Source organism: Haemaphysalis longicornis, unplaced genomic scaffold (assembly GCF_048455015.1).
Source record: "Haemaphysalis longicornis isolate Haplotype H1 unplaced genomic scaffold, Haemaphysalis longicornis Haplotype H1 scaffold_4, whole genome shotgun sequence".
Lineage (NCBI taxonomy): Eukaryota > Metazoa > Arthropoda > Arachnida > Ixodida > Ixodidae > Haemaphysalis > Haemaphysalis longicornis.
Genome location: NW_027526361.1, coordinates 107,583,528 through 107,655,616, shown reverse-complemented (window position 1 = coordinate 107,655,616; position 72,089 = coordinate 107,583,528). Strand labels below are relative to the sequence as shown.

The window sequence follows — 72,089 nt, the reverse complement described above, 5'->3', positions numbered from 1 at the left end:
TCAGATTAGTGGGTTTATCTCATCGCAGGAAGGTTAACCCTCCGTCATTGGATCAGCATACCTGGATTTCCAGCACTTCAAACATCATCAAGACTCGGCCACTTTGAATAGGTTCACTGTAATGCACATGTTTTGATATATTTTCTGTGATCCCTAACTTATTTTTTACGATCATTCTTTTTAGTTCTTGCAGTTGACTTTTTTTCCGCTATAACATTGAAAGGCTGAAAGGCATTCAGTATATAGTCATTTTTTATAAGCATGTTTTAATTGCTATGGCAGCCAAATAGAACGGGTTGTTTCTAATCTTTGCCTTTTATGCATATCAAGTTTTTATTTACTCCTACATCTTTTGGTCACTTTTTATTCTATTTTGACTTGTCATGTTTATTTTGAATAATAAAATTGCTAGTCTTGCAAAAGTTGCTCAGTGTGCTTATTGCTGCCCAGTGTGCTTATTGTGTGTCTAGACGCTGTAGCTCAGTCAAATTTGTCAGGCCACACGAAATGCAGTAAAATGTGGTTATGCTGTCCCATCCATGAAATATCAAAGTTGTTTTAGATGAAATAAGTTATATATGTGCACTCTTATTCTGATGACGCATTTCTATATACCCCTGGACGTAAAACAGTCGTAAGAGTCGTCTTGATGACATCTTAATAAGATGATAGCAAGATGACTACAATGGCGCTGGCGTAAACTGCTGTGAGAGGGTTTCCTTTATGTCTCCACAACTACTAGAAAACATCTTCACAAGACATTATGTCTCTATCTGGCATGCTTAGAAGTCGTCTCGTAGATTGCTATTCAAAATTTTTGAGAATGTCGCCAAACGGAGAATAAACGTTTTGTTGCTTTCAATCCAGATAGCTATGAGGTGTTTAGTATTCGTCCTGTAAACGTCTTGTTGCAATTTTTAGCAGTCTCTGAGATATCAAGAATATCTTCCAAGACGTCTTGTAGCTCAGGCATAGCGTCGCGTTAGCCGAGCTACAGGATGGCTATCTCCCGTCTTGGCAATGTCTATACAAATCTTGATCAGGTGTTGCGTAGACATCTTGGAGGTCTTGCCAAGATGTCGTGTAGAAGTGTGGTAGCTGTCCTAATGTGCAGATCAAGATGTCTTGGACAGCTACACGATAAGTTTGAGACTTCTACAAGACGTGCTTGCGTTCACTGGGGTGGGGGTCCGTTGCCGGGAAACTGCCCGCCGTGCGCATGGCACCGGTGGTGGCAGCAATGGTCACGGCGACATAGTTGTTGGGTCGATGTGGGTAGGCGGCCACGTCGACGTAGAAGGCTCCGGTGTCGTAGGCGTGAGTAGTAGTGAGGGCCTTGGCCCGGGCGAGCCGTCGTTCGGCGTTGTGGTCCGGATGCATGTGCTTGGGGATCGGATGGACGTGAAGCTGCTGGAGCAGGTCCGGCGGGAGAGAGGTCGAAGGGGACGGGGGCTGCTGTCGTGGGCAGGTGCCGAGGCGCTGTAGAATGTGACGGCCTTTCCGGGTCTGGGACAGCTGTTCGAGCTGAGCTGTGCGCTGAGCCTCTGCAATCTCGTTAAGGGTGTTGTGGAGTCCCAGCTCAAAGAGTTTGGCGGTGTTAGTGTGGAGGTAGAGTCCCAGGGCGGCTTTGTAGGCTTTGCGGATGAGGGCATCGATCTTGGTGTGCTCGGAGACGTGCCAGTTGTGGAAGACGACAACGTAGGCGACATGGCTAAGGACGAACGACTGCACGAGGCGGAGATCCGGCGTATGAGGCGGATGGCCGCGGTTGTTTTGGTGGCTAGCTTGGTGACGGTGAGTCCGTTGCGGTGATGGGAATCGAGATGGAGGCCCAGGACGCGCAGGGTCTGGACGTGGGGAATGGCGGTGCCGTCTTGTGTGTAGAGAGTGATGCTGTCGGCCGCAGATGCGCAGGGCCGGCGACCGTGGGAAGGTAATATCAGTAGTTCGGACTTGGCTGGGGAGCAGATCAGGCCCGTGCCTGCTAAGCAAGCTTCAACAACGTCGATGGCGCGTTGTAGTGTGGCTTCGATGTGACCGTCGCTGCCACCCGCAACCCAGAGGGCAATGCCATCGGCGTAGATGGTATTTCCGATGTCTGGGATACGCGCGAGGTGGTTGGCCACGTCAATCATCACTAAATTGAAGAGCATGGGGGAAATCACAGAGCCCTGCGGAGTCCCGACACTGCCAAGGGACTTGGGAGGGAGTTGGAGATCGCCGGCATGGATGGTCGGTCCGAAAGGAAGTCCTTGATGTAGGAGAAGGTGCGACGGCCCATGTTGAGTCGAGGCACCTGAGCAAGAATGGCGGAATGACCGATCTTGTCAAAAGCACTTTGGAGGTCGAGGCCGAGTCAAAGTTGCGGGTCGGGTCGTCGATGATTTCGTGCTTGAGCAAGAGCATAGCATCCTGGGTCCCAAGCTTCTCGCGAAAGCCAATGAGGGTATTAGGGTAAAGCTCTGCCGTTTCGAGGTAGACCTGGCAGCGGTTGAGCAGTACGTGTTCTTTATACCTTGTATTGTTCCTTGCAATTGTGACTCAAGTATTCTTGTATTTTGTAGCTTCTTGTCCACTCCTGCTTGGGCTGTCAAGCCTGCAGTATTGAATAAATAAATAAATAAATAAATAAATAAATAAATAAATAAATAAATAAATAAATAAATAAATAAATAAATAAATAAATCCTTTGCCTACACACAACGTGAGGGAGAGTGGGCGAAGGTTGTCTATGCGGGGGGGGGGGGGGGGGCTTGCCGGGTTTGGGTATGAGGACCGTCTTGTGAGAGCCGTGACCCCGGAGTCGGGAAGGTTTCGCAGGGCTTTGTTTGTGATCTTGTCAGGACCAGCTGCCGATCTGCAATTGATGGTCTGTAGCACTGCGCGTACCTCCCACTCCTCGATGTCGCGGTCGAGGAGAGCGTTGTCGTCCCCGGCGTAATCCAGCAACGGTTCGGGCGGGGTGGAAGGCAAGTAGCGAGAGTCGAGACGTCTGCGAACTTCAGGTTCACCGAGCTCTTTCGTTGCACGATGAATGGTTTGGGCGAGACCATGACGCTGCGCGCCTTTGGACTTGGTTTCATCGAGCAGGTATCGAAGAAGGTGCCAGGTGCGGCTCTTGTGCATTTGTCCGTCTGCCTCCTGACACAATGCATGCCATTGCTGTCTGCAGAGGATGGCGCAGTGTTTCTCGATGTCACGATTGAGAAGCGCAATCCTCTTGCGGAGCTTGTGGTTGTGGCGTCGGCTTTTCCAGCGGCGTTTTAGGGATCGTCTGGCTTCGAGCAGGTGAGCGAGGCGGCTGTCGAGGTGGGGGATGGAGTCGTCCGCCTCGATCTCAGAGGTAGAGGCTTCTGTAGCCGTTACCAGTGCTTGTGTCCATAGTTCAATGTCGTCGATACTTGACGAGACAGTCTCCAGGGAGGTACGAAAAGCATTCCAATCGGTGATGTTGTGCCTGCGGCAGGCGGGGGTAGATGCTGTGGACCGCAACGGTACGAAGACATCGATGATACAGTGATCACTGCCGAGGGTTTGCCCCGTGTTGTGCCACCGAGCCGGAGCGCCGTTGTGGGCGGGCATATAGAAGGTGAGGTTCGGGTTAGTGTCGTGGTGGACTGACGAACCGAGGCGGGTAAATGTGGTAGGGTCGTTAAGGAGGTGAAAACCGGCGTCCGTGGCGTCGTCCAAGAGATGCCGCCCTTTGATGTTGATCGTGGGATAGCCCCAGTCTTGGTGAAAGGCGTTGAAGTCGCCACATAGCAATACAGCGTTGTGATTGGCTAATTGACGGGTCTTGTATATAAGAGTACGAAACTTCTGCTGATAGTGTTGGGGGTTACTGTATACGTTGACGAGGAACGTGCTTTCTTTGCGCTTCTTGCCGGTAATGAGTTCGATGGCACAGTGTTCAATGGCGCTGTTGCTCAGGATCGTGTGGTCGACGATACCCTTGCGCACCAGGGCGCATACTCCCTGTCCGACACCTTTTCCAGCGGCCCGGGCACTAGGCGGGCTGGCACGTGAGCGGTAGCCGGGGAGGGTAGGGGGAGCTTCGCTGTGCGTTTCCTGAAGAAGTATGCCATCGGGGGGTCGGAAAATGTGTTGAAGGTACTGTTGTAAGACTGCTCTCTTGAAGTGGAAGCCGTTGGAGATGGAAGATCGCGACGAGGAGTTAATGGTGTTCTGGCCATGTCGGACGTTGTATAGGTGGTGGGTGGTGAGGACCAGGACCAGGAAGGAAGAGGACCGCTTGGATTTTTAGTAGAGTCTCTCGCATGGCTTGCATGTTGCCTTGAATCGCCTGGCATGTCGGTTCGAGCGCCGCGAGGCGCGTATTGATGGCGGCTGTAGTCATTTCCAGTGCAGTTAGGCGCGTTTCGATGGCGGTGAAGCGCTTATTGGTAGCGGCATCGTGATGGTTGAAGCGTTCTTCGAGCCGGACGATGACGGCGACGAGGTTGCGGTCTTTATAGGAGTCGACGGCTCTGCGCTTAGCTTGGGGTTCGGAGTCGGGCGGAGAGGTTTCGGCATTAATAGGGCCCTCAGCAGTGATAGACGATCGGCGGGAGGACGGGGGTTGTTGCTGTAGGGTGAGGAGGCGTGAGAGCTTCTCGTTGATGGCGGCGATGGTAGCGGCTTGCTCGGCAATGCGGGTGTCTTGGTCGGTGACACGAAGCTTGAGTTGGCCGTTCTCGGCGCGTAGAGCGAGCATCTCGGTGTTAGGTGAGGACTTGGCTGGAGTTTGCGCTGGCTTGGGAGTAGGTGGTCTGACGACGTCCGCCCAGTCAACCCGCTCTTTTGAGCGTGACGCTTTACCTTTGCAGCTGGCGCTGTGACTGGCGCTGCGGCGGCGGCTGGCGGAGCGACGACGGCTGCTGCTGCGATGGCGGGAACGGCTGCGCCTGCCTGCAGCTGGCGGTTGCGACGTCGGCTGCAGCTGCGGAAAGTCTGCTGGGCCTAATGGCGGCTGTGGTTGCGCCTCGTGCTGGCACTCCCAGCGGCGGCGTGTGACAACATATGGGATCTTGTAGCGATTTGTACAGCCAGCTGCCCCGGTGGGATGGGGGACATTACATAATTTGCAGCGGGGAGTGCATTCGGCTTCGTTGTTGGCGCTGGGATTAGGTGTTCCACAGGCGAAGCATATTTTTGTTAGGGAAAGGGCAGACGTCAGTGCGATGTCCTACTTTGCCACAGTGTCTGCATACTTCGTAGTGCTGTCGATACAAGCTGCGCTTCACTAGGATGGAGCCATACTTGAAATAGTTGGGGGCTTTCTGACCCGCAAATAGTATGATGACTGTGTAGAGCTGCCGATGCGATGAGCTTCTAACGCCAGCGGGTTAGCCGAGTTCACGATGTTGGCATGTAGGTCTTCGGGCGTGTCTTCTACGGCAATGCCTCGTATAATGCCTTTCGCCGTTCCGTTGGGGGCCGTGCGATAGGCATGCATGTCATAATTCTGGCGCCCGATGTGGAGACTGCGAGCGCCGGCGTATCGCTTGGCCCGGTCCTCGTCGGGGGTACTCACTACAATGATATTGTGGGTGGCATTCGTGCATATCGTGTCGTCACGCGTCTCTAACTTGGAGATTCCGGCTGCGATGAGGACAGCCGACATGATCGCGGGCGCTTCCGTACGGGCGACGTTCAGGCCGCCGCGTGGGCGCATTGCAATCTTGATATCCTCTCTTGATAACGTGTGGGGCATTCGGGCTGCTTTAGTGATACGGGTGGCCATCCTCTTCGCGTAAGCCGCGCGATTCGGATTTGAAGTCTTGAGAATAGGTGGAGACTCACCACTGATGGTAGTAGAAATACGTTGACGTACTTGCTTGCCGGACACCTTCCATCCCTCCGTGTCCGACGGCGAGAGCTCGGCTCCGGGCACGGCGATGGCCGTGCGGCCGGAGCTGCGGTCGACTCGAAAATTCGGGTCCATGGGCGCAGAGTCTTCGGTAATTACAGCACTGGTGTCCATATCGGTCGTCATGGTCGTAGAGATCGTTCCAGAGGGGGACACAGGCGAGGCCGGGTGACCATCGCCGGTGCGACAAGGAGCCGTACTCGTGCTAAGCCTAGGCGTGGCAGTGCACAAAATCGGTGATAAACGGACGAAATTGCGCACCACCGGGTCAAATCTGGTATCGTTCCACTCCTTACACCTTACTACACAGGATAGTAATGGTAAAACTGTGGTTGCGATTAATTAATGCTGCACTAATGAGCATAATAGCAGGAGCCGACGTGAAGTGCGTCCTCACTCTCCGGCGACCGCAGCGCCACCCCATACTCAAGGAGATTAAACAACAAAACGCCGACTTGCAAAACAGGATAGATGCGTTGAAAACCTCTATACAGCGCCAACCTAGCCCACCACCCGCCCCAGAGCCAGCCCAGACATTCATGGAAGAAAAGGTGCTGCCACAAGTTGTGAGCCTCATAACAGAGTCCACCCAAGTCTCCAACAAGCTAATCTCTGAAACTGCTGAAAATATGCTCGGTCTCATCAACTAAATCGCGTCGCGGCTGTCAGAATGAGAAAAACGGTCACCTCAAGAAATTTTACTCCCGTCGCTAGAATCTCGGATTACCCAGTTTGAAAACTTCAATTAAAAAAACCCACAAAAAGCCACGCCAAGCTGGCTACCAGCAGTCTGAGATGATGCAGTACGCTAGCGACTCTCCACCGTCATCATAATCCACTCCTGATGAATGGTTGTGAAATTAAATAAAATAAAAATTTATCAATGGAACTGCCGGTCATTCCGAAGTAAAAAAGCCCAATTAGAATACTACATGCAGGCATCGCCTCCAGAAATTCTCGTTCTTCAGGAAACGAATACGCCACAACCTCAAAGCTATCTGGGGGGCTAGTTGGTTTCTTGACATAATTGAAAAAATGCGCTAACAAGACGGGACTGAGGGAAGGAAACACAAAACAGCGCAGATTCTGCGCTGTTTTGTGTTTCCTTCCCTCAGTCCCGTCTTGTTAGCGCATTTTTTCAATTATGCCACAACCTACCTTGCGTGGCTATTAAACATACTCGAGTGATCGCCATCACAGAACGGCGGTGTTAGATAATAAAAACTTGACGGCCCAAGAGCATTTCATCGCCTCATCCATCGCCCATACTTTCATAGAAATCATTCCGGTGAAGCCTGGCCAGCGGAGTATACAGCCCACTGAACCAGCCCCTTACGGAGATCAACCAACTTCTCGTGGAGGCAATCAAGACGGCAGGCCCAAACCCCTTAGTGTTCCTTGGGGATTTCAACGCACCTCATCACTCCTGGGGCTACCCAAAGGTAACTGAGAAGGGAACGGCGTTGCTGCAAGCAACACAAAATTTCCAGCTTGTGCTTTCCAACGACCTAACCTATCCTACGAGACTAGGAACAAGTATGTCAAGGGACACCATTCCAGATCTTTCATTTGTACGACGTGTCACCAAATTTGATTGGCAACGGCCACCGGACAATCTTGGGAGCGACCTCTATATCGTCACCCTGACACTGGCTCACGGCACCCTACGCCGCGGCCTAGGACAAGCCAAGCTCACAGACTGGCCCGCGATTCGGCAAGATTCGACTGATTTACCACCTGTAGAAGAAAATCTTGAACTGTGGACAGCAAAAATAGAGGAACTGGTACAACGCCACACTAAAACTGTAACTTAGACTACTCAAACACCGGTTATTGACACTCACCTCGACCATCTGTGGGCAGCACGAAGAGGACTAATCAAACGCTGGAAAACCAGAAAAACTATCCGAAAACTAAAACTAAAAATAGCTCGAATTACTATAAAGAGGCAGCAGAGTATGCCCTAACACTGCAAAAGCAAAATTGGAGAACATTTTGTAGTGAATCAAGTGGCAGGTTGAGCACTAAAATAACGTGAAAAATATTACATCTACTGGGCTCAAAACCATCCAAGACCACGACGCAACAGCAGATCCAACGCCTGGTGCATAACCACCTAAACCCACAGAACCAATTATTGCAAACTATACAAAACAAACTATTCGGCACAGAACAGCGGCAACAAAATCACCCTCCGTACCAAGTCGAACCGAACGCATGCATGGACGCCCCTTTTACAATGCAAGAGCTACAGGGGGCACTTGCGCGTCTGACCCGTAACACCACGTCAGAGAAGGACAGAATTACCAATAAACTTCTACGAAACCTGAACGAAGACACGCAGGAGTCCATCCTGGCACTTTTCAACAAACATTGGCTAGCCGGCACCCTACCACCACAGTGGAGGCACGCCGACATAACGCTAATTCCGAAACCTCACAAAGGAATCAGCATTGAAAACCTTCTACCAATCTCGCTTACATCATGCCTTGGAAAGCTCTTCGAACACCTGGTGAACCGTAGACTGACAGACCATCTTGGCGATAATAACCTCTACCGTCACACAATGTTCGGATTCCGCGCCCATCTGTATACCCAGGACGTATTGCTGCAGCTGAAAGAACAAATTATAGACAACTTCAGCAAAACTACCTCCAGTACCATCCTGACTTTAGACGTTCAAGGTGCCTTCGACAACGTCACCCACGAAGCGATCCCCCAAGGACTCCGAGACACCAACTGCGGAGAAGCGACGTACAACTTTGTACGAGCGTTCCTGTCCGGCCGTACCACTAAAATTCGACTGGGTCCAATACAAACGGGCACATTCTCAACACCGTCGAAAGGCACGCCTCAAGGCTCCGTTATTTCTCCCTTACTATTTAATATTGCCCTGTTTCAACTGCCTTCCCAGCTTTCAGAGAACCCCGAACTACATCACGCCTTTTACGCCGATGATCTTACAAGGATCAGATGGAGAACAGCTGGACAGTCTTCAACAGGCCACAGACTGCGTGACGAAGTACTTGGAAAGACGGGGCCTTACGTGCGCCCGTACCAAGTCAGCTTTACTGGTCCTTCGTGCACGCACACGAGGTAGACCACCCAACCCAACGCCCAACCCAACCGTCAGCATCGCATCCAGTGCGGTACCTCAAGTTTATCACTTCCCATTTCGGGAGTACCATTTCATGCAGATGGCTCAGGTACCGACTTACTACCATACTAAACACCACGTTCATGCAGTTGATGCACTTGATCCGACGGTTCTGCACCCAGCAGAGGGGTCTTAAAGAACAGGGCACCTGCTGCATCGTTCAGGGCCTTACGGCACTGCTGACCAGCCGCATCGCCTATGGCACCCGATACGTCCAACTACGCCCCAAGGAACACTCTAAAATAGATTCCCTGATTCGAAAATTGTGTAAGCTGGCCCTGGGACTTCCCGCTTTTACGCCTACAGACAACCTTCACAAGCTTGGACTCCATAACACCTTGAGAGAAATTCTGGAAGCGCGACGAGCAAGCCAACTAAGTCGACTAGCTCTAACTCCAAGTTGTATTAATTAGACTATAGGACACGTACACTCTATCTAATCTGGCTTGGCTCTCATTTTGAAAGTGCGTAAATTGCGGAAAAATTCCGCAACATAATGCGCGGCCTACGTCACTCAAATTATGTGGGTAAGTATACCCAACAGACACGCGCTTGCTACCCGAACGGGCTGTTTTTTACTATATCTTCGGCTAAACACACACAATTAAAATCTCCCAAAAGGATCATCTATCACACTTGAGATAGACTTGAATGTCTTCAAAAAATATTTTACGGCTCATTTTCTTTGTTGGGTGGATAAATACAAACTATCCGCCACGCGTGCTGGCAAAACACAAAATCACACACAATCAGTCTACCGTCTTCGCTTACTGTTACACTTTCCTCGCAAACGCCCAAGCTGTTGCGGATGGGGAGTGCGCAGCCGCCGGACGTGCCAACTGGATGGCACACACAAACGTTGTAACGCGCCTGCTCTGTCTATCATCCGCTCTGTCTATTGCTCGCTTTCTACATTCGTTTCCTGCACTGCGATTATGTCGATATCGTATTCGAGCGAAATGCGGCTAAGCTGATACTGGCGTCTTTTTGGCGCCAAGCCCCTCACGTTTAAAGTCGCTATTTTTAGAGCATCTTTTAGTTTCGCAGTCATAAAAGATTATGTGGTCATTACAACCGAGCGGAGGAGTTTATACACCGAAGGAGCCGAAGAAAGGTTGGAACGATGAATAAGATGCACCACTACTTCTGCGTCCAGCATACGCGGAAAACCACCTTAATCAACTCACACACCATTCTCGGCCCAGTCCGTGCTGCTACGGGGGCCGTTGCCCCAGCGGTTTCCTCTGCAGCGTTATGTTGGGCTTCGGTTTAAAAATGAAGAGCGCCGTCCTCCTACTGCTGCTTTCGGCGGCGGTTCGTCATTCGTTGCCCCAAAAGTTCGTCCCTCCTCACACTGCTCGCGTGTCCGCTTCACAGCTGCGGCCCCGTTTTCCGCCACACCTTCTTCTATTGCCTCGCACTGCTCCGAAGCTGAAGTTCCCGCCACCGAAAGCTCACCATCATTTCGCTTGTCGGCTGAGCTGACCGCTTCGGGCATCAGGATGCTGGCTGTGGCCTCTCTGCCGTTATCGTTAGGCGGTGTTTCCGCGGCGTTCGTGACAGGGGGCTTCACTGCGGAGGCCGGCTCAGGGGGCGTTACCTCCGGCGACGCCTCAACGTCTTCTCCTTTCGCAGCTTCCTCTGCGTCGGTGGCATCCATTATGTAATCCGCCTTACGGTCACCTTTCAGAGGTCCAGCCACATTGGCATAAGTCCGCACACACTCACTCTCGTCGTGGCCAAAACGCCTGCAGCTAGCAGACCGCAGAACTCGACACTCACGCCGAATGTGGCCGCTCCGGTGGCAGCGCAGACAGACGGGAACCAGGCCGGGAACCACGATGGGGGCTTGCTCCCCCGCCACACGTAGTTGGTGCGGGAGGTCGTCGACGTTGACGCCTGCTTTCAACCTTAGGGTGACCAAGCCTGTGGTCGACGACGTAGCCGTGCAGCCTTGGACACGCCATCGGTCTCTGGTCACGTCCGTGACCTTGCCGTACGGCCCCAGAGCAGCTCGTATTTCGTCGTCGGGGACGAAGTGGAGAACCCAATGGAGCTTCAAACGCACGTCCTGGTTCCTCGGGTCGATGACGACACACCGACGCCCCTTGACCTGCACTTCACCAGCGGCGACCAACTTCTTTGCACCGTAAGCGTCCTTGAACGTTACCGCCCACTTATGGTTCACCTGGTACTCCCCCAAGGCGACTACCTCGGGGAGCAGTTCCAGTCGAACCGGCATGTCACGGAAATCTTCCACTTTGTAGGGCTTGGCTTTTACGTCAGCGTGCAAAAAAATCGTATTGAGGGCAGTTGGGCCTGAAGGTAGGTGGGGCAGAATAACTTCGTAGTCGTGGGAAACACTGTTCACATCCGTCACCGCGGGACGCAGGGCCCTCCAAAACCGCTCCTTTCACGGAGCTCGCCATCCTGCGTCCGCACTCCACGGCGGCCGGAAGCACAATCAACTGCGCCATGAGCTGAAGCGCGTATAGCTGCATGAACGCGCCATATATCCTTCCTATACCCCCTCCATTTAGAAGGTGCTGCCGTTTTAGAGAGGTGAAGCGAAGTAGTGCCTCACGATGCTAATGGGCGCCGACAGTCGGCGCCAGCTGAGCTCGTCGCAACGCAACCGTCTTCCGTACACCACCATGCGATTTCGCTGCAGCGGAACACAAGTTCACCAAATGATTCGCTGGCAACCCGTTCGGTTTCTTTCGCATGGTTTGCAACCGCGTGTGGTTTCGTTCGGGCTTACGCAGTGCTACGGAGCGTGCAGTGCAGTGTCCACTGTTGATGCTTCTGACTGTGTCATACCGACGAAATATAAATAGCGATGTGCAAGTTCATATCGATGCACAATAACTGCTCCAGTGAAGGCACATTTCACTTTCGTGTTTTACTGATTCCTATGAAAGAGGCATCAGTGACATTTTTTCGGAGACAGCACCGGACGCCTGGACTCACTTTCGTGCGCAGATGTTCAGTAGCAGTGGGGCGGAGTGAATGTCAACACCGTGTACGAGTCTAGGCCAGTCGATGAATTCTGCCTCGTTGAACGCAGGGAAGAGAGCACATTTCCGCAGAACGTTCAAGAAGACATCCGAAAAGAGCTCATAGAGGCAGCGCCGAATTCTACTCTTGCGAAGCATCAGCAACAACAGAGGAAGACAAGGGCGGCTGCTCCGCATGACAGCAACGCAGAACGTGTGATGGACACAGTGTTAACCGCAGAACATGTTAATCCGATTCTAAGGGATTACACAAAAAGCCAGTTCAGCAGGGAAAGATCCTCAAAGTTAAAAGATTTTCTTTGTCAACGTTGGACGTCAATCAACCGGCATTCTACGAAGAGAAAGTGTGACTAAGTCATGCACAAGCCAAGCAAATCTGTTTAAACACAGCTAACAAAGACAGCACTCTCGGGCAGAGTGAGAGAAAAAAATTGTGGTTAACCCCTCATTCATAGGAATCGGTAAAACACGAAAGTGAAACGTGCTTCACAGGAGCAGTTGAATGTTAAAGGAACCTCCTTCAAGTGCAAAGGGTTCGCGAGCCTGGCCCCGCCAGACGAAGTGACGCCGACACGCAAGAAACAGAAATAATTAAAGCCGTTCCACTCAATGTGAAAGCTGTCGGAAGTGCAGAGCAGTGATTTGCCTTAAGCCTTAAGGGGCTGCAGCGCCTTTATCCGCTCACTGCTGCCACCCAATGCACTTCAAGTTTCCCGCATTCGCTGTGCTCGCGCGCCCCCTGCCTGAAACTGCGCCAGCAGGAGTTCTGTTCTTTTTGCCCTTGCTTTAATTTCGTATGCTGGAGCTGTTTTGCGCCATTTCGAAAGCGTAATTGTTTTTCTAGCGCGGCTGGACCCTTGCCGCGGCATTTCGAACGCGCCATTTTTTTCTTGCCCAGCTGGAGCCTTTCTGCGTCATTTCGAACGCGCCATTTCTTTCTTGCGCGGCCGCTTTTTTCGCTTACCATCGTAAAAACAAACCCACAGAGCGCTCCTAACTAAATGAACACGGAGGCTGCCGGTTAGTATATACACAGATTTTGCCTGAAATGTACCTACAGTTTTCTTTGCGCTAAATAATGTGGATATGCAGGACAAGCGCCAGTGGTCCACGAGGTTTGAATGGATATGACTTTTTAATCCGAATGGTTTTTCGAAGCCTCTGCGTGACTCTCTGACGCAGGTACAAAAGGCTACACTTGGGTCCGTTAACTCAATGCGCCACCTGATTCCGGCAGTCGCATCGACCGTTAGTGAGCTAAGAGGACAAGGCGAACCCATAAAGTGTTCTGCACTTTATAAAAAATAACCGATTTATTCCGGGGCAACAAAAGCAAAAATGACATGCCCAGAAACAGCAGCTTGAAACACGTAACGGTCATGAGAACAGCGGAGGGTGCCTCAATTCACTCGCGCCCCCCATACACAAAGGCGCTGGCATCGAGGCGCCAGCTGTCGGCGCTCATTCGCGTCATGATGCGCTACTTCTCGTCGCCTCTCCTAGACGACAGCACCATCTAAATGAGTCGTAGGCAAGAACATAAACCGCGTTCGTAGAGTTTCTCAAGTCTGTTCGTAGCGCAGTTGGTAGAGCGCCACGTACCCCGCCTCCTCCCCCCCCCCCGTTGTGGCGAAAGAGCTCGTGGGCTCGAATGCGGGCGCCGCAGAGTCAATGGCGCTTTTTCTGGCGACGTCACTTCCATGACAGATATGACGCGAGTAATATCATGTTGTACCCGGGCATAAAACACTTTGGTATTAAAAAAGGCAAGAGACACCAAATAGCGAGGAAATGGCGAGCGCTCTTGAGCGTGTGCCTCGCAACGACTGCAGAGTCTCCGGCTCGCCCAGTCGCTTTAGAAAAAAAAGAAATATCCAGCACTGCTGTTTTGCGCTATGGCGCATGTAAAAAAAAAACAACAAAAAACTACAGCGCCAATGCTAAATATTAAAAGATGAAAAGAAACTTTGCTTGGGAGAGGTAATCGTGGCCCCGGTATTCCCTAGAAGCCCTTATGGATAGTTGGCGACATGGCTACGAGTTTGTCAGTCCTTCCAGGAGGCGATTTGCAGATCCCGCCACCGCTGGCTCGAGTCGATGACGATGTGCTGGTGGAAGTTTACAATGCTGCGGGTGACTTTGCATCCACCACTCAATGCGAAGAGGACGACCTCTTCTATGCATAGTACTTATAGCACCGCAACTATGCAAACAATATGATACTGAAACTTCCTATGTATCCGGCAACGCTCACCTACAACAGCTTCGTCATTCATGTGTTGCGCGTGAGTGCAAGCTTCCCTGAATTTTTGTAGGTTTCGAAAGTTCCACGCAAGACGGGACGCAAAGACCAGGAAGAGTCATTAACTTTTATTGTTCAACCACAAAATTTTGCGCGACATTGTTCAAGTGCCTTGCAGACTTTCTATGGAGCTTTAAGCTATGGCTGTTGCAACATTACGTTTTCTCCGAAGAAACGAAGACCCCCTTCGGTAGGAACGCATCGATCAGCGGAAAATATTTTAAAAATCGCAAAATTTCTTTTCCTGATCCGCCACATCACAGTTGTGCGGCATGGTGGGCCGCCTTCGGCGACTTCGGCTTCTGCTCGGAGCCGTGCGGCTTCTTCTCGACGCCGTGCGGCTTCTTCTCGGCACCGTGCGGCTTCTCACTGGGAATAGCCGCTAGGTAGACCACAGGAGCAGCCTTCCTGGAGCCGACAGCTACAACGGCGTAGTCGAGCTGTTGGAAGCCCACCTCGTCGAGCCTCTGGTGGTACATCGTTCGGTACTTGGGGTCGTCGGGTCCCCAGTCCATCTCTGGCGCCGAGGCCCTCTGCCAGCTGTAGCCGCACTCGGCGAGCTTGACCAGGGCAATGATGAGCAGCGGCGCCATTCCCACCAGGACCAGCCCCCAGCCGAAGAGGTCGGCCCACAGCGGCAGCACGTACTCGTCCACGCTGCTTCGAGGGAAGGTGTACAGGGTGTACACCAGCAGGGAGGTGAGCGTTGCCGGGGCGAGGTACTTGAGCGTGAGGACCAGGTAGTAGCTGGGGCAGGCGCCCGTCATGAAGGTGACGTCGAAGCAGAAGCGCTTGATGCCATAAACCCAGCCCACGGTGATGGTCTCGGCCAGGCACGTGACGAGCACGAGCAGGGCGCCCAGGTAATTGTCCAATATCGTCACCATGTACAGCCCGACCTGCGCCGAAGTTTGTAAGACCGTGATTGAGGATTAGGCCGCGTGCAAAATTTTCCAGCCAGCAAATTAAATCGCAGTTACCGCGTTTCCAAAGGACGTGTTCGCGGAAAGCCTGCCGATACAAAATCCGCAAAAAAACAAAAAACTTTTGTGAAGAATTCTTCGCATCCGTTGCACTTGCGGAAAGTTCTCCGCGTTTCTTTTTGAAATTCTGCTCACATTTTATTTTGTGACTTTTTGTAATAAAATGTTTTCGTGGTGGTACCTTTCAGCTGCGCTCTGCTTTCATATCGCATTTGTTCGGGGTTTTTAGTCCAGGCACGTCTTTTTTATAGGTTGTATTTAGAGCGCCATCCGGTGGTGCTATAAGCATTCCACTAAAGTGACGTCCATCGGCGTTTTCATGAAACAATGTCGCGTGTGGCACTGCTTCGCTCTCTTTCGTTACGGCGTAAAAGCGGCCGATTTTGAGTGCTTCCACAAAACTATTTTTTTCTCTTGAGCTAGTGGACACATTTAGCATTGCTATGCATGTAATTTTAGCTTATAGATTGCTTTTACAAACACATACCAGCAGTTTTGTGAAAGGTACAATTACTTACAGCTTATTAGTCAAATAATCAGAAAAAAAAATGCACAAAACGTAATGCACAAAAAATGCACAAAAAATACACGCAACGTAATCAGCCTAAAATTATTTTAGGAATTCTCAGATATACAAATTGTTGCTGCCTTTCTTGGCTATGATTCAATATATATATATATCAACGCTGTACACATTTTTTTGTATTTTTGTGGGCCCGTCAAACTAGCGGAACTGGCTGCTGTGCCGCTCCTCGAAGCCACTCGATTGTAAGTCGGTTATGCATCCAAGCACACTTTTTTTGTGTTCTGACACAAAATTTTTTTCACTTTAGTGGTAAAAAACTAGAAAAAAAATCTAGCGCTCTTGAGAAGTGTCGCGCATCGCTCCGTAGGGGTAATCTGACACTAGTGCCAGGCTATCATGAAGGTAATAACGCGATATGACGCGGCGTATTTGGCAAAATGTCCCTACCGTACGTTGGCCAGACCCTACACATCAATGTAAAGCTGCAGTCGTCAGATAGAAAGCCCTTTTTTGTTAATAAATACAGCGGGACGCCGTTTTCACACAACTCGCCACTACCGCGGGTACAAATTTCACTCTTGGCGCGGTTTCTGCAAGCGAAATATCAACAAAACGTAATAAAATCGAAAAATAAGTTGTCAATAAATACGCCAGAGGGCGTTAGTTGTCCGACAGGCGCCGTTTTTAGCTTTCGCGAAACGTTTGAAATCATCGGAACTCCGTGACCGATGGACGCCATTTTCACACAACTCGCCACTACAGCGGGTTCAAATTTCACTCTTGGCGTGGTCTCTGCACGCGAAATATCAACAAAACATAATAAAATCGAAAAAGCAGTTGTCAATAAATACGCCAGATGGCACTACTTGTCCACCAGGCGCTGTTTTTAGCGTTCGCGGGACGTTTGAAATCATCGGACACCGGCGTCCAAATGGCCTAAGGCGCCGTACTAAAAGAGTTAACGTAACATAAGCAAAGCTGACATAGCCCAAGGAACAGAAACAAAAATAATTTTAAACAGCGAAAACTGACCATGGAAAGTAAAATTAACGCTTAAAATAATAAAAAAAGTAGGCAACAGCCGGACTCGAACCACCACCCATATAGTAACAGAGCGCTACGGAAGAAACTCTAAACCACAGTGGCAGACGCTCCGGCCTGTCTCAGCACAGCCTTATAAATTCGAATGCGTTGGACAGCACTATAGCTATGGCTGTAGCGCTAAGCTGGAAGTAAGTTTCACCCAGAACATCTTTAAGGAGAATCGGGTTAAACCCGATTTCTTCCCGAATGGACCTTTTAAGTGCAGAGCACTTTAGGCGCTCGCCTTGTCGTCCTAGCTCGCTCACTCGAGCCAAGTGTATAGAGCACCAAGGCGGCGTCCCGGGGCAACGCTGTACTTCACGGCGCACCCCAGAGGCTTCGAAAGCCAAGCGGTTTATATAGTCATAAGCGTTCGAAACTCGTGAAACTCTGGCGCTTGTCATACATCTTCCCGTTGGCAAAGAAAACTATAGGTACATTTGAGGAAAAATATGCGTAATTAGCCGGCAGCGGCCGCGTTCCTTTAGTTAAGGACGCCCGTTGCGGTTGGTTTTTACGATAGTAAACGCAACATGTGGCCAGTGCAACGGCGGGACGTGCGGGCAGAAAAGCACAAAGAGAACAGAACTCCCGCTGGCGCAGTTGCAGGCAGGGGGCGCGCGAGCACTGCGAAGGCGGGAAATTGGAATTGCATTGGGTGGTAACAGTAAGCGGAAAATGGCGCTACAGCCCATTATGGCGAATCACTGCTCTGCACTTCCTACAGATTTCCCATTGAGTGGAACGGCTTTAATTTTCAGTGTAGCGATATGCACAATTTTGCGTTGACGGTCCGCGGTTCTCAACCAGTACTTCCTGGAAGCAAGTCCCACAAACACAGCTCCCGAACTCATTGAGTATTGGCATGACTGCACCACTCGCTGCCCCAGGAAATGCAGTACCGTCACTATTTTGTCTGTCTGCGATGTCGGGATAACTTTCTCTCAGCCGAGATACGTTCAACGATTGGACAGGTCTCGAATGGAGACCAACATGTGGCGCATACAGATAATATTGTACGTAAACAAGGATGTGTAACAAATACATGACGAGCTTTTTGCGAACAAAATGATTAATTTCTTATAAGTTATCAAAGGTCTTTGCAGTCATCGTTACTGATTAGTTTAGGAACAAATTCCAAATTTTGGAGAACATTTGCCAAAAACCCTGATGTCCTCCCAATTACCAGATTGAAATAAACACCAATTTTAACGTGTCAGAGTTCAGAAGCTCGAGATACCTCCCAAAATGAAGTATTACTCATTAAACACATCTTTTGGTCCAATTGCATTATGATTGAAAAAAAAAAAAAATAGACCGCGACTTAGTTGACGACAGTAAAGAAGGACGACGGGACAAGCGCTCACTTGCAACTAACATTTAAGGGGACAAGTGCGTCAGCGATACTTCTGTGCTTTTGCGTGCCAGCGAGTTTGAGTTTTTGAAAACGTCACTTTGATCATGTCCTCTGTTTGACGCGTTCCATATAGTGTACCGAAGTTCGCATGCTCCCGATGATACATGTATAAATATGAGACGATGCCTCAATAAATGTTAGTTGCAAGTGAGCGCTTGCCCCGTCGTCCTTCTTTACTGTCGTTGTCTAAGTCGCGCTCTATTTTTTTTTCAAGTATTACTTGGTATATCTGTCGGTTTGACCAAACGAAAACCGAATTTCCGAACGGTTTTACAAAAAAGAAACCCGATTTCTCCCCGGTTATTTGTTTGAATAATAGCACCCGACTTTTACGTCTGATTAAAAAAATAGAAAATCCGAAAACGAACAATTGTATGTATAAAACACATGTAGGTACAGTGGACTCCAGTTAAGACGTACTCGGTTAAGTCGAACACTGTGGTTAAGACGAACAACATTTTTGCACTCTTGCAACGTTCAAAATGCAAAAAAAAAAATCTCCGCTTAAGACCAATTTCTGATAATACAAACAGATTTTTACGGTCCCTTTCAGTTCGTCTTAACGGGAGTTTACTGTATATTTGTTTTGAAAAATACACATTTTAAAAGTGAAGTCTAAAAAACTAGAAAAACGTTATTTTTATACTCCGTGGCTATCCACAAAAAGTGGCGGCCACCTCCGCTGATGCGCTGCATGTGTGCCGTTGGTTGAGTCGAGTTTTTGGCCGGTGTAATACACCGCGCATCATGTTACTCCTCTAGGGAAGGGAAAGTGGAAATCGAAACTTTTCGGCAGCAAAAAAAAAAAAAGAAAAGGAAGGAAAACAACGAGGAAAACATGAATGACCGCGTTTGAGCTAATTTTTGGCCCCGCGATTGAGCAGCTTATATGACTGAAATGTTCTGTCACGTGTCGTCCGTTTTGCAGCTCACTGGAGTTTTAAACCGACGGCGACGCTTCATTGTCAATCGACGTTTCAGGTCTATAAGAAGCAGGAATGAGGGCGTTCACAAGTCCGGCAAGTCTGAACACCTCATAGTGTTTATGAATACTTGCTTCGAGGCTCTCGAAGCAATTCTTTCCTCAGAGTTCCTTTTTGCAACGTTTTTTTTGAGACCTAGCTGAAAGGCAAAGCTTGGCTTTGTGTGCAGCATGGCATTTTGGACATGGTCTTGAAATCGCTCATGCCCATGGCTGTTTTGCAAAAACCATGGACTACTTAGTCCACTTGCAAAGATTTTTTAGTAGTGCAACATCTTGCAGTGCGCAAAATATCGTCTTTTGAACACATTTGCTGTTTTTTTAAAGAGCACCGATTGTTCAAAATGGCTGACTATGCCAAAAAGGAAAGGAAAAATGCCCACATATCTATTCCTTTCGTTGCAAATGTCGAAGAAAAACTATATTCGACTGGCGCCCCTTCCAAGTAAATGCCTCCCTTCTCTTTCCCGCTCACCTCTGATGCCGTTGCTCTCCCATCTCGTTCCTCCCAAGATAAAACGCTTGCGCTTTGCTCAAGTCAATTTAAATTTACCGCGTTCCATTGTTCCAAGCCAGGTGCCTCGACGCCAGCGCTACCTTACTGTGGAGACGCGCGTGAATCAAGGCACCGTACCACAACGCTTATAGAACCACTCCACGAGCAGTCAAGTGAAACGTGGAACCTACCAAGTAGAACCTTGCGTTGCTGTTGCCGTTTAATTTCTTAAATGCCGCCAGGAGCTATAGTAGCGCGGGCAACAACAGTCGACGATTTTCTAAGTTGATGCAGTATTTCATTTGAACGCAAGAGCCAAGTATCCATGAATTTTTTATAAAGGAACATTACAAATGTCACTTATGTGTTGATTTTATGCCTTATATTTGGGTAATGCTTGTTCTTGTTCAACAATGTTGACAGGTATTGCTACGGGCGACTATTCCCAAGCACACATCGGTTAACAGGAACACAGTAACAGGTCTAATCACCCGTCCGAACCAGTCGGTACCGCAATCTCCTCCTTCGGTTTCATCTTCCTCTTCCCTAGCCCATCTCTCTAACTAGCTCAAAGCCCTATAGGGGGATGGTCCTCTCTAGGTATAAAATGTGTCTAATTAATCCATGACAGTATGAACACTGACACCGGGCTTAGACGTATAGATTTGGCTATGGGTATACACTATGACTATTGCGCAGCTTTTGTTTCACTTTGGCCGGGTGGCTGAATTGAATCACTCACAGACAGGCAGGCAGGCAGACAGACAGACAGACAGACAGACAGACACACCTTAATTTCTGCGTTGAAGTAGTCCAAGAAAGACTATAGTTTTTAAAAGCGCTGCCCGGATTTTTGATATTCTCTTCCGTACACGCACCTGCGTAGTCAGTGAGAGGCCGATGAGGAAGCAGGCCGAACAGTACATGAACACGGTCACTGTGCGCCGGGTCGCCAGTACGGGAAAGGTGTCCTGGATGGAGTCTATGAGGACCTCGCAGAGTCCCATCTGCGTGTCGATGCCCAGCAGGATGAGCACGGCGAAGAAGAGCGCGGCCCACATGTTGGGGAAGGGGATCAGGGACAGGGCGTCCGGATACGTGACGAAGGCCAGCCCGGGCCCGGCATTGACCACGTCCGAGATGGGGATGTCCAGCGTGTGGGCCATGTTCCCCAGCACCGAGAACACGACCACGGAGGAGAAGGCGCTGGTGAGGAAGTCGACCAGGCAGACGAACTTGGCGCCGTAGCTGATGTCGCGGCGGAAGGGCTCGTAGCTCCCGTACACCAGCAGGCCTCCCGTGCCGATGCTGAGCGAATAGAAGGTCTGCTCCATGGCCGCCCGCCAGACGTCCGGGGAGAAGATGGTGTCCCAGCGAGGCCACAGCAGGTACCGCAGGCCGATGCCCGCCCCGGGAAGAGTGACGCCTCGGATGAACATGATGGCGAGGATGATGTACGGAGCCGTCGCCGTCACCAACACAACCTTGCCGACCACCTGCGGCCGTCAAAGGAGCGTCGGAGAGAACCAACAAGTTCGCTGACACCGACATCAGTTTACCGCTGAAAGCCGTTGACTACCAAATATAAATGTTAAAAGGGTAGAGGGTCACTTCACAACATATGAAAACAGCTAGGTAACCCGGGTCAAGCAGCTACTTATCTCTTTGTGTGAATGGTGCGAGAAGGGGGGACTAAGAGTTAAAGGCTAGTTTTTTGAGCAGTTCATAAATATAGTACAGTGGAACCCCGTTAATACGTTTTTCACCGGACCGCGAAAAAAAAAAAAACGTAACAGCCGGGAAAACGTAAGAGTGAGGGAAGTCAGGAAAATGGGCCGGCGTCTAACTGGCGTCGTTAAATCACCCCCTATCTAGAGTGTACTAGAAGTCTTAGTACACTCTACCCTATCTAGAGCTTCATTGTTGTAAGCTTGGTTTCTGTTCGTTCTGCCAAATGTAGCGGTCTCTTTTTGCTTTTTATGTGCACATTTAGTGTTGCCAAGAGCAATTAAAACGGGCGTCAAGTCATGTTAGTCGTCGTAAAATCACTGTGCTACCAGTACTACCCGCTCGCCGTCAACCTACTCGTGAAGGACGACAACAAAAATCAGGCGTCGTGAAATCACCGTACCATTCGCTCGCCGTTCCGACCGTTTCGCGGCGCGAACACGGGCGTCGTGATACGCAAAACGAACGAAAGGTGCACACTTTTGACAAAAACGATTTATTTCTGCAATGTGAGCCTAACGCTTTCAGAAATCGAGAATAGAAGCTTGTCGTTTCTTTCGCCCGCTCGTAAGCACAACTCGCTTCTCAATAACTTGAAAGGCCGCATTGTTTTCAGCGTCACTTTGAGGTGCGACGTATCTGCGAAGGAGGTCCATCGCCGCGACGGCTTCTCCAAAGCTTGTAGTGTCTGGCAAGTCCCTAGACACCACAGGCTTTGGAGAAACTTGCGCAAGTGATGGTATGGGTGGTGTAGAAAGCGACAAGAGTAGCAAGGAAGGAGCAGCAGACGACGCGCCGAGATCGATCTCAACTAAAGCTTTAATGTCAACGCTACCGGAGCGTCGCGGTACTGGAGGGCCGCGCTCTTTGCCACCTGACCTAGTTTAAAAACACCGCATGGCACCGTTACAACAGTGCGGTGGCGCTAACATCACGCCCGTCCGATGTTCCGAAATGAAACTTCTGTTGTAAGCACAGTAATGAAGGTGGCAGCAGTTTTGACGGATGTCGATCTAGTGGCGGCCTCTCCAACTCGCTTGCGGCTTCTTGTAGTTTTTTGTAGCCAGTTCTGTAACAAAGCCTGGCCAAGACTCATCACAAGTCAAAATGGCGGTGCCCAAGCGGTTTTGGATTGTCAGGTTGCGGCGCATCGTACGGGAACGGGCTCACAGTAGCGACGTTGCAGCGGGGTTCAATACATTAGATCCTATGGGAGCTATGCCGGGACCGATGACAAACAACGTAACAGCCATGGAAACGCAACAGTGAGGAATGTAACTGCGGGTTTCTACTGCACTATGTATAGAGCGTTCATGTATAGAACATTATAAGAACGCTATCGTACGTAAGACGCCTTTTTCTACATTGGGGAAGCAGCCTTGCCTTGATCCCCTTGAAGATGACGAGGAAAATGACGACCCAGCTCAGGGCATAGCAGATGACCAGGTTTCGCTGGACATAACCGACCTCGGCGAGGGATGGCGACAAGTTGAGCACGAAGCGGCTGTAGAAGGCCTCGGTGGATGAGATGTTGCCATGCGCGCAGCCTGCGAAGCGCCTCTCGTACTCGCTCTGCGGAATGAGCACGCTGACGTTCTCGTAGCTGACCACGGCCATCGGCACGGACCCGGTTGCGTTGACGCCGGCGAACACGAGGCTCTTGCGGATCAGGTCGCACACGCGGGCCGTGCGGAGGCGAGAGAAGCAGCCGTCCAGCGGCACGCCCCACCACTCGAAGCAGTCGGTCCAGGGAAGCGGACTCTTGAACGAGTGGTACAGGTACACCACCGCGTACGTGATGATCATCTGGTAGTAGATGGTGGTCACGAAGGCGCTCCACATGACACCGAAGGCGTTGCCCTGCACGGAGGTTCACGGTCGAAACGCGAGCGAAACATCGGTGCTCGGTGCAGACACTGGTACAAAATCAAAGCCCGTTTTTAAAGGGACCCTGCAACACTTTTTTCAACATTTTTTTTAAAATTTCAAATGCTTGCAGCACGTAGTCACCCAACACACACAGTTCTTAGATAAGGGGTTGCGAAGTACCTCAGCCAAAAATTACTGCTCTATGCCCATCAGATGACTTGTAAACGCGCTGAAATGATTTTTCTCTCTTTCCTGGTCTTGACGTTCTTCGACGGCTCGAATTACGTCACTGAGGCCATGTAGCCGCTGCTGGCTGGTTTTCCTTCAGTTGCAGCAGTGAGCGCTTTTAGATAGCAACTTTTAAAATAAAGCCACAAAAACAAAGAAGAAATGGAAGGCGTATCTGGTGCGACGAGGAAATCACGCAGTGCCGCTCCGTGCTGGCGATAAATACAGTAATACCTAGTTAACTTGAAGTAGTAAAAACTGGGAAATATTTTGAGATAAGCGGATTTTCGAGATAAGCAAAGTTGCACGAATTGCCACGAAATGTCGAGTTCTTTGCAAAAAAGGCGCTACTTAGCAGCTCTTCACCAGCTGGTTCCAATCTTGCTTTTCATAAAGGTTTTAAAGAGAAAAAGAACACACAGGAGACGATCACGCGCTGGGTTTTGTAGCCCTGCAATTTTACTTAGCATAAAAGAACTGCGTAATGCTGGTCTGCTTTGCGGTCGCACTCGGGCCTAGTAAGAAATCTTCTAGCTGCCTGACGCATATCATCAGCCGATCTTCCCCGCCGCTGCACTCCACCTTATTTCACAGCAAGCGCAGCAAATTCCCCTTTTCGGCAGATGTCGGCACCTCTCGAGGAGGTTCGTCGTCATCGCCCCCCTCCCCCGTCTTCGCCGTCCCCTCCTTTTGCGGTTATTTCAACGATTTCGGCGTCCATAAGTTCTCCAGTCACGCGCGCATACTGCTGTACCTTTGCGCATGTCTCTACCGTCACATGACGTGCCACAGGGTTGCGTGACGAAGTTCATATGCCTCTAGGCTCAGACGTCACGCTTGGGGAAAACATCGGCTTTGTGATAGGCGTGGCTAAACCAGAAAGAAATCGAGGGACTTATGCGCGGCAGCATCGTACGAATCTTGTGAAACGGTCGGCGGCGGCGAAATTTTCGTTCCCCTCTCAGTAAAGATTTCGAGATATCCGGAGTTTGACCCAAAAATACTTCGAAATAAAGAGCTACGAATACATGGGACGTATAGGAAATGGTTCGGTGCCTCGGAAAATTTCAACTTAGCCGATTTTTCGAGATATCCGAGTTCAAGTTAACGAGGTATTACTGTATAGCTTTCGCAGTAGTTACAGACGCGAAGGAAAGAGTGAAAGCGCTTGTCGAAAGTATTGCAGGGTCCCTTTAAAAGAAAGATCGTTAAAAAGCGAAGTTTTTTTTCCCGCGTGCAGCGTTAGTCAAAGCCTAAAATCCAAACTGCTTCTGCCCTTTCGGAATGGCGTAATAGGACCGTTGTTGGTTTCATAACGCGAGTAACTTAGGTTGGATTTCGACCACGCATGCGTTTTTTTTCTTGACGCGCTTGATGTGGCTTTTCTTATCATCACCATCGTTTTCTGAAACCCCTAGTGTAAAGTTGGCTTTCCTGCAGTGTGTTCTGGTGACGCGACGTCCCCATCGGTGAGGCGTAGAAAACTTCGCTTTCTATGCCTCACGGTATATGAAGCACATTTTCTTGCAGTGATTTTTTTCTTGAAGGCTAAATAAAGTTTTGCGTTTGAGCGACTTCAAAACTCCCGCTCACTGCCGCAGCATGCACACGTTTCATCCTGCTGCTTGTAGCTACCCGTGTATGCCCGGTTCTCAGGCACCCTGCCCATGCCTCTAAGAGCAACGCACTGCCTCTCGTATTGCCATAGAATCCCTCCTTCTTAATTTCCCGTTTCTCTGCCCTATAAGTCTCCAGGGTTTTTTTCGCTTCCATTCTCTGTGCCCACTTCGTCGTCTCTGCTGCCTTTACCTGCTTTTTAACTGTTGTGTCAACACCGCTTTCCCCTACCGACTTTCCGTACCGCTTGGTCAGCTGTCTGGTCCTCCGTCTCCACCGCGTGTCCACGCTCCTCATATACAGGTCACGAAGTCGCTCCTGAAGCTTTATCTTGCTCTGCGCCTCCCTCGCCTCTAAAGACGACCAGCCCATATCCCCTTGTACCGCTTCATTTGTAGTTTTGCTGTGGGCCCCTAGGGCCAATCTGCCTAGCGCCCTCTGATTTACTTCCAGGCCCGCTTGGGTCTCCGGCTTCATGCACAGAACCGAATTAGCGAAAGTTAATCCTGGTACCATGACCCCTTTCCAGACTCCCCTTACCACCTCGTATTTGCTGTATCCCCAGAGGGCTCTATCTTCATTATAGCCGCGTCCCGTCTTCCTTTCGTCTTAAGGTGAGCCTCATGCGCCTGCGTGTAATCTTCGCTGTTGTTCAGCCATACTCCTAAATATTTATACTCTTTTTCTACTTGCTGCACTGATACTGTTTTGTGCTCCTCGCCGTCATCAAAGACCATGATCCCCGATTTTTCTCTGCTAAAGTATAGCCCTAGGTGCGTCGCTTCTTCACTGCATATATCCATCAAGCCCTGCATACATATCCGGTTGTCCGCCATCAACAATATGTCGTCTGCATACATTAGTCCCGGAACCCGTTGTTCCACCACCTGCCCGTTTTTCATGTAGGATAAGTCGAACCCAAGCGTGATGACTTCTAGCTTCCTTTCTAACCTCGCCATGTAGATCATGAACAGCAGCGCAGAGAGAGGACATCCTTGTTTCAAACCAATGTAGGTGTATATCAAGCAGGTTGTACAAAACTTCTGGAGTGGAGGCCTCCCATATCCGGCAACGCGGGGAGGTGAAGCCGGTGAAACCGGTCGGCGGCCATATTGCCTTGGGCAGAAAGGGCGCGGAGTTGGCAGGGACGCTGAAGAGCTTGCGTGTTTCTTTCGGTTTACATGGCAAATACCGATAGATAAGCTGGATTGTTCGATGAGGTTATTTGACGGCAGCCTTAATTTCGCCTTTCGCATAAACTAATGACGTGATTCGAGCAGCAAATTAGCTTTTGCGTGTACTTGGGTGGTGAAGAGCCATGGTGAATAGCCTAGTTCTGTGCTAGTTCTGTGCTTAAAAGATTACTCGTTCATTCGTTTCAATAAAACCCGCCCCGGTGGCTCAGTGGCTCTGGCATTGTGCAGCTGAGCTTAAGGATGCTGGTTGGATTCCCAGGCGCGGTGGCCGCTTTTCTGATGGAGGCAAAAAGCGAAAACACCCGTGTGTTCCAGATTTCGGCGCACGTTTAAGATCCCCAGGTGGTCAAAATTAATACGGTGGTCAAAATTAATTCCCAATGATATGCTGAGTTACTATGCGGCCCACACTTTACCATATTCTGTTTCAGTTTATCTCTGCCATTTCTAGCTTTTCCTTGTATTTTACAAAATGTATAAGGAGTACCCTTAAGCTGGTTCAAGCTGTTAGCTCATTCAGGGTACACAGTCCATATCATATGTGCACTTCACAGAAAGCATGAGGCAATTTTAAGAAATGTCGCTTAAAATAAGTAAACACAGTCAGTCGCCGTCTCTCGGCTTCTCGGCTCGCCTTCTCTCGGCTTATCTCGCCGACGAAACGCTTTCACGCAAAACGAAGCGCTTCATTTTAGGAAACCTGCGACAAGGGCAAATGCGCATATGCTACGTATGGTTACAACATCGTGATGTACTTCCTGCATTTGACATATTCATCTCATGTCCGTGTCTCCATCGCGCTGTTTCTTCTTTTTCCTTTTTTCAGGAGGTTACTCAAACTTCGTTAAGCACGCACATTCGCACGCGATCAACCCGCTATTGAAAAGAAAACAGCGCCCAGGAGGTTACTATTGGCATTCACAGCCTCGCTAACCGCGTACGTTCGCACGCGAGTAGCGCCTGATGTTGGTAAAAAAAAAAAACTACGGAGACAAAGACCACGGGAGAGCATTGCATCAATGTACAAAGCTAAGCGAAATGGTTCGGCTAATCTCGCCTTTACCAGTAACCTCCAATCAAAGCCGTACGAGTACTCGCGTAAGGCTGGCTGAGCGCAAATCAAATATTAGATGGCACTGCCTTGGTTTCTCTCAGTTACTATGTAGGGTAATTAAATTTTATTCGACAGGTTTTATTATAATTACTTGCTTAAATGTACGTAAAAACCACCTCTACACTGATGTTATGCGCCTAGGGGGAAACAGATGGAGGTGGGAACTGTTGATGGCGGTGGTTTAATTAACTAAAGCGGAATAATATTTTTTTTAGTGGCGGCAATAAGCGTCTGAGACAACCCCAAAGCGCCGCAGGGCTGTGCAGCTAAAACAAGCATAGTGCGCGCGGTACAAACAGCACTACGCATCGGTACGTCAAATTTTGTAACTTCCACTGTTTACCCAACCGTTCTTACTGCTGTAAAATGAATATGCATTACATTTTAGCGCAAATAGTTCGTTCGGCAAGCCTATAAGCGCTGCCTCATTTGCGTTTGCTTTTTCCGGCCACAGCCAATCGCACAACTGGGCATATGACATTATAGGTTCTGTTGCGGGAAATGAGCTATGGGTCGCATGGGAATTCCCTTTTTTCCCAATTATATAGCTTATTTGAGCGAGGTTTAAACCAAACTTGCATTTTGTCTTCATGGCCCCTTGAGGGGGCAAGCGATCGAGGGGTTCTCTCCAAAATTTGCATACCTCCGCTGGAGAAGCCGAGCATGACTAAACACTGAACAGCAATAGTCTGCACGTAGCGCAACTTTTCTTGACGTAGTAATTTTAAGGCCGCAGTGCAATCACTTTGGAGGCAGCCGACGACGTAGTGTGGCCGAGCCCACGTTTATTGCAGTTGTAAAGGCTGCACTATGCATGGTGAGTGCTACGAGCGTAGGATATGGTGCCGCTCCAAGCCTAGGTGTTTTCCGTACGAGCGAGTTAGAAATTAAGGTACAGTCAAACCCGTTTATTGCGAAGTGCAATATGCACCGCGATTAGTTTGATATATTCACATCGCTCCGTGCGAGGCGCAATGTCTCAGTCGCGGCTCTTGCTCAGCGGTCGCGGCCAATCCACATCTCAATCACCGCTCCGAGATCATGCTTTTCGGCGGCCATTCTAGGCGCCCAGAGTTCGATATATCGGACTGAACTGCGTTATAAGGAATATCTTTCCCATGTATTTCTGTAACTGAAATATTTTTGTTCGATATATAGCATAATTCGCTCTACCCGGGTTCGTTATAGCCCGGTTTGACTGTAGTGCAGCTGACGAAGGCGATGCTGATGGCGTCGCTGTAAGTTTGTTTCCAATGCGGCTTGAAAGTGTATTCGTGGTGTCGCTCTGGAGACGACTAAATAAAGTTGCTTCTATCTATCTTTCTAATGAAAGTGTGCGTTAAGAGAGCTCTACTTCCCGAGTGCTGTAAGGTGGGCTAGTGGGTGCGTACCGTGGCGGTGAGGCGAACAACTCAACATGCGGACAAAGCAAGAGAAGCACGTGATCTTTTGACACTAATTCACCTACAAACCAATACTTTTCCCCATGGTGCGCTACTTCAAAAACTACAGCCAACCCAATACTTTCAAGACTGCGTTTCGGCCCTGCTCGCTCCCAACCCTAGAGCAGTAAGAAAGCCTGATGACTAGCCCGAGCCTTGAAGAGAGGAGCCTTGTCATCAGGGCGCGCCTGGCGGCTATATAGAGCACTAGGCACATTCCACTCCAACAGAGACCTGGGACGCGACCCTGGCCAGCTTATCTCCTCATGATCAGGGCTCACTGAGGGGGCGAAGGCAGGAGCCGTTGTGAGTGGAGCTGGAGACCCAGGCTAAACTCACAACAGGAATACCGCAAAAATCTAACAGGAATTCCTGTCGTACGACAAAAAAAAAACCTTTTTTTTGTGACAACAGAAGTACTGTTGTTACGACAGAGCCATCTGTTACGACACACATTTCTGTCGTAATGACAAAGTCAGTTTTCTCAACGACAAACATTCCTGTATAATCACAACAGAACTGCCATTTACACTACTCTTCACAATGTGCAATAATATTCAAACAATGTGCAACTACTGATGGAATATCAGGATCACGACATGACAGGAATTCGGCACGACGGAACACAAAATAGGACAGGAATACCACACACGACATAACATCAGAATCAGGACACGACAAGAATACGGTAAGACGACAGTACGACACGAGAAAATACGAAAAACTACAGAAATTTTACTTGTCTTTTTCGAAGGGGGATCCCGTGATGACCACTCTTTTTGCTCCCATTCCCCTCCGCCTTTTACTCTCTAATAAACGTTTTTCCACCCATCCATCCATTGGTTTAGATCGGCGGGTGAGGCGTTTGCATTAGTGACCAATTACGCCGCCATCCTTGTCGCTTTCTGGGAACACGCTTTCGTCACGTATTAAATCAAAACCGAGCCCCACGTCATCACGAGAGGGGTGGGTAGTCGCTGGCCGGTGAACGGCACTGTCATCAACAGAGAGTTTTAGTTTGGCGTTTTTACGCTCCGCTCAGCAGCTAAGCGGAGCGGGAGTGCGACTCCGCATGCGCTCTCCGCTTAGCGGCTAAGCGGGCTGGGCGATGCGGGTGCCTTCTCGCGCGCGTCCGACGACTTCTCTAATGGCTGCCACGCCTGCGACGAGCGCCGCGGCTTCGTGCTCTTGTTTGACGCACAAACCGCGAAATCGGTTCTGCATCGACGAGGGCTTGTGCTTTCTGCGAGAAGTGGCGACTGCGAACCCATCTGAAAACTACACAGAACTATTCTAGTTGACTGTAACAAAACGCCGCGTTGGATCGTTGCCGTCGAAAAGGATTCGAATGGATCTGGAACGCACTTTGTTGGCTATTGCGTGGCTAACAACAAGTTCAAAATTTATTTTCATTCATTGTAATTGTCAAGTAATGCACTGCGATTGCACGTGTCCTTACTTAATAAACGAATAAGCTATACGTACTGGTTTTACTTTGTTAAAGTGGCGGGATGGTTTTCGGTTCTGTTTCATTACGCCGAACTTGGCCAGACGGCGCTGCTAGTCCGAAAGGTCTAGAGTTCCTGTATATGTTCCGAATATTCTCCCGTAGGGAGCATACACAGGAACTCTAGAGAGGTCCGGTCCGCTGCGCATTACGCGTAACTAAAACGAGAAAATCGCTCGCCACTCCGCTGAACCTTAGCGTTGCTACCCGGAGCGGAGCGGAGCGTAACAACGCCAAACTAAAACTCTCTAATAACGCGGCCTTCGTTGACCTCGTAAGAAGCGGAATAGAGGCGCTCAGCCCCGCCACCATCGATGGAGCTGCGTGTGAGTGCTTTAAAAAGCGTCTCAAAGGTGCAGCAGTCACAATTGGGAGAATGGAGACGAGAGAAAAGCGAAGCTAAGTCGTCTGGTGGATTGCCTGAGGCGGGTGCAGTGGAGAGGGGGGGGGGGTAATCGACATCGTTAGCGCTAAAGGGGCCATGCAGACGAAATATAACTTATTCGAAAGATTTAAACTTTCGCCGGTTACACAGCTTCATTCGAGCCACGAAGTAGGTTTGTAACCCAGAAAACGTAAGAAGTAGTGAGAACTTTAGAATTTCCCGCTATACTGACGTAATATGGGGCAGCGCTAGAGCATTTTCATGATTGGGTAAACTGCGCGTTAGGATTCAAGTGACATAATAAACCAAAACTAGAGGCCCCACATCTTAAGTTTCAGTTATAATTTTCAGAGCTTATATTTGTTTTCAGTGTTTGAAATTATTTATTTCCGCCCGACTTTATGTTTGCTTCATTTACGTGACCCGACATTAGGGAGAGCGAAGCGATGCCAGACGCGGCATTTTTTTTTGCAAAACGCTGATGCACGTCGCTTCATTGCGTTGCTTATAGTCCCGTCGGGCGGCAGTCTAGACAGCAAAAATTATTTTGTCGGCGCCGGCACAATAAGAGCTACCGCATTTCACCGGCTGGGGTCATGATTTCGGGCAGACAATGGGCGGAGACTGCCGGTGAAGTTCGGAAAAATTTTGCCGGCGCCGGCGGAAAAGACAGCGCCTAACAAATAGCCCTTCTATCAGAGCGAGCAGTGAAGGCCGCTTGCCTGGAACATGGGCGAAAAGCGGAAAGCTCCGAGCGGGCCGCAGCCGGAGAACTGTCCCAGCAGTAGCTCGAGGTACAAAATGGGCCGTCCGATGAGGACGTTGATAAGGACGTAGGGGACGACGAAGGCGGCGCCGCCGTTCTTGTACGCCACGTACGGGAAGCGCCACAGGTTGCCCAGGCCGACCGAGTAGCCGATGCAGGAGCAGATGAACTCCAGCTCGCTGCCCCATGTCTCCCTGGGGCTCATGCCGGCGGCGCTCGTCTCGTCCTTGCGATGCAGAAGAACAGACCGACCCCGCTCCGTCCGGCGTGTGCAATGCGAGCCAGCGAGAGCGCGAGCTGCACCCGCCCGGCTTCGGCTTCCTCGTCTTTTGCATCGCTTACGGGGGGGAATTACGCATGAGCGCCGCTCTCTAGTCAGACCGACAGTGAACCTTATTGAAGGTCCTGAGGAGCACCGCAGCCGTTCAGGGCGGCACCGCGGCGGGCCGGTCCCACGTGGGGACAGGGAGGCCGTGCCTCACCGCCGCGTCGTGGGCCCTATGGACGGCCCTTAGCTGGTGTAGTAGATTGGGGCTCTCCAGGTCGGAGCGCCACTCTCCCTCGGTTATGTGTTGAGAACCCTTAAGTGAAGGACACCGCCAGAGAATCTCATCTAAATTGCTACGTTCGCCACAATCCGGGCATTCCGGTTCAAGAGTGCCCGTGTAGGAGCTGAGAGTGGATAGACAAGGATAAGACCTGGTCTGCAACATTCAGAGCGTGGCTGCCTGCGGCCTGGAGAGTTTCTCGTGCGGAAGAATAAACATTCGCCTGCCGAGCTTACAGTGCTGAATAATCCCGTTGAATGTGAATATAGTGTCTCTGAAGACCTCCCAACCAATCTCCTAGTCCCAGCCAATAAAATCTGCAACAGCAACAACTTGCCAGAGTACCTGAGCTGGTGAGTTCTTAGCGACATTCCATTCACATGTACGCACAAGGGAGGCACTTGCGGTGCTATGCAGGAAGATTAACACACGAGGTGATTTTCGGGATTCAGTAGCTAAACCGATTTAAAACACGCTCAAACACCAAAGCAACGTGTAAAAATTTAAATGAGAAAATCTTTGAGCACAAAAAAAATGTGAAAAAATATTTAAAGGAGTACTGACAACAAATTTTGATACCTAAAAAATGATATAATTGGCTTCAGTAGTTTGTACAGATGCCTCACAGAAAGTTTTGCAGCGATCCGAGGCCGGAATCGCATCCAAAATCGATTTTGATTGTCCAGGCCGCGAGCTTCCACAAATCGGCAGCACTAGCGCAATCGCTTTCGGCGTGACGAAACATTGGCCTACGTGTCTGGCCGGTTCAGGGTGACGTCATATAGTCGTTTTCAGAACCGGATACGATATCCTGCGCTGCTGTTGTCGGTGGTATTCGTTTGGGCAGGAGACGTGGGCGTAGCTGTGTGAGCAATGCTTGTAAACGTTGCGTGTTCGACGTCTTTGCTCTTCAGTTTGCTCTTCAGCCGGCGCATGGTGTTCGGCACTGGTGCCGAAAACGGCGTGGTGCGCGATGTCGACGGGCACCGCGGCGACGCGGCGGTGCGCGTCGCCGAGCTCGCCCAAGTTGTGCTATGGCAAGCTCGCGGTATGCGAAGTACTGGTCGTGGAAGCCTGCCCGAGCAAATCGACGACGACGCCAAGATGCATTATTTTCCACGCGACGACATGCAGCGTTAAACGTGGACTTCGTGGAGTTCGTGCACGCCGGCGGCCGCAAGAACTGTCGCCCAAGCCAGCCGGCTCGGGGTTGCACGGGTCACCTTGGGTGTTGTGAACTTAGTATCGTGGCGACTATTTGATCGCTGGTATCTGTACAACTGCGAATGACCATCCCTTACACAACTTTTTACCACACTATCATCCCCTTTTTCGCATATGAAGCTTTATTTTGGCAATAATTTCCGTTTCTGCGATCGGTGACCAAGACATCTGCCGCGGCCTGTTTTGATTCTAGCGCGCAGGTGGCGCCATCTTTCGGCCGCTCGCCGCACCGTGGTGCCGACAGTGCTGGGTCGCTCCTCCGCAGCCGGTCAGCGTAGGCTTACCATCGCGGCAAATATCTGAACGCCACTTTTAAATTCAGCGCTGATAACAACTCCTCGCACAATTTTCAACACACTAACATCTAGTTTCTCGCATGTAGAGCTTCTTTTTCGTGATCAGATTGATTAGAAGAGTGGCGACAAGCTGTTGCTACCACGGTCTGCGCCGGTTCGAGCCGCAGTGATATTAAAAAACGGACGACGGCAAAGACATCGCCGGCCTAATCGCCTGGCCAAATAAAGTTATTCTGTCTGTCGGGTGGCAGTGACTCATCCGAGTCTCAAGATTCAGACGACATGTCGACTGCGCGGGCGAGTCGCGGACCATGTGCAATCGTAGCAGACGATGCGGCGAACGCATGGAGGAAAGAAAAACGTCCCTGACGTCACGGGTGAGACCGTGACGTAAGGCTGCCCGCTTGCAGGCTGGCCTTCGAACGGCCATTTTCCCGCGCGGCGACCAAATTTGAAATTGGTTGCAATAAACGTGCTATAATTAGTTCAGTGTTGGCGGCTGACGGCTTTCGGTTCAATTTTCGTAATTACTGGGCCAATAGGTATTCTTTACAGCATAAAAACTTAAAGCGAGAAATTTCGTGTCAGTACTCCTTTAAGACTTGCTGGCGCTCGGACAAAGGCCGTCAGTGTCAAAAAAGAAAGATCTACCTCGAGGCCACATAGGGGGGATGGCGAACCTCCTTTAGCAGTTTTCCAACAGAATAGCGTGAGTGGTCATCAAAGCAAGCCGGTAGATGGTGCCAGGTTATATAAGAAGTGCCTGTCACTGGGTACCCCAACACTCAACACTTCTACCGCAACACCCAACGAGGTGCATCGGCCAACACCTAGTACATGGTTTTTTCTTTTTGCGTGTGTTCGAAAATTCAGCCTTAGATACCAACAAGGCACCACATACGCGTTAAAGGGGCCCTGAAAGGCGTTTTGAGCACAATAAATTGACTAGCGCAATCGTTAGATTGGGTCGTCAACATCATCTGTGCCAAGTATTACTCTTTTACGCGCAGCGGAAAGCTCACACTTTTGTTGCAAAGTTTGTCGTTTTTTTCTCACCCTTTCCTTCGTGTTTTTGGACGCCGCCATCTTCACATGTCTACATCATCGATTCCCAGATGTTCGTCATGAGCTAGACATCGTGCTATTGGGCGGCTTTTCCACGCACTTCCGGCAACGAGATGAGTCGTCTGCTCAGCGGCGGCTCGCCGGCTGCTCTGCCAGCGGAGTGCCGGAGTGCTTGGACATTTTACAACAAACGAAACAAGTGTAAACAAACGCTTAACCGTTTGTATTGAATGCAACACGGCCATAACACGACATGGATATTCCCTTACTTGAGTACGTTCCATAAAGAAAGCGTTCAAACCCCGTGCCACTTCTTTCTTGCAATCGCAGAGAACGCCCTGAGCCGAATGCCCGGGTTTGACGCATACATTTTATTCAACTTCCAAACAATTAAGAGATGTGTTTCGAACGAACACAACGTCACAACATGCGTTGCAAGTCCGAACCGCGACTGACAGACGATGGATTGCCTCCTCCTGCCCCTCGTAAATTCGGCACTCACCTCGCGCGCGGTTTGCGGGGACAAACAGCAAGTCACTTAACTCTGGCGCACAAGCCGAGAAGGCTTTTAGCCACGCACACTGCACATACCCCATGCGAGGTTGAGTCGTACGCCACTCGAGAAAGATAATCCAGAGCATGGGAAGCACTATCCATCCGCAGAACCACAACGTCGCATTTCATCGCGAAACAAAGGCGTCCACAACACACACACCATCGCCTCCTGTAATGCCAAACGCATCTCGAACTTCCAAATGGGAGTGAGTAGTATGCCTGCAGTGCCCATATGCCGCGAGGTGGGGCCCCAAGCTCAACCGGGATCACGCAACCGTAACTGACTTCTAGAGTGGTTTGTGCCTTGTTGCTAAGGCAACCGATGTTTGATATTGTCAAAGAAGTGCTCGCTCCAGCGCTAGAAAGATCAGAGGCCGGAGCATGTTTTGCCAACGTTGCCGCTCTCCACCACGCGTCGCCCCAAGCTGAACTGGCGTTTTGTGCACGGGTTCTGTATCGGTTTAAAATGTCGTTTTCACATGCCGCCGGCAGGAATTACCACCGCCACAAAATAAGACCCGGCACCAGCGGGGCCACATCTGATACGGCGCTTTTTGGATAAACAGTGCGCTGTGCATCCAAGGGAGCGAGCGCAGGATCCTCCCCGTGCGGCTGCGAGTTCGCCGCCGATAAAAAGTCGCGTGCCGCTGGTAGCAAAGTTCTGCAGCAACGTACACCGCGAAAGGGTAAGGCCAGGCCGCCGCACACATGGGGCCAGATTTTTCGTTCGCTTGAGCTGAGTGCGGGATTCACGGTGTCAACAAATCTTGCCCGTAGCAGACGGCTGTGTGAGCAGCGCAATAGCGGAAGTACGTCACCGCGGAGGAGCGCAGCATCATGGGAGGGAAGGCTCGCTCACCGTCAACAGCGGAGAGTAAGTTGAAAGGAGGAGGAAACGCGGCGTGGCGATAATGCGCGGTTTTTGATTTACGATTTCTCAGCTAATACTCATCGCTTCAACAAAATTCTTGCGGGAGGAGATTGCTAATACATTGCTTTATTTGGTTACATGTACATCAACGCATCGGCGGAAGGTATTTCAGGACCCCTTTAATTGCCGTAGGTGAGCTTCAGCAGCCGTTGTCTCCCATTAATTTTTTGAAGACAAGAGTGTCCGACTCTGCGGAAAAGCGTCGTCAGTGTTGTCTGGTCAAGCAAATCGCCGCTCTTGTGAGGCGGAAATTACGAACACGTGTGATCAAGTGGCATTTGGACACGAATCTCCATAATTACAGCCCAATGCGCTATATACTACTGTGCTATCTGTTGTATCCGACGCACACCGGGTCACCGACGTGACAGAGGGACGCAGAAGCTACCTCGTACCCAGGAAAAAAGACAGCCTTTGTTGTTATTCCAAGTTATTTATAACCGGGCTGCGGTTACTGACGATGACAGTGGGAACTGGCCACCTTAACTTCGTGCGCCACCTGGTGGCACGAACATAAACTGAATTACGCACACAACACTATCTGCGCTCGTTGCGAAAACACAGCGGAGGAACCTACACCTACTTCGAGCTCGGAATTCTACACCCGCCGCAAGGTGGAAAGGAAGTTGCAACTACGAGCGGCTCTAGGAATGAAGCGTCCAGGCATTCTTAAGCACTGGCCCAGGAAATGGCACACCATCGTTCACAGGATTAGAACTGGATCGGCAAGAACACCACACTTTCGCGGTACAAGATAAGGTAGTCTAGGTGATCCCGAGTGTCACGGTGCTCAGCCAATAACGATATAGCACACATCCTGTGGGACTGACCTCGCTTTGCCGACTGTCGACAACAAGCCTTCAAAAATGTAAGATTGGCAAGCCCACCCAGCCTTAATGATTGGCTTTCTCCAATGAAATAGCTCATCAGGTCCAGAAAAAGAAAATTAGCAGTGGCTTAGCTCGGCTATGCCAGGATATACGTAGCGTGAGCTAAGCTTCAGCAATCCAATCTAATCCAATCCAGTCCAGTCCAGTCCAGTCCAGTCGAGTCCAGTCACTGCTGCTCTCGCATGCGCAGCATGGCTCTCCAGGAGCCACGCGAAACGGCTATCAAGCGCGTCCGGTGCAGCGTCAGACTTGGTTACTGCGCAATAAAGGCGCACAGCTGAGCACGCGCCGGGGCCAGTGCGTCTGCCGTAACTATGACGTCACTCCTCTGGAATGCGCAGACCGGCAAATGTGCCGACCCAATTATCTACACACCCGTACACCAACTGGATTGAACAATCCAATCCAATGCAATACAATCCAATTTAATCCAATCCAATCCAATCCAAACCAAACCAATGCTCCTCGCGCTTGCGCAGCACGTCCCTTTGGTGTCCACGCGAAACTGCTCAACCTCGGCCACTGTAGCTTAGGCTACAAAATTCGTTCCATCGCCTGCTGTCGCCGAGTCCACCTAGCTTCTGGTGGCGTTTTGAGAAATCAAACGGCCACAGTAAAAAAAAAAAAAAAGGTTGCATAGGATAGGGTCCATGTTCCGCTTGGAACCCGAGTGGAGTAGAGCAACGTGATTCTATAAAGGTTGTACTAGTAGGGCGCCTCGATACAAGCGTGTCTCCGCCGAACGGCAGCGCTGCCATCAAGGCACCCGACGTGGAGCAGTAGAATTCGGTAAATTTAAATTGATTTCAGCAAACATCTATCGTATTTATCTTGGGCGGAGCAAGACGGGAGAAGAATAGCGTAAGAGGTGAGCGGGAAAAAGAAGAGAGGCATTTACTAGGCAGGGGTGCCAGATGATTATCGTCTTTCGTCGACATTTGCAACGAAAGGAGCAGTTACGCGACAAATTTGTTTATGGGGAGGGGGGGAGGGAAGGCAATGTCAAGTCCGTACAAAAACACAGGACGTAAGGACTTCAACGCCTGAATCTCTTTGGTGAAGACCCCACAAGCTCTTAAACGCAGAGAACGGGATACATGCATAATCTGGGGTTTATGTTACTAATAAGGAAACAGGAAATACCGAAACAGTTTAAAGGGGTTTGTGATGGGCACCATTTTAAATTCGAGCAGCTGAGAGCAAAAAAAAAAAAAAAAACTTTGGTTGATTCCTTAGGAATCGGTGAAGCACGAAAGTGAAATGTGCAGTGAAGTCTGCAGCGAAAGGTGCATGATTGGCGGGATGGTGGCTGTCTTGTCGGTGTGCTTGGCCAGCGATGACCTGCTAGCGGGTCTCTCCAAGAAAGGTGCAACCACTTCGGCCCTGCTCCGTGGCGTATACGGCAGACGGTTACGTTGCGACGAGCTCAGCTTGTGAACGCGAGATGTAGAATTTGTAGCTTGAACCGTGCACGCGCGAACTCGTTCCGCTACCCGCTGGCGTTTCTCTTCGCGTCAAATCATTCGGCGTTCGCGCCATTCACCCGTCGACGTCGCTACGACGCAGCTTACGCCAGCTGTCGGCGTTTATTAGCGTCATAATGCACTACTTCGCTTCACCTATCCATCACGGCAGCACTATTCGCGTCAATGAACATTTTCTGGCGTTTCTCCTGTGCTCGCTGTGCTGGCGTCGTTTCCGTTACCGATATGACGTCATCGAAATCTTGGTGTATCCTGGAATAGAACACTGTTGTGTTAATATATATATATTCAGTGCCTTTCTAGTTTGAGAAAAAGGGTGACCAGAGAAGTACATTCCAGTGAGTTTCACGAAGTAACACCCACCTCGAAGTAACGAGCGGCCGGTGTATGCAAGCGCCATGTTGATGCTGCTCCGCCCGCACCATGGCGCCCCTGCCCGCCGTTGTTGATGAAGCTGTGCTTCACGCAAGAGGGCGCAGCGCGCGCGTTCCACTGCTATGGAGACTCGCTTGTGCTCCCTCCGTTTCGCCTTTCGCACTTACCAGTTTCGATATATAGAACCTCGAAGCGCTAAAACTCAACGAGGTGCGTGGGCCAACTTTTGCTACAAGGTTCTTACTTTTTGTGTGAGCAGAGAACCGGTAGAGGGAGTTGCCGTGACCATTATCGCATTCTGCGTTTAGAACTAGGCTATTTACGGCTTAAACTGGGCTGCAGATCCTGAGGGCCGGTGCTCAAATGGGGCAAATTTCGAGAACTGGTGCAGCACTAAAACAAATATTTATGCCACAAATGTCGGGCGGTCCTTCTCTGTGATTGTCTCCTGACATAGCCAATGCAACCTGCCACTGGTCAACAATCACTTGGTCTTCTAATGGCTAGATTAGTAACAACGTTAATAAAAGCCGCCTACTTGATTCCCTAAGCATCAAAACCAGTCACTAGTAGCCCATGCAAACAACCTGCGTGCAAGCAATTCGTAATCATCGACAAACATTTCTTTTTATCTCCCTTAATTGGCGCACCCAAGCCCAGGAGAAAAACTCCGGCATTCAGTTCGTGAAAAAAGGGCACTTCTTGCCAGGATTCATGCGGGAACCCGGAGGACAGTTGAAGGTCTTGGCGAAGGGCCCAAAGTTGCGCATGGCCTTGTTGCAGTCCAACTTGTACGGGTTGGGAGGATCGCCGGGAAACTCGTGCGTGCAAGTCATGTAGCATGCGGTCATGAGGAACACCACGTCCCCCGTAAGGTCGGCAGCGATGCCCTGGTATGCGCTGTCGTTCCGCAGAGACGCTCTGTACGCGGCGTAGGCGACCTCCAGCGCTGGGATTTCGGGGAACACACTCTGGGCTCCATCGATCCCGCCTGTCGATATGCAGTGGTCTCGCTCGGCGAAGGCTTTCGTCGATGCGCTGAAACGGGCCAGAAGATTTGTAAGTGTGTCATGCTACACCCGACGTCTGTTTGGACGACAGAGCAATATGAAATGAACAGGCTTAAAAAAAATCCCGGGCCATCTCCCCTATCATGAAACCTGGGGAAGGGTGAAGCATGCAGTGATTAAGTGTATGCTTGGCGCCTTAGCGTTTTTGCCAACGGAGATGAAACCCTTGGGGATAGAGGTATACAGCTTTGCTGCAAAAGTCTCGTGTGAAGCACGAAGCGTTCTAGCGCCAGGCGTAAACGAATGCCCCGGTGCTTTTTAGTACGCGTTACGAAGCGTCTCAGCGCGAGAATTGAACGAATGTTCCGGTGTGTTTTTTATGTACGTGTTATGTTCGAGCGCTAGGCGTAAACGACTGTCCCGATGTTTTAGTAGCATGACTACATGAGACGACGGTTATGACGACGACATGAGAAGCCTACAGTCCAAGCTCCGAAGGGGCTTCGCCACTAAACGCAAAGAAACAAATTCAAAGCCGAAGTGCTGGTTTCCAAATAAAGAGGCTGAGTTCGGTCGAAGTGATTAAATGTTTGAAAGACGATAGTATTTTACTGCTGCTTCAACGCGAAAATTTGTCTTTCTGTATGCTTGTACGTCTGTCCTTGGCTCAGCCTCCCGGCAGACAGAACAATCAATAGTTTGTTGTTTTCAGAAAAGGGAGAAAAAACTGGCCGCGTATCTTCTCGCTTCACTGCAAATGTTGTCGACAGACAAGTTTTCTGCCGCAGAGGAAGCGCGAAGTTAGATGCTTCTTTAGCGAAGTGTAAAGACTAGTTACAAAAAATGAAATATAAGTGGGCTCTGAGGTCACTGTGACACGTGACCCCACCATGTGTGAGAGTGCGCGGTAGGATTTATTATTCTCCGAATGCAGGGAGGCCGGCTAAAAGCTACCTCCGACCAAACCACTGGCATGACACCAGAAGAAGAAGAAAAAAAAGAACTTGTGGGTCACTTGCTGCGGCGACACCCAGACGCTTGGGATATCTGTTCTGGTTCAACAATGGTGACAAGTGTCAACACTGGCACCGGACTTAGACGTTTAGATTTAGCTGCGGGTATATAAACCTATTGTGCAGATCCTGTTTCACTTTGACCGGGTAACTGAATCGAGTCACAGACAGACAGGCAGATAGACAGACAGACACACTGGCCAAAATTTCTGCGTTCAAGGAGCCGAAGAAAAACTATTGTCTTTAAACTGCATTCGCGATCTTATTCAACACAGTTATCCCACGATGAAAGCTTGGGGTTCACGTATGCGTGGGATGAGCCCTTTTTTATTCGTTTTATCACACTCCTAAAAATTTGTATTATATTATGGTGGGTATTTACCCATGCTAGAAAAACATCGCATCGTCGCCGCCGCGGTCATTAAAAACCTTTCTACTCTTTTTTTCCTATCGGCAATATAAAGTGCGGATCTATTTAAATTAGGAGAACACTGCCATGACTAGTTAGGCATTGATGTTTGGCCTCAAATGTGAACTTTTTTTTTTTTGCTAAAAATGTTGACCAGGAAAGATATCCCAAAACTTTCGGGTTTATCGGCCCAAGAAAGGTTATCGTCCGTGCAAAAGGTGCATGTAGAGGGGAATGGATGGCACAACGGCTTCCAGTTCATGAGTTTTCAAATAACCGCTGTTTAAGGCACACTCAGCGTGTATAATGCGTCCCGGGAAAGTGTGCTGAGCGGGAATCCCCTTGCGGTCCCCCGGACACTGGGAACCTGAAATGTACCCGACATATGTAGTACAAACAAGAAGGGCTTCAATATGCACAAGCATATCTAAGAACTGTTTGTATGGTCAGGCTGATCCTGACGTTTAACCGTGGCATTCACAAATCCGCAACGCATTTGTGCTCTATTCAAAAATGGACAACTCCTTCATTCACCATCGTATTTCTATCAAACCATGTAATAGATTTACTCGCGCAGCTGCAGGAAATACTTCGGGCTCCTATATTGCCGAAGTGAAGTGTGTAAATAATCGTTGCATTGGAAAGTAAATAAGTAATTGAGATGTGCACTCCACATAAGCAGTGCGTGTTAAAATAACTTTTCGCTGTTCTTACGCACCATCACAGCACCGATGACATTGTGCAAATCAATCCATCACCTGGACCACTTCAGTCATCTATGCATTCCTAGTAAGGCACGTATGTGGTAAGGCATGCATGAGTGACTACTTCATTGTTTCTTCATGTAACAATGAAGTGGTGATATGTGGCGCAGAAAAACACGCGGAGCCCAAAAATTTATATACACGGACGCGCGCTTTGCCCGTGTCCGCGTTTATACTTTTTGGCCTCGCGTGTTTTTCTCTGCCACATATCACCATAATGAATACCGAACTAGCCCATTCAACAGCTTCACTTCTGACCTCACAGCAATTTGAACAGCGGGGTGCACCTATGAAGTCTGTGCAGAGGCTTATTGGACCCCCGCACGCTGCTGAGGTCCCCGTCGTACCTCGAAAGGAAAGTGCGGCCGTAAGTCCCGTTGGGGTGCCATCGGGTGCCGTTGCTGTCGAGGGACCGCAGCAGCTCGAGCGCCACGTAAAAGCCGAAGCCTCCATACAGCATGGACTTGGTTCCCTTCGCGTAGTAGAGCGGCCGGTTCAGAACGCCCACGGCCACGTCCACCCTCCCAAAGGGCTCCACGAGGATCATGTACGGCCTCGTGAAGCTCCTTCCAAAGCCCAAATCGTCAGTAGCCTGACGCAGCTCAGCATTGGCTGCCGTGGCGCGCATTGACACGAACCAATAAGCGCCCAGCGAGGACTCTTTTTCGGGAAAGTCAGCGTAGAGACGCTTCAGCTCGTTGTCATCCCTAAGGTACACAGCGGGGAGCCATGCACGCAGACGAATCGACGAAATCTTTTGAGCCGCCAGTCGCCTACTCGAATCGTCTAGCCACAAAGTCTTCTTGGCAAGGTCGCCCGCGGCCAAGGTGAGGTTTTTGAAGGATTCGTCGATGAAGGCACGCTTTTCAGGTGAAAATCGAACCACGGAGTCGAGAGCGGCTACGAGCATTGGATAAGCGGCTTCGACGACTGTCGCGCAGTACAGCGGCCGATACATGTTCCTGGTGGAATCGCGGCCGAAGAGAAAATTCAGGAGATCGTAGTCGGTGGTCGAGGCGGCTAGCTGAACCAAGAACCAGGATATAAAGGAAAGAAGCCGGTGGGGGGTGTTTCGATACATTTCCAGGACTTGCCCGATCTTCTCGAAGAATGAAGTGTCACTAAGCCATACTAGGTCGTCGTTCTGCAGCTCTGGACGCGCGCTGATGCTGACCCGAAGAACGCGGAGCCACTCATTGGACGACACAGTTGGTGTGTACAGTTCCATCTGTCTCACTTGCACCAACGCCGATGGGCCAAACGGAGGTACAAGGGCGGAATTGAGCAGCTCAAGTATGTGCTGCTCTACATGTAACGTGTCGTTTATCACAGTATCGTTTATGCTGCTACGATCATCCACACTCAATCGAGTTCTAAAAAGTTCAACATAGATGGGGTAGATGCTAGGATTCTTAACGTAAAGGTGTTGAATAAGAGCAAGCCGAAGGTACGGTCCAGGAGTGATAGATACGAGCCACTTGTGATCCAGCGTCCTCCGAAAAGTCTTCACCTTAAAGAGGATCGGTGTTTGCCACTTCACAGCTAGGGTTACGAGGATTTCCAGTGGACTGACGTTCTCGTAAGGGCTACTTTCGGGCCACGCCAGCTTGCACGCCTTGAGGAAATCGCGAAACAGGGTTACGTTCGCGCCGTACTCCCGCGACAACCCCATGCAGGATTCATACATTGCCAGGGGCTTCTTGCCAACGGGAAGCTTCTGACTGCCAAGGAGGAGCGCCGTCCTTAACTCCGAGCCCGCCAAGATACGCCCCTCGTCTATAGTGGACGCGTAGTAGGCACCGTATTCCTCCTGTGGGGTCCAGGCGGAGCATACGTAGGCGGCGAAGTCTTCGCACGGGTCAAGTCCTTTTCTACGACTTTCGTGGAGCAGCCGACTGTGCAGGAGACAGTCCTCAGTTTCGCAGAAGGGCGCCCGTGGCTGCACGTGTGTCTTCGCTGTCCACAAGGCCAAAGTCAATGCGACCAGAGCGACTGCTACCAGCCCCACGGAGATGAACCGGATTATCGCGCAAGGTGTTTTCGGAAACACTTCGCTCCGTTTGGGGTCGTTCACTGGTGGTGGTATTGCCTGAAACGAAGAATCAAATATGGTTTATTTGCGAGCAATTCCTAAGCCAGCACTATAAAACTCAAACTATACAGGTAGTACCGTATTATTTACTGTTTGTTGAAGGAATGAGCAGTTTGGCTTTTTTAAGCTCTATTTTAGGATCGATTCCTAGAACCGACAAACGGAACGAGATCTATGGGATTTTTATTAAACGAATACTGACGCGAAATTTTAGGTTTGCTTTAAATCGCTCTATAACTTCCGTTTTGAACTAGGGTGCTATTCCAGAAGGCCCGAGATTGAGCGAAACTCAGGAAACACTAGATCTAGCAACGCCCACGTAACGTAATGATAATATTTTGAGGCGGAGTTTAAGTGCTATAAAAATGAAATTCATGCTATTTGCCGTTTATTGGGGTTACGTAACCGGCCCTGGGCAGCGCGTCCCAAGGAGACGCGAATAGGGAGTGACTGACGCGTTTTCACTGCTGTCTCTCGCTCCACTGCTGCACTGGTGGCTACTGCACGGGCAAGCAAATCCAACTGCAATACTTTATCGCACTTTTATTTTAATGATCTGTATTTCACTACAAAAGTAATTATTTTTTTTTATTTTAGGCGTTCTGATGAGCATTTTCTTTGAAATTCGCAGTCCTAAGCAGCAGTTTCTGCCCATTTGTGCCGATTTCTGCCTTCATTGGCAGAAAATGCAATCACATGACTAAGGCCGACTAGTAAAAAAAAAAAGCGGGTGATGGAAACGCGCCACATTCAAAGTAATTGCTGGTAGGTGTTATCGAAACCGTCTGTCCGCTTTCAGGTAGGAAATTTCCTGGAAGCACTTGAATCTGCTTACGTGATTTGAAGGCGAAAGCTTTTTTTAATTTTTAACTGATATATTGCACTTGCGTATTTTTCCTGGCTTTTATTTCTTTGTCATTCATCATGAATTTTGGCATTCGACCGGGTTCTTTTCTGCTATACCGTGTCTGCGTCAGTTTCGTCGGTTTCATTTCGTAGTGAGCTGGCCAGCAAGAAGACTGGCGCACGCCACAGCCTCCCTATAACCGGGGTACTGCGAGGATGGTGTGCACCTGTCATTCTTATGTGCCATCACGTTCACGTGTCACGCATTATTCTACAACTTTTATTTTCCAATTCATAGTTTTGTGAAATTTAAAACGGAGACCATTCGCTCCTAAAAGCTCTCAATTGCGGGTAAGTCACCCAATTGGCCATGTTCTACGAAGAAAGGAATAGGAACAAGCACAGCTTTTCAAATTTGTTTACTCTATTTCCCTTTGCTCTTCGCAGCTGTTGCTCGAAGAAGCTCTGCACAGTCGTTGGTTTTTTTATGGACTCTATGCCTTCACTCTCATTTTGGAGTAACGCTGTTTCTTTGGGTCTCAATTTTCTCTTCACAGGGTTTTCATGATCCGCTTCCAGCCAGACGACAAAGACGCTAGACAAAACCCCTTGAAATGCGTAAAGATCGCCTCCGATAATAGACACACGCCGTTGATTATATACAATCCTGCGAGTAAAGTTTTCGCAAGAATGGTGCGACACGAAACGCCTCAAGAAAACCGTATGCCGCGCTGACGATAAATGAAGTGCACCGTCATGCAACGCCACATTGTAAAGTCTTGTTCGCACACGATAACTGAACCACGGCCATTCGATGGAAACCTTCTCTCCATCGAGCGGTCGCGACTGAAGCGTACGCTCTGGCTGCAGGCGGATAAACGTACGGTAGAACCTGTGGAAGCCATGGCCTGCTAACCACCTAAAAAAAGGCGAAAAACGTGTCTTCAGTAATCCTATAGCACAAACAGCGGCTGACTGTCGACTGAGGGTGGTCGCTGGTGCGGTCGCCACCAACGCTTCCGTGGAAGGTGTCCACCGCCTAAAACCGCAGCGCACGCAACACTTGCTCCTCGGCAGTCGTGGAGCGAAAGCCGCCCGAAAGTCGTCGCAAAGTGTGTCGGGCGCCAGATGGCCACACAGGCAGTGCACAGTACTTTAGAGAGAGGAAAAAGGGAATGAAATTGCTCGTACCCTAAAGGAAAAACTGTCGGGATAGATATATGCCTGCTACGGCGACCGTGAACCCATGATCCACGCCGCAGCAGCCGCCAAAACGAGCGTCACGAGTTCAACTCGGCCGTGCAATATGTCTCCCGAGTTTCTTGCGAGTTCTCGTGTCAATCACACTCACCCAGCCCATTCGTGGGCACGGCGTAGCTACCGAATCCCCACCCAACTATGGTTGCCATGGCGTCCACGTCGCCGATGGGGTAGCGTCGCAGCCACGAAGTCACTTGCATTTGATGCTCCGGTAGCAAAGCTTAGCAGAAAACAATGAACGAATGACGTCCCCAGGCCACCGTCAGTGGAATGCTGCCACAGTCCCAGGGGGGGGGGGGGGGGGGGTTGGTCCGAGCGAAGTGCTCGCTAGAGTCTGCACCAATTCCATTCCAATTCCATTCCGAGAAATGAGAACTTGTCGTGATTCCATTCCTTACAATTCCTCGGAATGACAGAAGTTAGCCCATTCCCACTCCAGCAATGGACGGAAACTTCAATTCCATTGCTTTAATTCCTCCACGTAAGAACTCCCTCATGTGCTCTATCGAGTTACCGAGGAACGCAACCTGAATCTGACGTGATCATACGCGTTGAAAACTGCAAACGTATGTTGCAAAATGTGTAACATGTCACCGAAGTTGCCAGGTGGTAGAAAATCGGGTACATATCTCGTGCAGAACAACTACCTCATGCAAAAAAATTAATGTGCCTTCCTTACGAAAGTAGAGAGAAGCGCGAAAGCTGTCACACTTTCGCTGAAAGTGCGTCTAGACCTCTTCAAACATTTCAACATCCAAACCGCACGCGAAGAACGAACCCATGCGGAGATTTCTCGCGCACTAAGTACACGCAACTACGGACGCTCTAAATGTACAGGTGCCGTCAAAAGTAATTGGAGCCCGGGAGCTGTGGCCGAGCCGCATAGGAGCGCCGTGTAGCTGCATTGGTGGTAAACTATAGGAGCAGAACACGCATGCGTGCCTCCCGACGCAGATGGCCCTTCTATGAGTCTCAACCCCCTTTTTCTAACGTGGCTTCGAGAGTTGGTCGCGACATACTGGTCTCAGCGTTGGCGCTGATAGCATACCCAGCTAAAAATATTAGAAAAAAAATTGTCACTTCAGATCCCTGCGATTGCGACTCTTTTCCAGCAGCTCGCGTGCGCTGAAAGTGTGTCAACAACAACAACTGTGTGTGAGCGACGCTGCCAGATACCGCCTCTACTATCAGCGCCATCGCTGAGACCAGGGGCCCTATTCTCGACTGCACAAATTGCCGGGAATTCAGGCAATTTTCCGGAAGTATTTTTTGATTGGCTTTCAATTTTGGTCACGTGCTTCCGGTTGACAAAGCGGTTGTGTGTGCTGTGGTCATTTTCACGTTTTCTGACGTGAACGGGCCTCAGTTCTAAAGTTTACCTTATTTCTCCTTACTGAAAGCGCATAATTCTTGTCGGGCAATGAAAAACCAGACTAAAAGCGCTAGACATGACAACGTAGGCCTATCTTTGCTATGCAACAACAATAATGCTTGTAATACACACCCTCTCTGTGATTAGCTGAGAAGGCGTGACGTATTGTAAACAGTTGGCGGGAACGATGACGTCTTGCATTGGCAACTTCAGCCTGCGTAAAAGTGACGTAATGCTACATAACAAGTTTTTGTTTTGTTTACCACTGGTGCAGCTACACGGCGCTCCTATGCAGTTCGGCCACAGCTCCCGTGCTCCAATTACTTATGACGGAACCTGTACACCGTTACGTGGTTTGAGATAAAGGTATACAATTGTACTCCTTCATGATCGACGCGTGTGTAATTTTATTTATAAACTTTCGTTTATGTGACTTTCAAGTAAGTGTTTTAACCAAATGGGAGCCCAGTTTAGCGAGAGAGAGAGAGGGAAAGGGAGATTTAATTTGCGCTTTTAGGTAGAGCAATCGGTCTAAGGGGGAATATATTATGTTCAGAAAGAATGCAATAGTAACACTAAAACATCTTTCGTTCTAAAAAGGGGATGTGTCACACTGCCCCTTTTTGCATAATAAGTAGCGGGATCCCACTAATTGTTATAGTACTTGCATGTTAGCATGTTTTAACGGTTTCTTCTTGCGTGACGCGATATGAAGCAGCTATTACATTGATGTCTGCTTTTTCCGTTTTGTTGCACAGTCTGTGGCGTGCTACCTTGCTGTCGGCTTTGCGCACCCTCATACCAGCGTAATTAATATGCTGTGGATAACTTACAGGCATGTCGCGCGGAGCTCGCTCACATGTACTTACATGCATTCGAAATGCTTACTTGAATGATTTCAAGTGAAGTTACAGGATTGATCGCTAATGCTACTCCACCAACGCGACAGATGGAACGGCAGCGGCAAGGAATACCGTTAACACTTCTTGCATTCACCGTAGGAAAGTCGCCACCGCTTCCACGTTGACCTCTATTTCGCTTGTTTGTTGCCCTGGCCTTACCTCGGCACAATCTGTTCAATACAGAACATTATTTATGACCATTTAATTTAAAGTGACAGAACCATATCGTGACGGGAGCCATAGCAAAATACAGATGTATGGACAGGCAGATTGTTTCCATGAACGAGCAACCTATATGTCCAAGGACATGATCAAAATTGTTAAATGACGCCTTCCTACCTGAATTGTGGCGATGTTTTAACTTTGCAGCCGAGAACGAGGCTTCAGTAATCAGGTACGTTTGTACCAAGGCGCAAAGGCCACGTGAATAGAAGCAAAGCAACCAAACCACGAACAAGACTGGCGCAACAGGAGGAGAGGGCCGCACATTGGGATCGAACTTCAAAGCACGGTGTCGCACTGCTGAGAGCTGTCAAAGCACTCGCAAACAAATGGCGCTATTTTCACCGCAACTATTAGAAACAAACTCCTTTCGGCAGGTGTGTGTTTCTGCATTGTCTTATATAATATCTAGTGTTATCGTATATCCCAGCTGCCCACTACCGTAGCAGCCGTAGCGGAGCGTGGAGGTAGAAAGCTCAGTAACATATTCGAAGCTCGCTTCTCACGCTTATGGCGTGTGCTGTGGACACAGGACCTTCGCCCGCTATTTTCTTTTGTTGCCTTGATTTTAATTTGCTAGAGCCCCGGGCACCAGCTGAAACACTCGGTCAGACGGTCGACATGTTGACGTCGTATTCCCGCGAGATGCCTACCAGGTCGGCTTGCAAGCTACAAGGCTATTCCTTGCGCTCCGGGTACGGAGGGTGGTAGGACAACGCATAGACTCGTTGGTTCATGTTTTATGCGAAAACGCTTTGCATTGTTATCTCCAAGATTTCGCAGCATCAGCTTGCAGTGAGAGCTTGCAGCTCGTATCCCCCCCCCCCCGTACCTGCTTGCGATGCTATTCCCCGCCTGCTGGCCTGGTCACACGGCGCCGGCCACTGAGAGAGACGCCGGTCTGCCACCGGCACCACGGGCAGTTGTATAGAGAAAGCTATGCCTCAAACAGCCTGCCGAAGCACGACGAGTCGAGCTAACGGCGCCACCGGCCAGACGCGCTTGCGCCGCTCGAAGCCGACTTTCACACACACTGCGGCAGGCTGCGCGGATTCAGTTATTAGAGCTGTCGGGTATGCGTTCTCGTTTTTGTCACCGCTGACCCCTTTGAGATGTACCGACGCAGTCGTCGCCGCAGACTAATCAAGTAGCCGGAAGGCACCAGCCATGGTGACGCTGTCGTCTAAAAATCCTTATTCCATTCCCATTCCATTCCTGGCAAAAAGCACTTAATTCCATTCCCATTCCATTCCTCCAAGAGTTGTCCTCATTCAATTCCCATTCCATTCCGGCATCTCGAAAAGGTGGAATGAAACCGGAATCAATCCGATTCCGGAGTGGTAACTCCGCAACACTGGTCTGGACGATAGCAGCGGCCAAGATGACAAGATTTTCCCACGGCAGCTGTATTCATACATAGCAAAAACACAATCGACGGCTGATGACACACCTTCAACGTCTAAAATGCACTCGTAAAATGTTGAAACACGCTCTTGACGCGCTAAAGAGGGGCGATGTCTGATACTACGCCCGCCGTCCGCACGTAAACAAAGCCGGTCACGTTTGACAGTCGGGAGATGGGCGCGTTTCTTTCACTACAGGGAACTGCTTCCTTTACTTCGTTTGGGCTTGCGCTGAGCTGCACTGGAACCACCCCAAACCACGTAGCAAACACATTTGAGTGAAAGAACAGAACACCGAGAAAATCTAACTTTCTGCCGCCCCCTGCAACGCTTGCCTTCTCTAGGGATCCACTCTGTTACCCTTAATGACCAACGGTTATCTTGCCTTCGCATTACATGCCCTGCCCACGTCCATTTCTTCTTCTTAATCTCTACTAATATGTCCTTACCACGCGTTTGTCCCCTGACCCACTCCGCTCTCTTCTTATCTCTTAATGTTACACCTATTTTTCGGCTCCATTGCCCGCTGAGTCGTTCTCAATTTAAGTTGAACCCTCTTAGTGAGCCTCCAAGTTTCTGCCCCGTAGGTGAGTACCGGTAAGATGCAGCTGTCATACGCTTTCTTCTTCAGCGACAATGGTAGGGTGCTATTCATTATCTGAGAATGTGCCGTATGCACTCCACCCCATTCTGATACTTTTAATTATTTCTGCCTCATGGTTGGGATCTGGGGTAACAACTTGGCCTAAGTAGATATATTGGCTTACCACTTCCACTGCCTCGCCCCCTATCCCAAACTGCTGTGCTGTCCCGAGATTATTGATCATTACTTTGGTTTTCCGCATATTAATTTTCAGGCCCACGGTTCTACTCTGTTCGTCCAGCGCAGAAAGCATGCTTTGCAATTCGTCCCCCGAGTTACTTAGCAAGGCAACGTCATCAGCAAATCTGAGGTTACTGAGGTATTCTCCATTAACCCTTACACCCACCTGTTCCCAATCCAACGTTCTGAATACTTCTTGTAAACATGCTGTGAATAACATTGGAGAGATTGTGTCTCCTTGTCTGACGCCCTTCCTTATAGATATTTTACTGCTCTCCTTATGGAGGATGATGGTAGCTGTGGACCCATTGTAGATATTCTCTAGTATTTTTACATAATGCTCATCAACCCCCTGGTTTCGTTATGCCTGAATGACTGCTAGGGTTTCCATCGAGTCAAATGCTTTTTCATAATCTATGAATGCTATATATAGGGGTTCAGTATACTCCGATCTATCACCTGATTGATCGTGTGAATATGGTCCATTGTTGAATAACCTTTACGGAACCCTGCTTGTTCTTTAGGTTGACTTTAGGTTTAGGTTTAGGTTAGGTCTCCTGGGTTGAACACTTCCTCTCTAACCGTAAACAATTCACCTTTGCTAATAATCATAACTACTCTTTAACGTATCATCAGGCGTCCCTCAGGGCGCGGGCTTATCACCTCTTATATTTTTAATATTCATAAACGACCTGCCAACAAACATTAAAACAAAATTACGACTATTTGCAGACGACTGTGTCATATACTCCCCCATTCATAAGATTGAAAACAGTACTAAACTAGAACAAGACCTCTTCACAGTTGTTTATGGTGCCAAGACTCATCAATGCCGTTGAACCTAACCAAATGCAAATCGATGTCATTTTCCCGTAAGCGCGCCACTGTTCATCATACCTACTTTATCAATCGCTTCCTCTCGATTCGGCTTCGTCATACAAGTATCTCGGAGTACATGTACCCATCTCTTTCATTTGCGCCGCACGTGCAGTCCATCTGCTCAGACGCTCTGCGCACGCTTGGTTTTCTGCGCCGTAATCTAAAATCTGGATTGCCTGACGTTAAAAAACTAGCATACTTAACATACGTACGCCCAAAGCTCGAATACGCATAGTCCATTTGGAATACATCCCAGGCATATCTCGCTAACGAACTAGAATCAGTTCAAAACCGCGCAGCCCGCTTTATAACCTCACAGTTCTCCAGAGAAATCAGCGTCCCCGCCCTAAAACAATCAATCGAACTGCCATCTCTCGCGTCACGTCGCCTCATCTCACGCCTATGCCTCCTGCACAGTTTCCTTTTTCGCCCGCAATCAAGACACGGACTTTTACAGCCCCCTAACAGAACTTCTTCTCGCATTAACCATTCTAACCCCATTGCACGAATCAACGGCCGTATATCCGCAATGAACGACTCCTTTTTCCCCCAAGCAATTACACTTTGGAATCACTTCCTAGACACCATTGTTGCCACACGTTACCGCACATCATTCCGCGCAAAACTGGAATCCCACTTTGATTTCACCCAATAACCCGCGGCTATAGATATATCCAACCATCGTATTGTATGTATAATTTTTTTGCCAAGTTGTTTCTACTCTAATTCCCAGTCAAAGCGTTTCTTTTGTTTGCTGTTTGATTCGTTTTTATTGTTCTTGAGCAAACTACCATATGCCTATTTAGAACTGTATTGTTTATAATTATTTGTTCACGTTGAATTGTACACCCTCACAGAGTATTTTTTGCCCCCCCCCTTATGTAATGCCCTGAGGCCTTTAAGGATGCAATAAATGAAATGAAATGGAATGACTGAAATCTAAGGTTGCATTAATTCTGTTAGCGATTACCTTGGTAAGTACCTTGTAGACGACTGACAGTAAGCTGATCGGCCTGTAATTTTTCAAGTCCTTCATGTCACCTTTCTTATGGATTAGGACGATGTTCGCGTTCTTCCAAGATTCCAGTACACTTGCGGTCATTAAGCATTGCGTATGACCGCAACTCTAGACTACTGGGCGCTAAAACGGAACCGTTCGAGAAAACAAAGTTACGAATTCGAGAAAAGAGCTGATACTATGGGTGACACTGAGCACCGCTACTGGATGCGGATGCCAAATATCCGCCGTGAACATAAGCGCAGCCATGCTTAGGCAGGTACACGAGGCTGCTCTGCGTGATTTACAGCCACCACCATCCGCGTTCCTCAACATAGCGCACGTAGGTATGCCCAACAATGTGTTACCCTCTGACATGCTCACCATGCTGACGGGCTCTAATTAGCTACATCACGCTGGCTCTTAAAAATGGCTCCCTGGTCGGTATCGTAGGAGGGGCCATGAATAAAATTAAGTGACATTTTACAAAAGCAGTTACACGTGAAAGTCCCTGAGAAATATATCCCCATACACAGCGAGATTTTTACTAAGGATATCTCAAGTTGAAAATTTCAAGCATCTACTTAAAAGTTCCACATGTCATGTCCGCGCTCGCATAATATGATGTAGGGTGCGTGTAACACAAGATCTGTTAAGGATGCGTGTAATCTCACGACAACCGTGAGAATTACCTCCGGGAAATTCTCACGACAGTTTCATGAAAAGTGAATGGCCTAAAATTCGCTCAATAATATTACCTTCTAACGTAACCTAAAAAACCTAACGTAACGTAACCAACCTAACGTATAACCTACCCAAATCCAACCCAACTACAACAATCCTAAACTATCCCAGCCCAGCGACACAGAATACAATCTGTATTTAACGTAACCCAACCTATTCTACAGGTCGTGTGCGTCGAACTTCTGATTTATTATTAACCAGGATAAAAAGCATTAACAAAATCACCACGAGCAAAAACTCCACGAATTTCGAAAACTAAAAAAATCTTCGGCCATGCTAGACTCGAAGCTGAACCTTCTCGTTTAAAAGCGAGTGCTATAACACAGCGACACAGGAGCTTCTGTAGGAAGGAGTTTTTAGGAAATATTTGTCCTGTGAAATCTTCTGGGGGCGTGCTTAGCCAATCAAAGGCACCTGCTGTGAGAAATTCCTGACGGTAATTCTTAATGTTGCCAGGATGATAGACACTACCATCTGTTAATGCGGGAGCAAGTGGAATAACTTACTATGCTTTGGAGGCCGTGAATGTTCAAGCTTTTTCTAGACGATTGGACTCGGTGAACCGAGACCGATTTGGTTTTTCGTGGCAAAGGACTTTGGAAGGATATGACTCGCGGGGACCCGCATTTAGCAGGCGCATCCCGCGAGGAGGTTGCCAAAGCACCGCTGTAGCTGGCCACGGGTGATTTTGTAAGCAGCACCGATGACGCGAGCCCCGGATCGGAGGGACAGATAGCCTGTAACGCTGGCGGTGTTAAGGCGACTTCTGGCTCAGGTGTATCCGTGGTTGGCGTCCGTGCTTCCGCGGTGGCTTCTGTAGGCATCACTCGAGTCTCACAAATGGGGTTGTGGGGTTGACTGTCCAGTTGTGTGGGGGACTGTTTCGTTGAAGCGCTGGTTGACAAAAGCTGGGACACAACTGAGTGATCAGCCAAAGCTGTCGACGGAGCTTCATAAGGCCCGATTCTCGGCGCTCCCCCATAGAATGGGAGCAGCGACACGAGGAAAGAAAGACGTCGCAGAGAAGCTTTCCTGAAAGACTGGTGATCGTCTTTGTGGCGCCTCGGGATGGAATCAGTGGTGTCATGCGATCGTGTCCCTTCGGGGAATGTAACGAGCAGGCCTTGTGCTGCTGACGGTTTCTCGACTGGAGGAGCCAGGTGGAGGTGGCCGGCGGGGCTTTCTGGCATCTTAGCCTCGGTGCCGGTGGGGCTGGCAGAGCTGCTCATGGCGTTCTGTTGCGTTTGGCAGAGAGGTTCCGTTGGCTTCGCGGACTTTTCAACTCTCACGCCAGCGTCTATGGTCTCGACAGAAGGTACGAGGTCTTTCGGTGAGACTGCCTTTTCTTCCAAACCGTTGTCATCGCCCGTCCGCTCCAAAGGAACAGACGATGTGCCCGACTTGTTTGTGGGCGTCGAGCAGCGAGACGCTTCAGCTTTGCCGGAGTAGGATGAGCGCTTTCGACTCTTGCGCCTTTTTCTGGGCGAGGCTTGACTATTCTCGATGGACTTGGGCATCCCTCTTCCCTTTCCAACGTCCATACAGAGGAACCCAGGCGAGACGTGCCCTAGAAGATGGGGTTCTTCCTCAACTTCGTTTCGGCGCGTAATCTGAGCGCGCACAAGGCGGAGAGACACTTCGTCTTCCTTCCGTTCCGAAAGAAAAAAAATGCGCAATGAGCGAATTTTTGTGCCCACTTTATGTGTTGGAAGAAGAAGTAGTAGGTTGGCTGAATGTCAGACGAGGTCACATACCCGCGTGGAAAATTGGTCAAGAAGATGTCTACCAAGTTACACTCACTGCATGCGCGATCCTCTCCTTTATTTTGGCTTTGTGTAAGAAGCACCTGCTGTTCGATGGTTCACCCGATGGGCTCTGGGTTCTCGACTTTTTGCAAATAAAAATAATTCTCTCTTTCTCGCAAAAGTATGTTTAGCGTGTTGTGGATGAGAATAATGCTGTCATTCGTTGATTGTGCTCTGCTTGAAACCGGGGTTATAGCGTGAAGGCAAAGAATGATGCGGCCCTTGATTAGACAGGCTTAGAACAGGAAACAGGTAAGCGCAGAATGTGGTATGTTCTACTAAACTGTTGCCTTAACACCTTGCTAAGCTTTAGAGTACCGAGTGCTTGCATTATATCTGATTAATTCATTCATTTATTGCTACACCCCCACAGCTTTCATGTAAATGTAGGAATATACTCTTCTTGTAGTATACATTCCTTTATACAAAGTGTGGTGCAATACTCCATACCGGGTATGGCAGCTCTTGGGGTATGGATGAATTTGATAGTTTAACTTCGGAAAGTTTAGGGTAAGTGATTACAGTTTAGGCCCAACGTCTCGCTTATGAGGTCTTACGACGTCACCACGTGCCCGTAGCTCGAAGTACGCCGTGTACAACGAGCACGTTGTCTAATGGGTACCGTTGGACGACGTTAGATCTTGGAGCGCAAAAAACGAGAAGAGGTAAAACACGCGCGTGTGTTAGGAGGCGTGTAAAATCTGAAAAAGAAAAAATAACATGGCAATGAGCTCACGCTCGTTTTAACTATGGCATTCTTCTGACTGTTACCATATCCAACGGAGCCTGGGGAAGCGCGTGAGCGCTGTTTGCAGGATCGGTGGGCAGAGCTTTCATGGTGCCGACAGCAGAAATTTATGAAATTCGGGATAGCTCTCCTAATGTGCGAATAATTCCTTAAAAGTAATACATGCTTGGTAATATATGCTTTGGTTGAAGTGTTGTTTCAAAATTGGAAGACAATATCATTCTGTTCTTTTCCACATTCGTTTGTGTCAGCATATTTACGCCACCACCAATGTTTGTTGTGCCTTTTAAAATTACGTCAAGCAACACTGATGTATTGTCGAGTTGTGTGTTGCATTTCTGTTGCTGTATTTCTTTGTCTTCACTTCTGCACGGACCCGAGAAGGGCCTGCAGTATGTGTAAATAAAAAAAAGTAGTTGTATTTCCAACTACTACTTTTGTACGTGCGTGAACGCTGTTTACAGGAGCTGTGGGCTGAGCTTTCATGGTGCCGACAACAGAAATTCACGAGATTCTGAATAGCTATCCGTTTTTCTGAAAGTTTTTCTTAAAAGTAATTGTATACCCAAGTATTACTTTTGTACGCTGCGTTATTTTCAGCCTAAAGTTATATTTCAACAACGTTTTGATACAGGAATATGATAACGGCAAATAAAAAAGGCGCATAACCACTCGGGGGGAGTGGCCGAGAGGAGTTCTTTTCTTTCTTCATGATAAAGGATCAGATAAGGCACTAGTAGAGCCGAAGAAATGATTTAGTATGTACATTCAAGAGAAAAAGGAATAAATAGAGAGGAACGAGAAAGCAAAAAAAAAAAAAAAGTCAGCCTGATCGGAATGACCCGTTACCCTTTGCGTCTCTTTCTTTCCTCCTATTTTCTTCTTCGGCACTGTTAAACCGAAATATGCGCGGCAGTGCAAACGTGCTTTGCTACTTGGGTATTGGTACGCTGGAATTGCACATGTAGCCCTGAACGAGTAGATCTTTATTGCACGTTTCTCACTTGAAAGCCACTACACATTCACTACGTACAGCTATAGTTAGCTAGAGCCAAGGTTTGCGGCAGTGTAGGAAAGCAAGTTGTACGCAGTATCTGTAAGCCCCTGGTTAAAATCCAACACTCAAATTCTTCTGTTTTTTTGTTATTACTTTTTTTGCACGGTTGGTCACTTTTTGAACCCACCTCGGGCTTAATTTCCGTCTCCGGGTTTTCTCCTAATGGAGCCTATACCCCTCTCGCATTACAATTCGGTCGGAGGATGGCGTAACTACACCCAGGAACAAGTAACGAGTAAAGTAAGCGTAGGACCGGCACGGTTGGGAGAGTGTTAGGAAAGCCTTCGCTTTTCAGTGGACAAAATTAGGATGATGATGACTGTGGTAAAGGTCGCGGCGAAGACTAAGGGAATTCTGGTCAACCTGGTGAAAAAACTGATATTGTTCAAGGGCCGCGCCACCTGTCTCCTCTGAAACCAATTGCTTTTCCTCAGGTCCCAAAAGCCCCACTTTCGATTTCCCGAACACTTCGTGAAATCCGCATAGTCTTTGAGTAGGTTAAACAGAAGGAATCAATGGGGTTTAAATTTTAATGCCAGCTAAGAGTTATGTACCTTCCATAGCGGAGAGAGAGCGATAGAGAGAGAGAATAAACTTTTCATTAAGAACGCATTGGAGGCTTCAGGGTGGCTTACTCAGTCAAGGACACCTCGAGCACGGGCCGCGTAAACAGCCGTCTCGATTAGCTGACGCTGATCTTCGAAGGTGAGTTTGGCCAAGCCTTTATCCCAGAGCTTAAGGTTGCGATAGGTGATTTGGGCGGGGAAGTTGGGCTTCGTCGCAGCCTCCTACAATGTGACTGAGCGTCTCAGGGCCCTCGAAGAAGCCGATTACGAGGGAAGACAGGTAGGAGATAAAATGTGACTCCTGGTGCAGGGGAGAGTCGCTCTAGCTATCTCAGAGGTTGTTTGTGGGCTGGGGGTAACGTTGTCTAGTCGGTAGTGTTGTGGGATTTCTAGTTACGTGACCATCGGGTGCATGCGCTCGGACAACAGCGGCTTGGCAAAATAGCTCTCGAGCGAGGAGATCGGCGCTCCCGTTGCCTGTAACATCGAGATTAGCTAGACGAACCTGACTGGGGGGCATTGAGTAACAATCTTGGAGGTTGTGCGGTGAATTGTGGCGTTGGCGAAATTGCGGCACGCCTGCTGCGAGTCGGTGATGATGACAGCAGCTGTGGTTTGACTATTTGATTCATGGCGAAGACGATGGCCGCTTCCTCCGCTTGCAGTGGGTGTTGTGTGGTATAGTGAGACCAGTGTGTCGTTTTTTATAACTACAACAGCGGTACTGGCCAGAATACCGGGGTATGTGGCAGCATCCGTGTAGACAGTGTCGGGTTCGTTTCGAAATTTCTCTAGCTCTGGCCTTTCATCTCGCCGCCGTGGTGGACGGGGTGCACGTTGCGCGAAAGGGGGGAAACAATGAGGCATTGAGAGATTTTGTTTTAGCCTTCTTAGGTGAATAGGTGAAGTTTGAAGTGGTACTAAAAGTCCTGAGGGCGAGAGAACGGCTCTGACCACGTCTGTGGCTCCCAGTGTAACTGTTCTGTGTTCGAGGTGGGCCTCGATTACTTCTGCGATGTTGTGAATGTCAAGCTTGAGGATTCTGTCGGTTGAAGCGCTTTGTATGTGTCCAATGGCTTGCTTTTAAACTGTCCGGATTATTGTATCTAATTTCTTGAGTTCTCGCGGAGACAGAACAGCGTAAGGTATAGAGCAGGTAATCCGGGATGAATGTCTGCACTAGTAGAAGCATGTCCGCCTCCCCCATGCCTCTCGTTTTGGAGGAAATGCGTGTGATCATGTGGGTCTGATCATGCATCTGATCAAGCAGGCCGTAGCCAGACACTCCTTTCGGACGCCCAGGTATCTGTTCTTTTTATCCCGGGGTGAGCGCGCAGTAGCAGTTTAGACTCGTGACGGGTGGGAACGCTAGACCGCATGATTCAGCGTAGCGGTTAACCACGTCCGCTGCTGTCTGCAATTGGTTCTTCATCTCTCCTAAAGATCTATGATGAAGCCCTCAAAAAGTGCAGCACTGAAAAATGTTAGACAGACAGAACAACAGGATGAGCATTATTCTCAACTGAAATCTAATCAGTAAAAACAAAGAACAATAGATTCAGTAAACGACCAGGTCGTAATTTCGTCCGCATACAGGCCTTTTTGAACAGCCGTATGTCGTCTAGGAGGGACGGAAGGGCTACCAGGAACGATATTAAACAGCAGGTGCGATAGGACTGCTCCTGAGGTGTGCCGCGGCCACCAAGAGTAAACAGACCTGTGGCGTGGTCCTAGACTTTCAGGATGGCTTGTCTGTTGGTGAAAGTCTCGGAGGTACTGGTAGGTTCTTGTCGAGGGAGTTGAGTCTAAGCAAAATGGTGGTGTGCTTCACATTTTCATATCAGCCTTTCACGTCTAGCACCAAAATGGTGGTGGGAGAATTTGTTGTTGCCGGCGCTATTACCTTCTCTTTGATTTGGAGTAGGATGCCCTGTGTGGAGGGATTGGGAGTCAGGTGTGTGTGTATTCTAGGTACGTTTGGAGCCGGTTGAAGACAGTATCTTCTAGAAGCTTCCCCGCAGAGGACGTGAAGAAAATTGGAAGTAAATTTTCTATGCTGGATGGTTTGCCGGGCTTCGGTTCTTGGTGTCCCGCTGTCGTTTTCCATTGCTCTCGAAGAATACAATCCCGCCATATTTGGCTAAGGTAGGAGGTGAGGTCTAATGAAGACTCATCGTCCAAATTGACCAGAACGTGGTAAGAGATTTATTTCGTGCCCAGTTTTGTGTGCCTGCGAAGCTTAAGACCTCTAAGGGTGGCCGCGTTCTCATGTAGATAGATGTCTTCGTCGAGTAAGCGGTTTGGGATACCAGCGTACCGTGGGAGTGGATCTGAATGGTGAGGGGGGAGGCACCGAGCCCGAAGGGTATCAAGGAGATCCGCCATATCCCCACGGTATTGTTGAATAGTTCGTGTCATGTATTGTTACGATTTCGTCTTGCTGGATGCTGGAATAATGAGGTAGCGGAGCAGTTTCAAGGTTTTGCGGGTGCTCAACGTTCGCCTTAGCTCGTCGAGGAGCGTGAGCAAATTGTATGGGCAGAACATATCTGTGTATCTACCAGCGTCTTCTGTGAGCTGTGCGATCCCATTATTAAGCTTGCGGTTATGGTTTGGCTTCTTACTCCATTTTAAGAGGCTGATGGCTTCCCACATGTGGAGAAGTCGAGCGTGGATTCACGGGGATGTAGTTGTGGTTCTTTTTTTTCAGCCTGTCTTTTCAAGCGACACGTTATTGCAGGCCCAGCAAGACGTTGATGCGGCTTATTAGTAACTGGGTGATAACTGCTCAAGAAAATGCCACTCCGTTGTCAAAGGCCTTGGGCGCAGTGCAGGCAGATTTACAAAAAAAAGTTGTGCGCTCACACCAGCCTCCGCACAATGCAGGGTGTCCATAAGATACGATGACAGTGTTTTACATTAATAACCTGCAAAATTCGTTATGACCAGCCCGTATTAAGTTAACGCCCGGAATTGCGCGTGTAATGTTTCTCAACTAATATTATTCCGAGTAACCCGCCGCGGTTGCGAAATATTGTGCCTTTACGCACGAGTTAGTGAATTAACTTCACGCAAGCTTTAGTTGGGTTTTTTATGGATCTGATACACAGTACTTCGTGTTTGCGAGATTTCCGCCTACCTTGAATATCCCTCTAGGAGGCGTGTAAAGTCTCTTTAACGTGATTTGGCACTCACACCTGGGCTGAAAGGGGTTCCACTGTGGTGCGCCTATAGCGCGGATGCAGCTGCAGTTTGGTAAAATGAATCTTGCTTTCTTTTCCGCGACCTAAAACATTATAAATCTTTTTTCAGCCGTGGTTCGCGCGCGCTTATCTTTATATTGGGCGGCTTTGGTCTATTTTCCAATAGCTCTCCCAACTAATAGCACGCATATTACGCTAACATGAAATTAACCCGAAGATCTTTCCCAACTGGCTACTTTATACTTCCCGAAAGGCGTGGCAAACAGTTTCTCTCAATACATCTTTGCTTGTCCGTGAGTGAAGAAAAAGACCTTGGCATTCCTACAATAAACATGTAGGTGACTACAAATAATCTACTCTTTTTCAATGGTGTCAACGTTCTATTCAGCGAGCCAGGTTGCGTGAGAGGATTCGCGCTATCAGCTCACAATTGTGCCGTCGTAAAGTTAGCGTGACTGGGTTTTTTTAAGGTTGCCGTCACTTGTATTTTGTGCCTGTGTTCGTTCTTTAGTTGATAACTCTGTTTGCAGCTGCCATAGAAATGGAGAAAGCCAAGGTTGGGAGCTTCTTCACCCATTACAAGGGGAGTGTTCGCGATATTGCCACGAAAGTAAACACAGATCAGCGGGTAGAAGAAAAAAACGAAACATATATTAATGATATGATGTCATTGGTGGAGTGCAGGCCGGAAAGTTTTCTTGAAATACAATGCCAAAAAAAAATATTCATTGAAGCAATTTTTCTAATACCTAGGCTTAGGAACGCCCAAAATATCATTCAGGGCAATGTTCCGAATGCAGAAACTGATTTGGATTACGTGGTTTAACGCGCCGAAGCTACACCTGGGCTATGAGGCACGCGTAGTGGTGACGTTTCACGGCACCAGTCCTAAGAGGAGCTACAACTGACTGGACGATGTTTTTGATTCATCTGCTCAACAAATACATTTCGACTATGCCAAGGCATCACGTATTGGAAGCAATTAGCGGTAGCCCGAACGTCACACACTAGCAACGTCAGCCTGCGTAAACCGCGCATAATTTTGTGTAACATCCTACAAATTGCTGTTGCCATTGCCTACGATTAGGCGAAAAATTTCACAGACCATGATCCTTACGAATTCTTCGTCAATCTGAAGCAGCCGTTGTTTCGCACCAGGTGCTATTTGGAACTGTTTACTAGCGAAATAAATAATTTTAACAGCTTCGATGTCAGAGACAGAAGGTGTGGGGAACCGTCAGGTCTCCTTTACCTCTTCCCTCGAGGGTGCTCTTGATGTTGTCAGTGTTTTCCAAACTGTCTGACTCCGCGGCGGCCGTGCGGTTTATACTGCCGCGGCTTTAACCTATCTCGGGGCGGTCGCACTTGGGAGTTTGCACATTTAAATCAAGCGGTCATGCATAAGTTCTGCGACGTTTATGATATGCATCGCCAAATATTTTAACAGAAGATCGGGCTTAGTATTCGAATTTGGGAAGTTCGCCCGAAGGTAAACTTTGATAGGGATAATAGCGAATTCATGCAGCCTATTAGGCAGCAGGCATTGTGAGCACAGTAACAGCCGCTAAACCATTAAAAAAGGTCCGTATACAAGCCGGGCAGCGTTAGCGTGCTACTTTTCTACTTTTCTTTTGATTACACTAGAGGAGGAGGAGGATTACCTTTATTGTCAGAGGGGGCACGTATTCCCTGTTGAGGAAAGAGAGGGACACGGGGGAAGGGAGGGAATAATCTAAAAAAAATCACTGTTCAAGGTTCAATCACTTGAAATGGTGGATGGCATTGTAAAGTCTATCGTTCTGTGAAGATATAGTTCGTCGATTTCGTGAAGAGATAGGTGGTGCGTTAATGACGGGAGTCGGTTCAGGTTATCACACCAACTTGTAGAGACCACTGGTCAGCGACTATTCAATAATTTTCTCTAGGTCTGAGGGGTCCTCTCGAACACGTTGCAGCTGCGCTTCTACATCTGCGGGTAGGGAACCGAGGTCCAATAGTGGCTCGCGACCGGCCGTGAAGTGTCCACAGTGCCATATATAACTAGGAAAATGTCTCGCTCATGAATATGAGGCAGGTTTGTTTAATCCAATATTTACTCTTTGTTATAGGAAAGTGATAGCGCCTTTTATGTATGCAACTTGCTGCAGCTGAAGAACCTTGTCCAGGTCTGAAAAAAGGAGCTGCCAGACGTCATCCCCTTCTATGTTGAGATACCTCTCCAAAACCGCCAGAGCGACAAGAGAAATTCAGCTCATAATATGCCTTTTCATGCTGAATCTTCGGCGGAATAGTGCACAGGGGCAAAATTTTGGGTGAGCCTGTGTCGCAAACTACCGAAACAAAACATAACTGTAGTGGGTTGTACCCAGTTCGTAGTGTAAGGAAATCTAAGTATCCATATATGAGCCAAGAGTGGTAGTCGAAAGCTCCTGATAAGTAACTGCTAAGGTTTACCTTCGCGACTATCAGATTGCGTGTTAGAGGTCTTACCAATTAGGCTAACTGTGCGGCGGTGCTGCCTCCACCTTTTGCGGCATCTGTATGGTTGTGGGTGTATGCTACGCCTGTCTGTGGTAGCCAGCGCCGCTAGAACAACTCGGGGTGAATGGGTACTATCTTTTTATCACCCGGACAATGACAGCAGCGTCTGCGACTTGTTTTGAGCCGCCAACTAGCGAGTTGTCCTGTCATGCTGCATGTGGTACTAATACTGAAAGAACTAAGGCCCTCCCTACGCATGTAGTGAATGAGAATTTTGAATGAGGGCCACTAATTCCAAGGTTGTGGGATCCAGTTCCACACGCCCTGCAAGTTCGTTTCCTGTTCCTGCCCCTTAAACATATCAAATATCAATGTCCAGGCGATAAAATGACGAACTACGTTTGACGACTGCCCGGTTGGCATACCGCCTGATATCCGGAATCGAATCACGGTGGCTCCAATTCCCAGAAATATGCATCCGGAATACAACGTCGCCCGCCGAGTGACTCATGCGGCCGCGTTGCACCGGCTACATTCCACTAGTTCCATCACTCGGTACACGGACGCTGCCCGCTACTCCACCCAGCGAGCTTACGCTGTTGCCGTTGTCGACCACCGCTTTAAACAGCTTTCGGCAGCCACTATGCGCACCACCACTGCCACATCGGCCGAAGAAGCAGCCCTTGCGCTAGCAGCCACTACAGCCAATGACTACGTCACTGTACTTAGTGACTCGCAAGAGACATGCCGCCGATATCTTCGCGGCCGCATTACTCCCACAGCGCTCCGCATCCTTCAGGCTAATACGAACTACCCGACATCCAACTCATCTGGGCAACCGGTCACGCTGACCTCCCCGGAAACGATGCGGCCCACGCCGCTGCCTGCGAGTATGCACGCCAGGCCGTCTCCGACAGGCAGTCTCCTTGCCCAGATACCCCTCTCACCCCCCCTCCCCTGATCTCCTCACCCACTACCGCCTCAGCCGCTGCAGATATCCTTCCCTCACCCTCGACTTAGTCGTATCGAAGCCACTACCCTCCGAAGGCTACAAACTAACTCTTACCCCCACCGTACACTTCTCCACAAAATGTACCCTACCCAATACTACACGACCTGTGCCTACTGCCCATCCCCTGGAACCCTATAACACCTGGTATGGGAATGCCAGCAATCCCCGTCTTTATCTTCAATCCCCAACCCTACTTACGAGCAGTGGGTGGACCGGCTGACCAGCTCGGAGCTTGCGGCGCAACAAGAAGTCGTCGCTAGAGCGCGGGCAGCCAGACAGGACCAGGCCATCCCGGACTAAGGATGCCCCCCACAGGGCTGGTGCCTCTGCCATCTAGCACCAAATTTGCTCGTTTTTATTAAACGTTTATTTCTCTCTCTCTTCCTTCGTGCCCTCTTTGGCGTTCATGGCTGCTGGAGTTCCTTCCTGAGTTCATTCAATGGGACCCTTGTTTCCAAGTGTGGTGTTGAACCCTGAGATTATATTTTTTGCTCCTTTGCGATTTTTGGGGATTTTCAGATGGAGCTTGATACAAAACATGAACGACGATGATCTGGTGCTCATTTTTCAGCAATGAAACAAGCGCGGACCCTTGAAATTGAGGTGTTAATTTCGACTGTTCGAACAAGGTGAGAAAAGACGGCAACTATTGTTGTAGAAGTTTAAAATTTTGAAATTCTCAATTAATCGCAAACTCGAGGAGGTCGAGTAGACGTACGAACAAAAGATCGTAAATTCCCCTTGTTTGGATATCGCGTGTTTTGGAGGAGGAGGAGAAAAAACATTTATTGACCATAAGTGCTGATGGCAGGGCACTCTCCCGATGGAGGGAATCCTTATTGCGGGATACCCAGACTGCGACTTGCCGTCCAGGCCCCCTTTACCAGTTTTTGCTGGTGTCCAAGGTCCGGGTCGACCAGACGAGCCATTCACTGGTCAGAAGTTGGGAAGGGGATTGGGGGTAGGTTTGGAGTTTGTTGGCAATCCCATACCTTATGGTACAAGGTGCCGGGCGTTGGACAGAAATGGCAAGATTAGGGATACTGAGTTGGGTAGATGGAATGGAGGAGGGTGCTGTGGAAATAAGAATTTGTCTGCAATCCCCGAAGAGTGGTGGCTTCTTCTCTGGTTAACCAAGGATGAGGTGGTGGGAATTTTCTTCTGCGAGCCTAGAATGTTCTATGGCGTCTGAATACCGGAGAAGTGGGTCCGTTATGGTGTCTGCGGAGAACATTCCGTGTCGGGTAATGGCCCGGTGCATGTACGCGCGGCCAGTGGTGTGAGCCGCCTCATTACCGTCGATGGATTCATGCCGAGGAACCCATACGAACTCCATCTCTGGTAGCACTGAAATGGTTTTTAGAATGCGGAATCTTTGTTTAACTCGTAAAAGAAATTTCTTGTAAATTGCAGTGCAGAAGCGAGAGGTAGGACGGTGACCGAACCCATGAGAAACGGAGCATCACTACCACTTTCGCTAATGTCGCAGTGTCAGTGCGTTTTTGGTCTTGCGTATGAAGTTGCCCACGTGTGCTGTATGATTAGATAGAATAAATGAATAGATTTGATGTCTGAGTTTTTACTTAGCATGTAACATATAATGATCACGACGTTTTTGATTTCTTTGAACAACGTGGTATATAGAACTGAGGCAGCAGCTTCGTTGTCGCAGGAGGTTTCCGCTTTTCTTGTTGTTTTGTTTGTTTTGTTTTCCAGCGATAAATTGAGTGTGCTCACAAGGCTGGTGTGAACACCGTAGGATTATATGCGCAAATCCTGCGAAGCAAGTTTCACCTCTTGACTGTGCGAAAAGTGCTGGAGTCACGTTGATGAATCTCGGCTGCGTGGACGAACAGGAAAAGATTTCGGACAAGAATGGAAAGTCGTATTCTCGTTCTTTAAGCATTTTTGCAGGCATGAATGATCAGGTGTGAGTGGTCTTGCTGGGGCCGACCCCGGCGAGCAAAGGGCATAATATGTTTCTCCGCTGGTACAAGAATGATCATACAGCTGGTACTGCATGCCCTTTTTGTTTTTGCTGCTGGCCTACGCTGTATTTTCAGAAGAATTTCAACGCGCTCAGCAGTGAGGTTTACCTTTAAATTAGTGCAGATACATTCCTTGGGCATCAATTTTAGGAGCTGTGCCGTGTTAAAAATCCCAAATACAGGAATTTATGTTTCCGAAAACATAGCCGAATAGGATATCTCTGCATAAAAACTAGGGTGTTTGTCTGTTTCTAGGTCCATTCGTTTCAGACCCTCGACCCCACTGGATGAGTTTGAAATCTTGCCCTTTAACTTTTTGTAGCGAAGTTTTTCTCGATTACGCTTATCGTTTTGTGCGTGTTCTCTTTTTTACCCAACCGTTCTGTTTTTCTTTCAGCATCACCAAGTCGATATACAGCGAGAGTACGTGTCAGCAGCTGCAACGCGCGCCATAATAAGGCTGCCACTGAATCTCATTTTTCGTGTATGCTGCGGGCCGCGTTGTACCATTTGAAATTTTGAACGACAACCTCACGACAACTTAGCACCACGACTTGGCAACTTTTGCCTTAAATGTCGTGAAAATAATAGCGCGAGTTTTGAGGACGTTGTAGTGTGGCGCGGTGAAGCGCGCATACACCGCAATTCATATTATAATAATGACGCACGCAAGTTAATTTTTATGACAGCTGATAGAACAGGAAAAGGTATCGCGAGTGAACTCTGTAAAACTCTCTAACTGTAAAGTCGACAGGGGAGATGGGCTTCTACTGGTCATGCAGGCAGGCAAAATGAGAACTGATGGACCACCAGGGTAACAGGGCGGATAACATTAATTGTAATTGTTCTGTCAATTGTTTTTGGTGAGCTCGTATTGTGAAGATGGGTATTTTCTTCTTGTAAATCTGTGTTATCTGACGATGGCTTCGTTGTGTTGCGAAACGGGAAAGTTTTTTTGTGGGATCCCGTGTATTCGATGTGTCCCCGCCACGGTAACTGGTCGCAGTGAGAGGCATCGGGCCGCTGTGAATGCCGCTATACAGTTGAACACGGATATATCGAACACGGATATATCGAATTATTGTTTATATCGAACAGTGCAAACATCCCCTTGAAAATTCCATGCAAAAGTATAGGGCTGTTGTGCGCGTGTATCGAACTCCTGATCACGGGCAAATTCGATATATCGAATTCCGCGCCGAAGGGGCCCCTGAAAGTTTGCTTCCTCTGATGGGGTGGAGTTGATGATAATGTTGATTCATCGCAGGAGCTGCCTGGCTTGGTGAGACAGAGGCGGCGTCCGCGGCATTATGTCGCTTCGGTGGCCTTCAACAGCTGTTTTCACGCTAGCACGAGGGGCAGCTCCATGATAGCTAGAACGCAGATAGTGGTTGGGGTGAAAGGACATAAATGAGAAAAAGAAATTGACCGGAGGCACTCTTTTTCTGTGATTGAGCTGTTTGGTGGCTCGTTCAGGGGGACCGATGCGGCGTTGTATGTTTGTTTTGTCCAAGGCATTAATTTCGGAGCAACGAAGGCGGGAATTCGTCGGGCGCAGGCTGCTGAAAAGATGTTGGTTGAAAAGGCGTTCGGAATTCCTCGCAGTAGTTTTGAGGGCGATGCACGCATCAACGTTGACGTAAAGGCGAATGCAGCACAACCCACCCCGGCTATTCCGGAGCGTGTCGGGTGCAAAGGGACTTCGTTGCACGCCTCCAGATAAGGGAGGTGTTCGGTTCGGATACTGAAGATAACGGCACTCAGTGCCTGACAACGTTCCCAACCGCCTACTGCAGCCGAGGTTCCGTCAGGGTTATTCGCCTCTGTTGTGGCACAGTGTACAGCGTTGATTTTCCAATTGTGCGTGTTTGTAATCTTGAAGACAATTTGGCAACCTTTACGACGCAGAAGAAAAAACAAGCGAAGGTCAAAGACATTTCAATGATAAATAAAGTGCGGTGGTCATCATGCTGCGGTTCGGAGTTTCCGTGATTTGAGGGTTAAAACGGTAAACTACCGTTTTCCACGACTTCAGAAAACTCTCAGTGATGTGCGCATTGGTCATATAATCTTCAAATAGGCGTATTTTATATATCGAATTATCGATATATCGAATTTTTTCGCGATCCCCTTCGAGTTCGATATATCCGTGTTCGACTGTACTACCTTCTCGGGTATTGTGTCCCTGTGTCCGCACGGCGTAGACTTTTAGCCAACTTATGCACGCGTGATGTATCATTGATGTGATTGGAGCCGCCGTCTTAGAAATTATTTCATTTGGAAAATTCCTGCAATCCTCTTTCGAGCCAGGGCACTGTGACGTGTTTTAGGTTTTCAGTGGCGCCATTTTGATGGCAAGCATCCGCTCCATCCTCCGCTAAGTCTGGATCTCCCGTCTTGATTGCTGTTTAAAGAGCATAGGTGACAACTACTGGAGTCAACCTTGTATGTGCACGTTTTTACATTTCCTTTGGGTATTCTACCACATGCACGTTCCTTGTTTCATCGTACAGTAAAACCTGTGGGATGCTTTAAATCTGGCTTCTGGTAGCCTCTTTTTCCGGATGGGCTTTTACTAGACGTAGCTGTTTCTAATGGATGGGTTGCATATCATGAGTACGTTTGCCTGTTCTATGAGACGAGCAGGGTGCGCCGTTTTTGATGTCCGGCTTTGATTGCCCCCTCGAAACTGAGGCGGCGTCAGGCAACCCCATCCCGTTGCAGGTTTGTATGAGCCGTTTCAGTCGCCTTGCCCTGTGCGCTTTCGATCAGACTCACCAGTGAGATAAGAATATTTTCTTGGACGTTTAGGTTTATATTCAACACAAGGATTTGGGTCTTCTGCGGTTGAATATTTGGTTAAAAACATGACTGAAACTGGGAAATAAGATCGCTCGACGCTCGGGCAATTGAACACGAACTGGGCCAGTATTATCTTGGGATATAATCAAACCCTAGATAAAATTTTACCCCTCACCAACAAGTGGCGTCCGGAATCTAAAGCATAGAAAATCTGTGGCTGCTGCTGTAGAGAGTGTCTTAATGAGGAGGGCTCACTGCTCGGGCATGTTGTTGCATGTCAGAAGTCTGCAGGCGGTCGTGAAGTTCAATGATGATGATGCTGCTGTTAATTAATAATGGACCTGATGTTATTAGTAATATTATTGCAAAATAGTGCTTTTAGCAAAGGCTTGCTACTTGTTATCTAGTGACTTCAGTGGAGCTTTATTAACAATAATGCGACGGTCGTTTAGTGAAGATCAACCTTCCCTTCCAGCAATGGGATAAGTATCTTCGACCATGATGTGCTCCTTAGCTTAACCGACTAAAAAGATTTTGTAAAAATACTTGTGGCTACTCCTAAGTTTCCCGTTAAAGTCAAAAGTTCGGAAAAATACTCGGTATGTTGGGGATCAAGGACTGCTGCTATAAGCTACGCCCAATTTTTTTTCCTTGACCTGCAACATCTCGCAGTTGCCCCCTGAAATTTACATGGATAACGAAGCAGGCTTCATCTCACATGTATAACAATTGAACGCGAAATTTTACAACTTTTCAGCAGAATATTGAGAACGTATTCCCTGAACATGGATTTCAAAACATGAGAGCGAATACATAGATAAGCCCCCAGAAGACTAGCCAGGAGTTGTAGCTACTGCAACTGCGTTAGTAACCGGGAAAAACGACAAGTCACGGGCCATAAGGAATGTGATGATTTATTTCACGCCGACACACATTATGCACAATAGCTAACATGGGTCAAAATATCTAACAGTGCGTGCAGGAACTGGCAATAGCTAACATGAGCGACGTACCTGACATAGTATGTGTGAAGGTCTACGGGCCTTACAATATTAACGGAGAACAGGCCGCGACCTGGTGCGGTCGAACTCACACATAAAAAAAGCTGCGAAAATTGCAGTAAGTATACATTTTTTTCTGTAATAGTGCTCTATAAGACTGCCCGTAACAGTATCTCAGTGGATCATTACGCCAACTTTTCTGTTCGCTTTGTACCTACCTGCTCTGCTGTCCTACCGTTGAAAGCAAAACTGTTCATGAATGAAAACGTGCTCGCACACATCAGTCTGCCTACGGTCTTTGAAGATGACAGCCTAGCAATTATCAAAAACACGTTTACTGCTACGTTTGCGTCTATTCTTTTTACTTTCTGTTCTTCGTCCTTTGATGTCCGTTACCCCCGCAGACTCACTGCCGCCAGTAAAGCAGTAGCTTTCCCACAGTCATATCTCCCCTAGTACAACCTGTTACACCAGCTTGCCATTGCGTTTCCTTGTCCGGCGGCGGGAACCAAGCTCATTTTTTTCTCTATTATGCCAGGTACGCAGTGATACGGAACAAGCTCTGTTCCTGCTCTGACCTCCTGTTTTAAATTCCACACCCGCACAAATATGCTATCATTATTTATTTTCTGTATATAAGGGCAGCCCTTTTAGTAGAGTTTGTGTTTACGTCGGCCCCTCTTCTCCCTTGGGTATTCATATAAAGCTTTCCGCCTAGTAAATTTCTAGGTATCAGGATGGCCGGAGAACCGTGAGGTAAGGAATAACGAAGGGTAAGGTCGTTTTTGTATTTTTGTTGTGAGATAAGATACCCCGCTTACACAGGTCCGCTTGGAATAAAGAATTATACGACCTTTACATTTTTAAGCAAATGTTTTCAGACCCCAGAATACGTTAGGTCGCTTTAAGAAGCAGAGGTGGGGTCTGTGACTGCCCGTCGAGGCGAAAGGTCTCCTCTTGCAGATCGACACGTGAGAATGAAGGAATAGTTTAATCAGTACACTAATACAATTTCCAAGGTTACCTTTCAACCTACTCACGCGTAACCCCATAAATTCTGTATCAAATAAGCCAAAGGGTTGTTATTCCGAGTTGTATGGCCATTGTCCCACCTTCAGGGCCGTGGGAAGGTACAAGAAAGCCATTCATTACGCATTTAACCGACGGCCTCAAAGAACGTTTCACGAAAGAGAAAGGACAGAAGTGTCCAAGCTGAGTGCTTTAAAATTTCTGACCATTGTCCGCTGAATTCAGGTATGGGTCCACACTCGAAAGCGAAGATATGGTGTTTATTTATTTATTTATACACATACCTACATCACCCTCAAGGGCATTAGTGTAGGGGGGAGAGGGAAGCAAATAGGAATACAAATACAAATACCAATACAAATACCCTGCTGATACAGTCCTAGACGAAATTAAGGTGTTCTGAACTAAGTTAATCGGATTGTGGAGGGCGTGTAGCTTATTCGCGTTTACGATTGTGGGTTTCGTGTTTGTAACCTTAAAGAGGCCAATGGTCCCGGCGTCGAGCACGGTCAGCTCTACCTACACTTCGCGGCGGCGACGGGAGCTAGCCTAAGGATTTTGTTGCCAAACGATAGGTTTCGTCCAGCGAACCATTACTGAAATAGAAAC

The 72,089-nt window shown here is 48.9% G+C and overlaps 1 protein-coding gene across 1 annotated transcript; it reads right to left on the bottom strand.

Moving 5' to 3' along the window:
• Nucleotides 1–14,442: 14,442 nt before the first annotated feature.
• LOC144180478 (sodium-dependent proline transporter-like) lies at nucleotides 14,443–31,889 on the bottom strand. The gene is made up of 4 exons (XM_077708817.1): nucleotides 31,641–31,889; nucleotides 22,944–23,420; nucleotides 20,711–21,328; nucleotides 14,443–15,244 (listed from the first exon to the last, which is right to left on the bottom strand). Exons 1-4 carry the CDS (start codon nucleotides 31,887–31,889, stop codon nucleotides 14,603–14,605), a joined length of 1,986 nt encoding a protein of 661 aa, XP_077564943.1. The 3' UTR covers nucleotides 14,443–14,602.
• Between the last annotated feature and the right edge of the window lie 40,200 nt (nucleotides 31,890–72,089).

Excerpts from the sequence above, each read along its gene's own strand:
- LOC144180478 (XM_077708817.1), bottom strand. The coding sequence starts at position 31,889 with ATGAGCCCCAGGGAGACATGGGGCAGCGAGCTGGAGTTCATCTGCTCC. Across the intron at positions 23,421-31,640 it reads GCTTTTCGCCCATGTTCCAG|GGCAACGCCTTCGGTGTCAT; the intron begins GCAAGCGGCCTT and ends ACCTCCGTGCAG. Across the intron at positions 21,329-22,943 it reads TCATCTTCAAGGGGATCAAG|GTGGTCGGCAAGGTTGTGTT; the intron begins GCAAGGCTGCTT and ends TGACGGCCGCAG.